General features: G+C 40.0%; 2 protein-coding genes across 4 annotated transcripts; both read left to right on the top strand.

Annotated features, from left to right (window-relative positions):
• Window positions 1-14,396: 14,396 nt before the first annotated feature.
• LOC125906028 (GRAM domain-containing protein 2B-like) lies at window positions 14,397-27,033 on the top strand. Of its 3 annotated transcripts, none has more exons than XM_049604400.1 (14): window positions 14,397-14,652; window positions 14,976-15,101; window positions 17,290-17,377; window positions 17,470-17,539; window positions 17,616-17,719; window positions 17,802-17,897; window positions 17,982-18,053; window positions 19,422-19,502; window positions 19,669-19,780; window positions 20,183-20,299; window positions 21,760-21,832; window positions 21,963-22,067; window positions 22,206-22,290; window positions 26,146-27,033. In XM_049604400.1, the coding sequence occupies exons 1-14, from the start codon at window positions 14,558-14,560 to the stop codon at window positions 26,182-26,184; spliced, it is 1,263 nt and encodes a 420-aa protein (XP_049460357.1). In that variant the 5' UTR covers window positions 14,397-14,557; the 3' UTR covers window positions 26,185-27,033. The 3 variants fall into 3 exon arrangements, 1 of the variants encoding a protein (XP_049460357.1); XR_007451732.1 differs by having other exon boundaries at window positions 14,398-14,652; window positions 22,006-22,067; window positions 26,146-26,202; XR_007451733.1 differs by having other exon boundaries at window positions 22,006-22,290.
• Window positions 27,034-29,508: 2,475 nt separating this feature from the next.
• LOC125905897 (TNF receptor-associated factor 2-like) lies at window positions 29,509-48,070 on the top strand. The gene is made up of 11 exons (XM_049604191.1): window positions 29,509-29,718; window positions 30,282-30,491; window positions 32,399-32,477; window positions 33,311-33,409; window positions 33,805-33,966; window positions 34,091-34,165; window positions 38,034-38,108; window positions 39,149-39,721; window positions 41,631-41,808; window positions 41,949-42,097; window positions 45,083-48,070. The coding sequence occupies exons 2-11, from the start codon at window positions 30,304-30,306 to the stop codon at window positions 45,299-45,301; spliced, it is 1,797 nt and encodes a 598-aa protein (XP_049460148.1). The 5' UTR covers window positions 29,509-29,718; window positions 30,282-30,303; the 3' UTR covers window positions 45,302-48,070.
• Window positions 48,071-72,089: the final 24,019 nt, after the last annotated feature.

Genomic DNA, 72,089 nt, shown 5'->3' on the forward strand with positions numbered 1-72,089 from the left:
GAAGTATAGTGTTGGATTGGGATGCCACCTATTGGTGACCAACAAAACCTGTTTGTCATCTGAGTTTGATCAAGAGGAAACATCATCTGCTTTTATGGTCTGTCTTGTTTGTTTCTGTTACTATTTAACATCAACCCAGGTAATGTCAATGAAGAAAAGCCTTTTGGCTAAATCTGAAATGTAAATAAAAGGGAATGGAAAAGGAATGGTCATGTTTTCCATTTTATCTTCGCTAAAGGGAGAGAGGTATAATGTGTGTTTTTTTTTTCTTTTGTGGGCAAGAACGTCTATTAACAATTAATCATCCAAGATTTATTGTTTCACTTAATTCTTTCCTTATGAAACTTATTGTATGAAAAGAATCTAATACTTCAGTTTAAAAGATGGTTTTCATTCATACAATGGGTCACTGGTGTTTTGCCAACGTAATTACAAGCATACAAAACCATGTGATCCAAATCATGATTTCAAATTATTTTTGTACTTTAAGTTAATGATGGTGCATCAGATTTTACAAACTCAGTATTGTTTTGAGGTTTTATGCTCGCTAGTTGCATGGCTCTAGTAAAGTAAATGTCAGTTTCGACTTGATGACTACTGAATTGATTCCCATAAAATTTTGTTATGGTTCATAAGTGATGAAGCCCTCAGACTTTGGTGATTCCACTGACTTTTCCTCTAGCGCCACCATGAGGTTGGTTTAGAGTGAAATGTCTCAAAAACGATGAATTTGTTTGGGTTTGAAATGAGCCAAGGACAATTATTTTTTTCAGAAGATGAATTGTAATAACTCGATGACTTGAGTTGTAGTCATCAAATAGATTGCTGATTATCTATGGGTCATAGCGGCTGATACACGGCCAATACTGCGTATTATGAGTATAAGTTTTGTTTTAGGCTATAACTTTGAGCAACTGGTATGGCAGTATTAAGTCAGTTTGACTGCTTTGTAGTGTACTGGGATCTCCATCAGGTGGCAGCATAACCATCACTATGCTGTTAGACTATACGGTATGAATTAGTAAAGAACCACAAAAATTCAGTCCTGTTGATTTCTTACTCTGTCAGCATGCTTTTACTTCATAGCGTCAATCAATAGAGCCGTACAATGAACGCCCAAAGAGCAATGCAAAAGTAGCCCACAGTAGGTCTAGAAATACAACTGATATACAAACTCATTCCTATGCCCTGGGCGTTAAATACAACAGCCTAGTCAGTGGCTCTCAGCTTCTCTTACAGATGCACAAGGCACACTACTGTGTCTGTATGAGATGCACTGGGCTTTCAACTAACTCCCAACCGTGGCAATAATGCCAAAAACACACCAAGCAGTGGCAAAGTTTGTTCTGCGATGAGCTGCTGTGCAATGGCAAGCTTAGCAGGCTTCCCCCGTGCTGCCAGCACCTGATGCCAAACACTATTTATCTGCACACACTGTATACACTACACTGACACAGAGCTGGTTGAAAATCAGTAAAATTCTCTTTTAGCAACCCATATCGCTATTTTCCAAGCTTCTGTAGCTGTCATATTCCACAAAGGCCCTCAGTGGCTGTGGCAACTCAGATTCAGCTAGCACAAACTGCACCTGAGACTACCGCCATCTGCTGGTGTGGAGAGATACTTCCTCTCACGCAGGCGCAAAATGTACATGCTGGTTGGCTGTCGACCGTAGTCTTCACAGTGTGTTTATGTTCACTTTTTGGCCAAGACACAGGTGGTGTGAGGCGACGCAACAGTCAGCTTTCATTGTCGCTAGTTCTCTGAAGTTGGTTTGGTGTGTTTGGGCCTTAGGGCTTTGTAATGTTGGGGAGGACATGGGGTACATCCATGGGTGTGCAAGTTAGCTAGCAGCAGTCTCTCTCAATGCACTGGCTGTTGGTATGCTGACAGTGGTCGTGGTGTCAAAGTCTGTTGGAGAAACAACAGACACGTTCTGATCCCCAGAGCGAATATTTTTACTGCCGATAACGATCAGCAGTGGCTAATCATTTGGGCACCCCTAGAATTAAAAAAAAAAAAAAAAATGGGTATATTAATATATAATAAAGAGTTTTACCAAATAAACCAAACTTTTTCCCAGAGCTTTCAACTGTCATGGTCAAGAAAAACTTCATAAGTTGTCCTTGAGTTAGGGTTATTTCAAAGGTCGGGAATGAACTTTCAACCTCAAAATAATAATTAGCTGCAGCCCAACTTCTTTTCGCTTCATTTCCACATTCCAGTGTGTCAGGCTTTAGCAAACACATCCAGACACATCAAATATCCAAAGACAAAAAATCCAAGAACCAATGTACCATCTCATTCTCATTCCCATCCGCTGACATGACGTCATTTAGACTCGCAGCTGCTTGCATAATGATAAAAGCCAGTCAGGCTGTGAGACACTGAAACACTGTTTCATCATTCACAGCTACTAAATCACTGAGTCCTGAGGCACAAGACATCTGTTGAAAGCTGATTCCTTATCAGCCTTCCAGCATGATTTTTGTTAACATCTGGAGTTTCTGAGGACTTGCTGGCTCAGTGCGAGCTGGAAGACTCACAAAGACGGCCAATTTTCTCTAGAATGTGTTGACACTTTCACTGTAGATCTATTGCAGCATTAAAATGTGTTTTTGAATTAATCTGGTGCACGTGAAGGAAACCAGAAAAAGATGTTTTTGATTGCTTTTCATTGGAAACTGACAAATTAAAATTACAGGAAACAGTTTTCATTATTAACCTAAATTGGGCGTGTAAATTAATATGACCTTATTAGTCAGTGTTGATACGCCTGTCAAGCAAAGCACGTGTAGTTTACACTGATAATAGTGAGAGGTTTACCACCTGAACATTCTTAATAACATTGAAACAATAGGCATTTTTGGATCAAACAATTCTGGGGACTTCCTGAGAGGAGCTGCCCACTGGGAAGCTGTGTGATGTAAGCCGGGTATTGAAGATTCACTTTGATGGGTCAAAATTGCGTCTTGAAGCATATATGCTTGGTCCATTTGTCGGTGTTTTCTTCAATTTTTTTCCCCCGTTACAAGTTGTTTGTGTTTTGTGTTGTTTGCTCTTTACACAGCTTATGGGTTTTTAAAAATGACGTTGTTGGCTCACAAGTCACCCAGGACAGCCACTCTGCCTCCCTTTCAATTTTCCCCAGTGGCCACTTGTGGTACTGCAGTGAAAAAAATCCCCTGTGGCCCAAAAAGCTAGCCTGGTTCCAGACCATAGACCCCGCCCACTCAACTGAGTAGGCTTGCATCTCTGGTCTGGCATACTGCAATGAATTTGCGATTTATCTCGTCCAAACGATGGACGGACCAATGAACGCCGGGGGTGGGGGCGGGTCTAGTGATTAGCCAATCAGCGCCACGCTGATGTCAAGCTCTATGCCGGTGGGTAACTGGTGAGGATAGCAACAATGGCGACCGCTACAGATTCTACAGACCACATTAATGATGCTATCGAGGTATTTCGCCACTACTCGCGTTAATGGAGGACCAAATTAAGGAAGCTGCTAAACTGGATTTAACGGCGATGCAGCTGGGCGTGCACGGGAATCATTGAGCATTCTCAGAATGCTCAATGATTCCCATTCCCTGTACTATATGACTGTAACACAGCAACCTCCCACTCCAGCTAGCTGTCTGTCAGTACTAACTCTCACCTCTCACAATCTTTAAGCCATTTACCACATTGACAGTGAATATTCAGTCTGGATTTTCTTTTTATTTGTTTCACAACCAACTACACATCAGCTTTTCAGCATATTTCTGTGTCTCTCTGTATGTGACAGCATGATTCTTTCCCCCAAAAGTGGGCGCAGCCTTGGTGATGACATGATGTAGATCTGGTCTGTTGGACAATCTAAGTGGGTTTAGTGCACAGTCACTTGTGTCAAATACCATTATCATTATTATTATTATTATTATTATAACAAGAATGACGCACAGTTACTGGTGCAATTTAGGCTGGGTTTGGTGTCACAAACACTTTCTGCACTACTGCTTTATAGCAACTTACTTCTACTCCAGCTTTTTGCTTTTTCCTTCTTTTTAAGCTTTCAACATTTTTTACTGATTACACACATACACACACACACACACACACACACACACACACACATCCTGTCTGTTCTACGTTAGTGGCAGAGATCAGGTCTGCTGGTTAGACTAAACAACAGCATTTGAGTGGATTTTCTGTCCCTCATTAATCATCCTGACAGCCTGAAAAACAACATTTCCTCCTTAATGACTGTATTTGAGTAATCATGTCTGCTTATTTCCATGCAGGCATCTCTTCTCATTCTGGTTCATACTTTCTGTCTGCTGCTGTCCATGTGTATGTGTATTTTGGAGTCCTTTTTTCTCCTGACCTCCCAAGTCTGTGGCGTGGCGTCTGCTCAGGGTCACGCTGGCCAATTACATTCATGAAGAGGGTGAAAAACCAAAAGGAATGAGGGAATGTGACCGTGAGGATCCAGATGCGGAAGGCAGAGGATGGTGTCACCCCCCCTCCCCTCTACATGTGGCTAACCCAGCAGCACCCGCTGGCCTCCAGGCCTCCGCTGGTCGCTGCCAAAGCACGTTTTTCCGTTAAGCACCAGGTCTGTGATGCATGAGAGCTGACAACTGAGCTAGAAGCCCTTCAGAGCACAGCCAGATCAAAACCAGCTGGGGCCATGCACATTAGCAAAGAAACCATAATTGCGTTTGCCCTCTTGTACACCACTAAACTCTCTCTGTCGACATTTTTTTTTTTTTTTTTTTACAGACATGAGGAAAGAGAGGTGGTGGAGGAAGTACTCAGACCTTTTACTTAAGTAAATGTAGCAATACAGCTGTGTAGAAATACGCTGTTAGTAAAAGTATTAGAATCAAAGCATGCATAAAGTACTCATTATGCTAAATGCACCGATTCACAATAATATATATAGTATAAATGCAGAGGCGTGGACTCGAATCAGACTTGTGTCACAAATTTGATGACTTTAGACTTGACTTGACAAAATCAAGGGAGACTTGCTACTTGCCTTGGACTCTAACACCAATGACTCGTGACTTCACTTGGGCTTGAAGCTTTTGACTCAAGAATTTTTTTTTGCCTTCCCCCAAAACCCACATATTAAAAACTGTGTGCCACTGATAAATTCACTTCCCTTCATTTCATGAGTCAACTAACATTAACTGTTCCTTCCCAGCAACATGACACTTAATACCCCAGATCCATTTTGTTTGAACCAATCCAACAGCATCCAGTCAAGTTAGAGGAGAAAACCATAAAGGACTAAATTTACATTACTGAGCACTAGTTGAAAAAAAAATGATACCAAAGATAATTTTGTTTGCATAGAAACACTAAGTGGTTGGTCAACAAACAATGAACTGAAACGTGCCGGTTAAAAATTACAGGTGGAGACACTACAACTTCCAACTCTTTTGAAGTTACACAACAAACAGTAAGCCGAGGCTAATATTAACAAAGTTAGCATGCTTATGCTTAGCTAAAGATAGCTTAACAGCTAATTAATCTTTTAATAACTTGTTTAAACAAATAAATGCTGTTTTTTAAAAGCAACCTATTGGCAGAGTTGGAATTATTGGTGAAGAGTGCATTTTGACTTCCATCCATCCATTTTCTAACCGCTTAGCCTCTTGAGGGTCACGGGGGGGCTGGAGCCTATCCCAGCTGACACTGGGTGAGAGACAGGGTACACCCTGGACAGGTCGCCTGTGGTCCTTTGCTGCATGTCATTCTCACTCTCTCTCCCCCTTTCACACTTAACTTTCCTATCAATTAAAGGCAAAACTGCCCAAAAAAAAAATCTAAAAAAATATTCAGAACTTTACTTTAAGTAAAAGTAGCAATGTCACAGCGTAAAAAAACCAAAAGTGTTAGCATTAAAATGAACTTAAAAGTAACAAAATTAAAAGTAAAAATGATAGGTTATATCATTGGATTAAAAATAGCAATGCATGCACATCACATGCGGCTAATTTATACTCCAGGGTATACTCCAGCTGTCAATTAAATGTAGTGGAGTACAGTATTTCCCTGATAAATGTAGTTGAGTAGAAGTTTAGAAAGTAGCATAAAACAAATTACAAATACTTTAAAATTGCACAGTACTTGAGTAATGTATTTAGCTACTTTCCACCGCTGGGAAAAAGAGGGTTGATAGATTTTACTGTAGTAGTGCCCTTTTCAGAAATGAACTACTTTATTGTATGTGGGTAATTTAACATGAGTGTTATTGTAGTGGATCAACATATTATGTGCAGCTCAGTTTGAAAGTGTTTTTCTGTAAGCAAGAAAAGTGTATTTTCAACATTTTCTCCCCATTCAGTCCTGTGGGTGGATGTAAGTGATGGGTTTACAGTGGTTTTTAGAAACATCAGTATAGCATTGGCTGACATCTGTGTCCTCTTTATTTTTGGACCACTAGAACAAGCCCTCTCATAGCAGGATGATGGATGAAGTGATAAAGTTGGAGAGAAGTCAAAACGAAAGCAGAGGAGTTTATTTCTGGGAAAGCAGAAGTCTGCTATCTGTGACTTGCTGACAATCCAGAGAAAGTATCAAGGCAGATGTTCATAATTTGTGACTAAATGATTTTAATGCACAAAACAATTTCATTATCTCTGAGATTCATCCATCTTTTCTTTTGGAATTGTCTTTTTTGCACTGGTTTAGGCTGATGAAGAGGTTAAAGGCTTGTCATGTGATGAAGGAGCAGCTCCACAGTCTGTCATCATTAATCACTGGAGCTGTCAAGCTGCACCCAGGACTCACTCAGACCAAGCGGGCAGACCCAGCCTTCACCTCCAAGAACAATACCCAGAGACTTTCCATATATTACAGCAAATATGTCCTCTACACTCTGGGTTTAATTTAGAGCGCTAAATAAAAAGAGCTGTGGCAACCAAGAGATTAAGAGTTGTTCTGTGAAGGATGAACTGAGAGAACGTGGGTGGGAATAGTAAATAAATATCCTCTGCCTCCTCCCTTAACTAGTCGCCTTTGAGCGGGACATTTGGCCCCTGGTTTCTATACTGCTTGTGCTGAACCTCTCTGGGGTGTGTCACTAATATTATCTGAAAGAAAATAGCATGAATAATGTGTTAACTCTTGTATAAATATGGGTTGTGGAGGGAAAAACACAGAAACAAATGAAGGGAATAATTTAAAAGGAAGAAATAATAAATATTGACTGTATGAATGAGTCATGACTAAAGAGACTATATGGAAAGTTTAGGGTGGAGATACAGGCTTATGTTTCACTTTTTAACAAGACTAGAAGTCTGCAGCCATGTTAGCGGCTCTGTGAGGCTGCTTGGAGCTAAATGCTATGTTCACCATCTGTACATTTTGTTTAATCCCAGCTTTATCATTATCATTATCATTACACACTGATGTTTGGCTGATTTTTTTTTTTTGTGATGCTAGGTGACAAAAATTCAATGTCATTTAAGATAGAATACTGATGACAGATGACGCTGATATTTTGTTGGTTTTATGTTGTGTTGTTAAGTAACCATCCATTACCATAACCATTTGCATCTTTAACACATCTCATGCCTACGTCATCTTGATGTAGAATAACATTTAGTTGTGAGTTATGGAGAACAAAACCCAACGTCCACAACAACGTGAAATTCTAAGGTAACATATTGTAAACCCAATTTTCCTTCCAACCAAAATTCAACATCTGTCCGACATAAGACTCCAACATCGTTCTGAGCTAAATGCTATGTTCACCATCTGTACATTTTGTTTAATCCCAGCTGGCCAACATTATCATTACACACTTACACATCATTATCATTACACATTGATGTGTCTGCTGGGATAGTTTTAAGCCTGTTTTTTCACGAGCAAAAATTAGCATTAGCAATATCACAGTTAACCATAGCTGCAAATACACCCTTCTAACTAAGCTAGCAGCTAGCATTAGAGTTAGCTTCATCCTCTTGTCCAAATATGGTCCCTTCTGGCTCCAAAAATCCAAGACGACGCTTTAAAACAGGAGTCCAGAAATCAAATGGGTGACATCACGGCTGCTTTGTCTATTATTTAGTCTATGGTATTTGGTCATAAACCAAAAATACTGGACAAGTTAAAATGCTGACCTAATAATGGCGCTACATGAGACATTAAAGATCACCTTCGTTACTGCATTTCATGCAGAGAGAGACTTGTTTACTCTAAATTTTGTTCCAATCCATTCAGTGGATGTTGAGCTATTCACTGGACTCATGAGGTGCTAGATGGAAAGTCAGAGAATCCCAATGTCATGAAAATGAATCTTCTGTGGTACATGAATGTCTTTACCAAATTTCATGGCCATCCATCCAACAGTTGTTGAGGTATTATTTGGACAACAATAATACCTTTATTTTATACTGAGGTTAAAAGAAATGCTATAAATATTGGACTCGTTGTATTCACTGGCTCAAACTAAAAGTAAAAACCTGCATGAGGAGCGTTGCGGTTGGTCAGAAGGAGGAGGTAGTGTCTGACAGCACAAATGACTGACACAAACAGTGAGGGAGTTGGACAGATGAGAGCCACAGGCACTGAGAGTGGAGGGGGTGTACGAGGGTCAACACATCGGCACTGTGCATTGAGTGTGGCCCAGCAGCTGTATGCATAGGGGAGCCTTGGCCTCCTGCTCTGCATGTCAGGGGCCATGATTAATGACCTACAGGCCCTGCTCTTTCCCCCCCCCCCCCCCCCCTTCTCCTCCTCCCTCCCTACAGAAGTCACTGCAGCCACTGCTCATTTAGCTAATGGACACAGCCATGGCGGGGCTACATACAAGTGCACGTACATGTGAAATGAAAGCAATTTCCCTCTTACAAAACACCACTTTTTCCTGGCTCTATGTAATTTCAGGGCGATGATTTCTTAGATTACAGTGTGCCTGTGCAGTGTCTTGACAAAGCTGAGAGGGTGCCCGTGCCTGTGTACTGGTTCCCAGCTTGTCAGGCAGCTGTCGAGGAGTGATTTATGACCACGAGACTCCAACCTGTCTTCACTGCCAGTTCAGTATTGTTACAACTGACAGCTAATGAGGCCAGACATGCTTTCAAGCAGAGCACTTAACAGGACTTCAATCTTCCCCCGTCACGAGTACCATTTTTGCACTCTCCCTCTCTCCACACAGCAGCAACCTCCTTTCTCTATGCCTGCCTTGTTCTCCGTCTCTCTGTGCTGGAATATCTGAAAAGGGCTTCCGACTTAAGAAGATGTTTCTCAGAAAGCAAAGGCAGCAGAAAAGTGTCACATTGTTAACATATAATCTAATAATCAGCCCTTTTCTGTACCAGGATTTAAAAGAATAGTTCTAGAAATATTTGCTGTCTTGTAGAGAATCATACCTCTTAAATCGAATTATGAAGGAGACAGTTAGCTTAGCTTAGCATAAAGACTGGAGGCAGGGCACCAGTATTTCATATTTATTCCACTTAATATGCTTTTACTCCACCACATTTTATACAAATATATTTAAATTTGAAGTTTGGGGACCAGTTTGGTGACAGTAGTCTCAAGCAAAACACTATGTGGAACGGCATTATTGGAACACTTGTATATGTGTATTTAAATATTTATTTTGACAAACAGTCTATTTAGTGTACAGGACTTTTCTAACATTGGCACAATACCTTGAACAATATTGACATTTAATATCATTTTTAATACCACAAGGAAAAATTGACATCACAAAAGGCTATAAAAGGGCGGCATGGTGGTGTGGTGGTTAGCACTGTCGCCTCACAGCAAGAGGGTTGCCGGTTCGATCCCGGGTGTGGGAGCCCTTCTGTGTGGAGTTTGCATGTTCTCCCTGTGTCAGCATGTCCAAAACACAGTCCAAAGACATGCAGATTGGGGACTAGGTTAATTGATAACTCTAAATTGTCCGTAGGTGTGAATGTGAGTGTGAATGGTTGTTTGTCTCTATGTGTCAGCCCTGTGATAGTCTGGTGACCTGTCCAGGGTGTACCTTGCCTCTCGCCCGATGTCAGCTGGGATAGGCTCCAGCCCCCCCGCGACCCTCAAGAGGATGAAGCGGTTAGAAGATGATGAAAAGACTATAAAATGACAACGACTACTTTTATTTATCTTAGCTTGTAGCTGGGAACATTATAATAAATGTAATAAATATTAACAGTAACAGAGAGCAAGAGAGTGCAGCTGGTACCCATCAATACTGTGGAAAGTGGTATTGAAACGGTTTTAAATATTCAGAATTGATATGTATGGATAAATTGATATTTCTGACAACACTGCAGAATATGATGACCAAGTGGACATTCATTTATTAGAACAGTATTCGTAATGACGATGTAACTGTAATTATACTTGGTAAATATAGTAGTTATGAGGATGTGTTTTTTTAATGCAACTTCCATGAACCCTGATCACATTTAATTTGGCGATGGTGGAGAGTTACTGTGCGTTTACTCGAGTACTGTACAATTTGGAGGTACTTTTACTTTACTTGAGTATTTCAATTTTATGCTACTTTATACTTCTACTCCCCTACATTTAATAATTAAATACTGTACTTTGTTAACACCACTACATTTATATAACAGCTGGGGTTACTTCACAGATTAAGATTTTACAAACTAAACATTTGCCTCTATAGCTGTAACATTTAAGTGTTTTGTATTTCTTAAAATATCATTGATAACAGACACAATAATATGATGTAATATAACTCTCTGAAAGGGACCACTGTGCTCAATAAGTATTTTTAAAGTTCAAGTACAGTTGTTGTTAATACTTTTGTGATTTAGCTTGTGTGCAATCTTGAATGACAACTTGACTTTTACTTGTTACAGAGTATTTTTACAGAGTGGTGTTGGTATTTTCAGGGCTGAGTACTTCTTCCACTTCATTTCTTTGTTGGTGTGAACCAGTAAACAAACCCTCTGACTCCGTTGCTGTGAATACACAGGCAGTTTATAACAGAGTCTCTGGCAGCTCTCCAACCTTTAACCCCTTGTTCCTTGTCAGCCATGATTAATGGCAGGCTAACTAGCTGCTAGCTGGCATTGCCGGCTGTGCCATTGTGTCCTGGATACTTAATGAACTCTGACAAGTCTTTTCCTCCCTGTGCTGATGTGTTCATTAAATGCTGCAACAGCGTCTCCTGCAGGGCAATATAGGGAAATACAGACATCTACTATTAAAAATACTGTCATACTATACTAAATGTTTCATGACATTTACAAATAAACTGCAAAGTTCAGGCACATAACTTTTGGATTGTGGATTAATTTTTCTAATTATTCAGGTTGTAGGTATCTCACCTCAATCTAACATTATAGATGCACGCATTTTAGATATATAACATTAATTCAATATTTATTTAAACTTGCCTTCCTTTGGCTGTAAAAGTCATCTAGCTCCATGCTCAACATGTGCTGTACATGGCATACAAAACACAATATGTGTAATAAAGAAATAGTGTAAGAAATAAATACTTCTTCCATGCAGATGACTTTCCTGACGGGCCCCAGTCACACTGCTTTTGTGTAAGAGATCACAAGCAATAAGAAACCAATACACTGTATTTCATAATTGAATATATATTTTTTAATATTCAAATCTTAATCTGAAAAGCAGAAAGATGCAAAGACTGTACTCAAGTACAGTGGTGGAAGAATTACTAAGAGGTTTATTGTCATATGCATTAAAAAAGTAGAATGTACATTCAATGTAATGAAATACTTTATGCCATGGCTCTCTGTCAGCCCTTAAAACCTATAAATAATCCAGCAAATAAAAATACATACCCTGAGAATAAAACAATATCAACATATAATTAAGATAATAGCAGCATATAATAGACATAAATAATCCACAGCATCCACAGACCTTAGGTGCTACTGCCTGGAGGTAAAAAAAATATCTCTGTGGCGGGAGGTCCGAGCTCTAATGCAGACTAACCCCTAACCCTGAGGAAAGATAAGAGAAAGGGCTGTAAACAGGATGACAAGAGTCCTTTAAAATACAAAGTGCGTTCTTCCTGCAGCAGGTGGTGTTAATGTCCTGTATCTGAGGTGGTGATCCTATGAATTTTGACGCTACTTTCACTATCCTCATGAGGTGTTTATGATCCTGTGCTGTGATGTTGCTAATATATAGTAAGTATATAAAATATATACAGTATATCATATAAAATATATATGTGAATTTAATACTGTATGTCATTATGTATATGTTGATTAGATGTTGTATTATTTATCTGAATCTGCAAAGTAACTTAATGCTTTAAAAGAATGTACTGCAGCAGAACATAGCCTATAATATTTCCCTCTGAAATGCAGTGTAGTAGAAGTACACTCACCTGCCACTTTGTTAGGTAGGCCTACACCTGTTCAACTACTCATTCATTCATTCATTCATTCATTCATTTTCTGTAACTGCTTATCCTGTTGGTGGTCATGGGGGGGCTGGAGCCTATCCCAGCTGACATTGGCCAAGAGGCAGGGTACACCCTGGACAGGTCGCCAGACTATCGCAGGGCTGACACGTAGAGACAGACAACCATTCACGCTCACATTGACACCTATGGGCTATTTAGAATTACCAATTAACCTGCATGTCATTGGACTGTGGGAGGAAGCCGGAGTACCTGGAGATAACCCGCACTGACACAGTGACAACATGCAAACTCTGCACAGAAGGGCTCCCTCACCCTGGAGTTCAAACCAGGAACCCTCTCGCTGTGAGGCAACAATGCTAACCACTGCACGACCGTGCCGCCTTTTCAACTGCTCATTAACACAAATAGCTAATCAGCCAATCATGTGGTAGCAACTCGATACATTTAGGCATGTAGACACGGTCAGGATGACCTGTTGAAGTTCAAACTGAGTATTAGGATGAGGAAGAATGGTGATTTAAGTGACTTTCAATGTGGCATGGTTGTTGGTGCCAGATGGGCTGGTCTGAGTGTTTCAGAAACTGCTGATCTACTGGGATTTTCACACACAACCATCTCTAGGGTTTACAGAGGATGTTCCGAAAAAGAGAAAATATCCAGGGAGCAGCAGTTCTCTGGGTGAAAATGCCTTGTTGATGTCAGGGGTCAGAGGAGAATGGCCAGACTGGTTCAAGACGATAGAAAGACCATCTCTGAATGAACAACACGTCAAACCTTGAAGCAGATGGGCTACAGCAGCAGAGGACCACACCAGGTGCCACTCCTGTCAGCTAAGAACGGGAAACCGAGGCTACAATTCACATGGGCTCACCACTGGACATTAGAAGATTGGAAAAACGTTGCCTGGTCTGGTGAGTCTTGATTCCTGCTGCAACATTTAGATGGTCGGGTCACAATTTGGTGTAAACAACATGAAAGCATGGATCCATCCTGCCTTGTATGATTTAGGCTGCTGGTGGTGGTGGTAGTGGTGTAATGGTGTGGGGGATATTTTCTTGGCACACTTTGGGCCCCTTAGTACCACCTCAGCATGGTTTAAAATGCCACAGCCTACCCGAGTATTGTTGCTGACCGTGTCCATCCCTTTATGACCACAGTGTACCCATCTTCTGATGGCTACTTCCAGCAGGATAACGCACCATGTCACAAAGCTCAAATCATCTCAAACTGGTTTCTTGAACACGACAATGAGGTCACTGTACTCCAATGGCCTCCACAGTCACCAGACCTCAGTCCAATAGAGCACCTTTGGGGTGTGTTGGAACATGAGATTCACATCATGGATGTGCAGCTGACAAATCTGCAGCAACTGTGTGATGCTGTCATGTCAATATGGATCAAAATCTCTGAGGAATGTTTCCAGCACCTTGTCGAATCTACACCACAAAGAATTAAGGCAGTTCTGAAGGCAAGTGTGTGTAAAGTAGCAAAAAAAATGGGAATACTCAAGTAAAGTACAAGTAGCTAACAGCGGTACTTTAATAAATATACTTCTTAACTGTCCACCACTGTGTTTCCTAATACAACTTCTGTACTTTATGTGAGATATGTAGTGTTCTACTGAGAGATCTGACTACTCCCTCCCCCGCTGTAAGAGGGTTCACGTGACACTTGATAAATACAGACATGACATCACCTGGTTTCTGCTGCCCCCTGCTGGAAGTCTCTCTCAGATACACTCCTTTATAACACCAGCGTCTGAAGTTTGCAAAGCAGTTTAACACTTGCAGGAAGTTGACTAACAATAATAAGAGTGTTATTAATCGCTAACTCAAAGCTTATGGGACTTTTTTACGCAGAGGTTTTACGCAAAATACAACTTTGTGGAAAGTGGTATTTCCTGATTTTATTATAGGGGAATAGTGTGTTTCTGTAAGCTTTATTACACGACTTAGACAGCCCCAGTTTCTCCCCTCTGGTTCCTGATATTGTTCCCTGCTGCTCCCTCCCCTTTCCCGGCTCCTCCTCTGCCAGAGTTCTCGGTCCACCGAAGCCAAGCTTCCCAAACTTTCCGTGCCAAGGCTTCCTGTTAAAGCCTCTGTGTTATATGCAGGCGAACAGTCGAAGCCGATGGAGGGGGACGCGTAAAATGTGAAATATAAAAAAACTATGGTACTGATGACCGAGCAGGCGGACAGACCTCTGACTCCGTTATCCACACCGGAGCAACTTTTCAACAAGGACTCCCGAGGGAATCGGTTGACGTAAGTGTGGATAAGATGGAGAGGAAGGGCCCTGGTTCCCAGGCCTAATGCATTCTGGTTATTTGCATTCACATCCTGCTTTTTTGAAATTAAAGGGCCGTGCTCATTTCTAATGGGCGCATACGTGGCAGGAGATCGGTTTACTTTGCATCAACAAGAAATAAATTTTCATATGCATTCTAATAATGAAGGATAGCTGATGGTCTGCTGTGGCTATTTCATGCAGAACTTGCATGTATCCTGCATACTTAATGCGTTAAGACACGTTTGAGCCGGTGATAGATGTACAGACATAAACAATAGTGTCTGTGTGACGTGTTCAGGTCTGAAGCGGAGCATGGAGGTGAGAGGAGACAGAGGAGGCGCGGAGGCTCACCTGCAGACCCTCTGTTGTGTTTGGATTCAGAGACAGACCCCTCAGAGAGCAAAAGGAAACCAACTGGCATGAGGTGAAGAAGGTTATGTGATGCCCTCTGAGTGGCTGCTCATAAACATAATACAACCACTACAGCTAAAAGGATCAGTTGATTAATCGTTTACGTTCTTTTACAAGCAAAACAAACAAACAAACAAAAAAGTTCTGTTCAAGCTTCCTCAGTGCTGCTTTCACTGATTTTCTCTGCTTTATGTCCTTTGTAGAAAATATTTTTGATTTTTGGAATATTTGTTGGACAAAACAAGACATTTGAAGATGTCACTTTGGGTGTTTTCCACTGTTTTCTAACAGTTAACTGAGAAAATTATTCGCAGATTTTTATTTTATATTTATTTAATCCTTTAAATAAGTAATCTCATTAAGATCATTTGAACAAGAATAAACATGTATAGTTGCATGGACAAATACACACAAGTTAGACATTAGATTTACATTAAGAAAAGCAATTACCGGTAGAATTGCCTATTTGTGAGTATAGACTTTTAAAATGATTTAATAATGAAAATAATCATTGGATATACCCATGGGCAGATTACTGAATGGGTCTGCTGGGCACATGCCCAGTGGCCCAATGTGTCATGGGCCCTTCTGGCCTTCACCTACAAAATATCACTTGAAGAGACACAAACAAATCAGGAAGGTACTCAAAATGAGCACAACGAAATGACTACAAAGCAATGCTGCTGCAAAGAGACACCAGGACACTCAGGACAATTACAAAAAGAGGCAAAACCACAACAAAGAGACACAAAATGATTACAAAGAGGCAAAATGACTACAAAGAGGCATAAAATAACTACAAAGTGTTGTGGCAATTTTTACTCGATCTGCTTGGGAGTCAGCAAACAAGACTGAATAGCTTCATGCACGAGAGTCTATTCTCTATAGAGAAGGCGCAACCTCAGGCTCAGAGCTCAGAGTTTGTGCCCAGAACAGTGAATACAGGGCATCTTTATACCTACACTCTACTCTCTCAGACTAGATGATGAGAAATCAATTGTAGCTTTCTTGGGCTTTCCTGATTTAATTATGTTTTCTTGATTATATCAGAGGAGCATAACTATTGCCATCTGTTAGATGGCAATAGTTAGGTAATGTTACATGTTAGGTAATCGGCTGTATCTGTTACAGTCAATGGACTGTCTTTGAAGGCGAGATTATAGTGAATGGATGTCAAGTAATGACGGAAGTTTACAAAAGGGGAATGCAAAGGTCACACACTTACAAACACATAGTAAGAATGAAATAATATAAGCACATGCATGAAGAAGACAAAATTTCCACCAAAAAAGGAATGCAAAATGACTGCAAAGAGACTTAAAATGAATACAAAGAGATGCGAAATGAATACAGAGATATAAAATGACCACTGTATAACACAAGATGGCTTCAAAGAGACACAAAATGAATACAAAAAGATGCAAAATTACCATGAAGACATGCAAAATGGCAACAAAGAGGTGCAAAACAACCACATAAAATCACAAAACCACAACAATAAGAGGCCAAACAACTGTAAAGTCTGCGTGTCTTGCTCCTATGTAGGAGAGGTGGTTGGGCCTTCTGCATTTTTGTGCCCAGGGACCCACTGTCTCATAATCTGCCCACTGATGTTCCTCTAAAATATTGAATTCTAACTAACATGCTAAAACAGCTGGAATTAACATAGATTCCTTGAATCTTACTGAAACTAAATCTTTGTATTGGTATCAACTGTGTCACTTCTCACATAAAAATGTATCCTTTATGACAAAAGCATTAATACATTTTCAACTTCTGTTGTATTTTAAAAGCTTAAATGAATTTAGCAACACTATGAGGAAATCCAAAACTATATAAGGAGTATTTTCTTGAGAATGAAATCATAAGGTAGCTCAACCTGGATTCATTTAACTGATGTTTGCAGTTCCACCTAACAAGTGTATACCTGCATGACCAAAGTGCTGTTTACAGATTGTCTCTGTTGCTGTGTAAGCAGTCCTTATGTAACCACAGCTGACACCATGTAAAGCAAAATGAAGGACATTTACTTTTGCACAACACTCCATTTCTGTGAGCACAAGAACACAAATCACGTTTGTGTCACGAGTTACAACGCTGTAACTGTCCAACAATAGCTCATTCGTCCCACCTGTCCTCCTCTTCAGGTGTTACCTTGCTACTTAAACATAAACATAAACATTGACCTTTTCATTTGTCAGATTGAAACCTGTGGAGCAGCTTTCTCCAATGCTGAGTCCAAGTGACTGTGAAACAAAGTTTGAAAGGAAGAAATCCCAGCCCAGTCAAGTATGGACACTTATAATCTAATCACCAAAGTCTTAACCTTTTACATGTTTTTGCAGTTTCTTATCAAACTGTCTTACTCTGTTTATTTTCAGTTATCAAAGACAAATGCTCAGTATCACAAGTTATTCAAGGAGGTCAGCAAAGATGAGTCACTCAGACAAAGTAAGTTTCAAATTTTCCTCTCACATAAAGAAGCAAATACATGTTACCAAGTATTTTGTCTGTCTGTGCCCAACAGGTTACACTTGTGCCCTGCAGAAAGACATTTTATATCAGGGCAAAATGTTCGTCTCTGATCACTGGATCTGTTTCCACTCCAAAGTTTTTGGCAGAGACACAAAGGTACAGTATGATACTGTAACTGTGATAAAGTTCATGTTTTAAGACTGAATTCTGTGTCCTAACGCAGTGGTGTCTTCTCCAGATTTCAATCCCAGTGTTGTCTGTGACATTTATCAAAAAAACTAAAACTGCATTATTAGTGCCAAACGCCCTCGTGATTGAAACTACTTGTGACCAGGTAAGAAGACTGTTGACACTATCCATTTTTAACCCTTTTGACATAAACATAAAAGTGATTCTAAAATAAAACAATGTTTTCCAGCATGTGTTTGTGTCCTTCCTCTCTCGAAACACCACCTACAAACTTCTGAAGACCGTCTGTGGTCATCTGGAGGTAAATAACATCTTCTATTGAGCATTTATTTGTTCTTATTGAATTCATCTATTTAAAGTGTTCTGAAACATTTTCATTATAGTGTGAAAATAAGAAGATAGATGATTAGTCAATCAACAAAAAATTCATCGATAACTATTTTGGTAGTTGATTGATCATTTAAAGGTTCTGTATGTGACATTCAGATATGTGGCAGTAAACCACTATTTGCAATCTAAACATATAGTGTGTTCCCCCCTGGTTGATATTCATGCACGGGTCAGGGTGTTTAAAAACCCACCCTGCCCAATCTATATATTCATACATATATATATACATATATATATATTTGTGTGTGTGTGTGTGTGTGTGTGTGTGTGTGTGTGTGTGTGTGTATGCGCTAATCAATGACCTGAATCCAAACCGGAAACCTGCAGCAGAAAGTTTCTGGTAATGACCATTAGAACAACCTACTTGCTGCTGGCTATATTGTATGTCATTTACAGTAAATATCACAATATGAAATGTGTGTTTTCTCTTTTAAAAAACTAAACAACAGAAATACAGCAAGCACTCACCTGTCTTTTCAGAGGTTACGTCTTTAGCCTATGATCTGGAGCTCACAGCTGATATGTTCAGTTGTTTGTTTACATGATGTTACATGACAGTGCTCAGCCACCTCCATGTTGAGAGCCATGTGCAGACAACTTGTGTGAATTTCACACGGAGCCCCTTGAAGCACAAATATTAAAATTTTGGTGGTTCCAGCATTCCAAAGTTCTCTGTTTTACATCACAGTATATGCCATATCTCTGTATTGTGGACAAAACACAAATAGAATCAATAATACATTAACAATAAAGAAGTATTTTGACATTTAGGGAGACACACTTATCCGTTTTCCTGCATTAGATGAAAAGAATGTTACCACTCTCATGTTTGTACGCTAACTATGAAGCTACTGCCAGCAGCCAATCAGGTTAGCTTAGCATCAAGACTGGAAACAAGGGGAAACAGGTAGCCTGGCTTTATGCAAAGGTGCATGATCCCTCTGAAAAAGAAATGAATTCTAGAAAAAATCTGCTGTTTGCTACCTGATCAGCACCAAATGCTAATGTTAGCTAATAGCTGGTGAACATAGTGGAACATTCAGCAATTAAAGAGACTAATATTTCCCTCTGGAGGTGGTCGAGACCAAAAACAAAGCTAAAAGCAGGTGAATAATAGACTTACATTCACCAAGGTGCTAACATTGCTAACTTGTGTGTTAAAAGCTTGTTACGAGGTGGCCAAAAAAACAAAATGAAAAAACAAAACAATGAATAATACTGCTTTAAAAAATACAAATATTTTCTTGTACAAACTAATGCGTGTACTCTGTGATTCCAGGTGGATAAGACTTGTAACAGCCCTGTTATTTCCTCCTGTGAAACCAGCTTCAGAGTGAAATGCCCATCCTCACTTCCTCTGGTCAGTCAGTCTGTTTGTCCAGTTTTATGGGTTTGTACAGGGTGTATTTATTGTTTTATATTTTCCATTGTGATGAAGGATCTACAGAATTGCCTCATTCTCATGCTATACAATACCCTCTCTGCATGTGGTGTCCATTGTATATTTTCCTGTATGTGCACTGCAGGATTTTTCTGCAGACTTCTCCGACCTGGACGGGGTTGTGCAGCAAAGACGTCAGGAGATGATGGAGAGCAGCAGCTCCGGCTCTCAAACTCCAGATTATGACAAAATAAATGGTGTGTGCTCCATCTTTATCCCTCTCATGTATACTTAGTCATTACAAAGCGTCTTTACACTTACTAATCTACTGTACACACTTTTGTAGTGTTTTTATCTCTCCAAATGTGTTTAGGGTATCAGGTGTCACTGTAGCTCAGACAGTCTTTGGTTTGCAAATAGCTGGAGCGAAGCCGAGTGAAATTTGAACCATTGAGGCTTTGTTTTCTGTTATCATGAAGACAGTTGGCATGAAAACAGTGGTGATGTTATTGAACGATAAAAGGCATCTTCAGCTTATTGTTGATGATCAGCTTTGTTTTAACTCACACGTGAACATAGAGCACTTGTTGATCCGTCTGTTTATAATATTTACTTATGGGCAGCTGGAGTCACGGGTTCTTTCCTGTTTGTTTGAGCAGACTTCACCAGCCTCCCTGACACATTTCTAAGTGCAGTGAAGAGCGGAGAGGTTTCAGTCCACGCAGACATTCACCTCCAGAGTCCAAGCCAAAAACACGGAGCTGCCCTCAAGAACGGTAGTTTAAAACTGGATATTTCTGAATTCAAAGAAGCTTTGTTAATGCTTCTGTAGTTTTGGATTTCAGTATTTCCCAGAAGGAAGTGGAAAAAAAGTTCAACCTCTTGGCAAATGCTATCGCTGCCTTGCTGAGTGTTAGATGAGAAGATTGATACCACTCTCATGTCTGCAGAATAAAAATGAACCACCATCAAGTGGTTAGCTTAGCTTAGCATAAACACTAGAAACAGAGGGAAACAGCTAGCCTGAATCCTTCCAAATGTAGCCTATTAAACCCCCTTGGTAAACCACAACGTGTTCTTTTTACACTTAAACACACAAGAGAGAATGTGTTAATTAGTGAGGTTTAAAATTGCTAGTAGGTGGATTTTGTTACCTTTGGACAGCTCGCTTTCCCTCCAGTTTCCAGTTTTTATGCTACAGTTTTTTTTTATGCATACATGAGAGCATGAACTGTAAAAGAATAAATAATAAGTACCAGGAGGGATGTAGAAGTGTTTGGATTTTAAACCCATGCATTTAAGGCTTAATTTGCGCAAAAAACAAAATATAAAAACAAAAGCAGAGACTCCAAGCTGTTGTTTTTACACTTCAATTTTTGTACAAATTAAACAAACAATATATTAATTGGTGAGCATTAAAGGTGCTGTCAGTTGGATTTTGCAACCCAAACAACAGAAAAAACAATGTGGTAAACATGCTTAGGTTTAGGCACAGGAACCCCTTGGTTATCCTTAGGAAAAGGTTTTGGCTTGAAATAACCGGTCTGGGGGTTCAAACAGTGAAGGGTTGTTACACAACAACCAGTGGTCTGCAACTTGGTAGACAGAAAAGATCATGTTTTGGCTTAAAATACCCCATGACACCATGTCTTGGTAAAGAACAACTGCTTTCCATGGCACTATCTGCTGGAAAAGCAGCAAGGGGTTGCTGCAAAACACCCATATTTGAAGCCCAAAAGAAATGCCGGAAACACAGCAATGACTCTCTAAATCACAACTGTTTTTGTTGGTTGTTGGTGTCAAACAGTGGGCTGCAGCTTGGCAGGCATCTCACCTAGGTGTCACGACATCCAGCATCCCCTCCACCTCCTGATGATTTAGTCAGCTCATGTACTACATCGCTTTAGAAACAGTGATATGATACGTATGAAACGTGCAAATATAAGGTATTCATGGTTCAATGCCAATATGTTCTTATGGGGACTGGAATGGGATTTTATTCTCTTTGGACTGAGGCAGGCTAGCTGTTTCCCCCCGTTTCCAGTCTTTATGTGAAGCTGAGCTAACCTGCTTCATATGGGCAGTGCAGACATGAGAGTGGTATTGATCTTCTCACGTAACACATGAAAACAAAACAAAAAAAAACATCTCTCTTAAAATGTCAGAATATTCCTTAAAAGTTTGCAGCTTATTTATTTGTTGCCATCAACATTTCTCTTTCTGCTTTTCCTTGTAGGGTCTACAAAGCTCAAAGACAAACCCTCGCAGCCCATGTCGTTACAAGCCATCCTCCTCATCTATTTGTTTTTGTGAGTAACCTTTCATTATGTGTAATATGAGACTCAGACCAGACAGTTGTTGGATTAATTTCCATTATTTGGGCGTGTTAGCAGCTGTCCTCTGTTTGAGTGTTTGATGTGTATGCGTGTCTCTTCACAGAGTTAGTATTCTTGTCTTGTCCTCCTGTTACATGGCTTTCAAGATTGTGGCTCTTGAGCATCGTTTGAACTCCTTGGTGTCCATGGGGGAACACATTCGTAATGAGTAAGAGCCAGAGTCACATAATTGAGGTGTACCAAACAATGAACAAATGCGCTCTTACAGTTTTATTTTCTTTTTTTTTTTTGTAATGCAGCATCACGCTTCATTTGGTTTGTGATTTTAGTGCAAATGTTGTTGCAGAAACGCAGTGAGCCACAGGCCCCAGGAAGAAGTGAATGCTGAGATTTATGGAGAACTTTCAACCAACTTGTTTAAGCTGGAAAAGGTTTGTCCAGTTGCATGTACCTGCACAGCAAATGTGGTGACTGAAATATCTCTTATTATATTCAGTAGTTTAATTACATCATGTATTGTAATGAATTGGTTTACATACTCAAAAACATTTCACAATGTTAAGATAAGAAGGGTAAGATTTCTTACTGAAGTGCAGCTATTAACCAAAATGATTGATAATGTATTTTTTGTCACAGTAAAATAATAGTTCACATTTATTTGCATTCTTGCTGCGAGTTACACTGGAAAGTCTGTAACACTCTGTTACCTGCCTGGAATATAATATCCTAAGTTTGTTTTCTTTAATGTATAATTACCTGAAAATAAGAATTGTTGTGTTTTTGTCACCTTAGCTGTTTATGTCTACATAGAGAGCAGGTCCTCGTTTATAGACATTACCATGTTTTACCATTATGTTTCTACAGACATAGATTAGACAAACCAAAGATTGGCTCTAGATAGGGCTTTTTGTTGTTTTGTTTTTACCGGTTTAAATGACTAGGTCTGTTTGTTTTGGAGAGGAAGAGGCCTCTGTGGATGATTCAGCTCCTGCTAAAAACCTCCAGAATGTCTGGATCTTAAAGCCACAGTGTGTAGGAATTTCTCCCATCAAACGTTGAAATCGTACATTGCATTCATAAACGCACTCTAGCGCCTCACTTTCAAACGCATATTGCAACAACGGTAGCAGCTGTGTAACAAAAAGCTGTGATAACATAGATGAAACCATGTCATCCGATACTTCATGGAGTATTCTAGGGCTGTACCCAACTATTCGGATATTCGAATATTCGTTTCTATGGGTAGGTATTCGTTATGAAAATTTGGTATTCGATATTCGTTTTTTTAATTAGTTATTTTTTTTTACTTTTTTTGGTGTTAATGTAGTCTTTTTGTTGTTGGTAAATGTAGGTTATCAATAAAAATCAGAACTTTTAAATTGCATTGTTAAAAATGTGAAAATATAGTATAGCCTACCAACTGAGCTTGTGCTCACAGCTCGCTTGAGCGCATCCGTCTGAGGCTGTGGATCAATGCCAAGTTTTGCCACTTTATCACTATTCCCTCTAACTTGTAGCTGGTTTTTTGTTATCTTTTGAATTTAATATAAATTATGGAACCGTTTTTGTCAACTTTTGTTTCCCCCATTTTGTACAATAAATTATTGTTTAAAGTTTCAACAAGTTTCTTTTGGAGTGCGTGACACACGTGTGTTTTGAAAACGACCGCGGACTGTCACCTGCTCAATGCATCAGTACCTTTGGATGCCATGACAGTAATAGATTATAATAATAATGTCAAAATATCATTTACAGACCGATTTGACAGACGATCACTGCTGCCCGACCCGCAGGTCCATTTGTGGGTCCCGCGGGTTACAGGTCGACCCGCGCATCACTACTCAGCTCAGTCTACTTTGTTATGCTGCAGCGGTGCTGGGGTAGTTGCGAAGCTCCTCTCCTTCAGCTTCTCAGCGCACTGGCCTGGCTCTGAACGAAAACGCCAAAGGCAGGGCTATTCCCTGGTGGTGCTATATGTCCCTTGCTGGGGGATGTCTTCTCAAGATGGCGAAACGTTATGGAACCCCCCAAATGACTTACCCGCCCAATGTACAAACAAATCCAAAATTCTTCTTTTACGAGAATAAGACATATGACATATTTATGAATGCAGACATCGATTTTTGCCAATAAACAACTGAAAACACTATACAATATCCTTTTAAGTCATGGAACTTTCTGTTCGCACTTTGCGTTCATTTTGTCCATATTTGTTCACGTTTTCTGAAAGCTTACAAATACTGACGAAATGGAGCAATACCACTGGAGATCATGGAGGCAGTGTCACATAGTTCAAGCGAGATACAACTGTAGGAGAAGATTAGGAAATTTCAATAATGACGGAACTGAACAAATCTGAAATATAGTGAAAAGAATTTTCTGTCCTTGTCTCGTTTGTTGTTGTCAGAAACTTTGGACTCCATCCTCTAGTGCGATCTATTGGCTGTATCTATGCTATCATAAAGGACGCATGGAAGTATGTGAACATTTATGATGTTTAAAATGGACAAATCTTTTTCCATACGTAAAGGCAATATAAATGAGCCTTAGCAGCATCTGAGAAACACCAATTTGTAGCATGAAACTGCTTTATTTAGTGATTTTACCGGTTTAAATCACTGGGTTTGTTTGTTTGTTTTGAAAAGGAAGAGTAATTGCGAATAATTTGCCTCCCGTTTAAAAACCTGATGAACAAAGAAGTTTCAGGTGGTTACAATCTGCAATTCTCACCACTAGATGCCAGTAAATCCCCTTAAATCTTACACACTGTAATCTTTATTTTTGTTTAAATACATCCAGTCACTATAAACTGAAGACGCCAACTTTTGGTGACCTTGTTGGCCTTGTCAGTGTCATCAGCCTGGACAGAAGAGAGCTGCTCTTGGTTCTTGTCTTTTTCATTATCAGGAATGTCGTTGTTGTAGAATGTGCGTAGTTGTGGGTCGAGGCAAACAAATTTAATGCCAGTGCTTCCATGTTATCAGTAAATCCCAAAAGTAGTGAGGCAGGGTAGAGTGGAGGGAGGAGGAATTGATCCATGTTATCAGTATGCTGACTCTAAGACTATGATGTTTTGTCTTTGTGTCAGGGTGCATCATCTGAGACCTCCATTAGTGCTTGAACTACAGATCTGATTGGTTATCAGTATAGTTGTTTCCTTTCAGACTGCAGGTTTTGCTGAGTCATGTGTTCAGTGAAAAGAGTCTGCCAAACCTGTTGACCTGTCTGTTGACTGTTGTTAGTGGTAAAAATAAAAAACTGATCTCCACCACATGTAGAATGATTTCTGAATTTTTCAGTATTTATCAGTTGAGGATTTTTTTTTAATTTTTTGTCACAAACCATAGCTTCTGAAAGGCAGCATCAGACAGAGCCAGGCTAGCTGTTTCCACCTGTTTCCAGTCTTTATGCTAAGCTAAGCTAACCAGCTGCTGGCTGTACCTGTAGATATATGAGTGGTATTGGTTTCCTCGAGTTTTTTTCCCCAAAATTTCAAACCTTCCTTTGAAGAAGTCAGTGGAATTATCTGCAGTACTTTATAGTTAATAGTAATTTAAAGGGGCTCTATGTGAAATTCAGAGTGTATGAGTTGCCTGCACGTGGTTCTCAGCATGGAGGTGACTGAGCCAGCAGCAGCAACCGGGGGCTGGTAACGCTGTATGAGCACAGTGGAGAGCGGTGGCAATGAGCTAGCCAGTGGGGTACACACATGCACTCACGTGCACACACGGCCAGATCGGTTTACCACAACAGACCGCAGACAAGCTTGGATACAACACACACAGAGGCAGTGTGACTACATTCTCTGCTCAGGACTCCATTACTGCTGTATGTCTTTATATAGCAAATACTGGTTTGCTGCTATATTAATGCTCTGAATGTCGCATACAGACCCAGTGATGTTGCTAGGTATGCGTCTTGCGTCCCTGATGCATTAAAATCTGAAAGGACATACTAAATTCACTACTGATGCGTCGGAGGACACACTACTCATAATGTTCTGCAAAAACTCTTTCCTGGCAGTTATTCAGTGTCATATCTCAGGCACAGACAGGGAGATATTTGGTCAGATACTGAACTGGTGACACCAATCTTGTGTGTACACCTTGAAACTGTGCTGATTGTACAGATTGCCTTTACTGTCGGGGGAAGATGTGTGTGAAGCATCCATGTTTTCACAGACATGGATGTAAACTGTAAGAGAAACTTCACTGGTGCGTGGAGGCATACAGCCACGAGGCGGTAATTTGAATGTTTTCTAATGACCTTCATCTTTTAAATCCTAGATCCAAAGAAGCCTCCGGAAGCTACTTGAAGAGACTTAAAAGAAGACAGACAGAAGCTTTACTTTTCTTATTAGAAATGTTGTATTTTTATCAGCAGTGATCAGATGTGGTAATAGTTTTGTTGGAGGGCTCACATAGAAAGCTTTCTTAAAACTGTCTGAACTTTAAATTGTGCAATAATAGCTTCTTTCCTCTTTCCACTCAGGACTATTTTCTCACTCTTTCTAAACTAAATGTTGTGCTGGAGGTTAAACTGAAGCAGTGTGTTAGTGTTAGTGAAGTTTCAGCATATATGCGGTGCAGTATTTATCTGAGAGCTTTTATTTTGCATATCACAATAGTGGAATTTTCTTTAAAGGTCCAAAGGTCATATTTCAATGTTTTCAAAACATTTCTTTAAAAGGTCAACGTGTGCTGTTTTTATGTTTTTTTGTTAAAATTAAATTTTAGATGAATTTTATTTATGTTATGTAGATACATCATTCAGATAGGGATGTGTGTACAATATCTGCTAATGACATATATTAAAAGGCAGCCTCTTGCAGTGTGTGGTGTTGGAAAATAGAAATGGGGCGGTCAGGGTTATGTGAGGGGAGGTTTGCTAAGTGAAAATTGAAAAGTTTAATTAGTATTTATATTGTAAATTTGGCCCACTCCAGCTCATTGAAGAGCCTCTCAGCTGGTCATAATTTATAAATCATGTCCTGAACATTTCTACAGAAACTTTGATTTTTGTGTATTTAAAGAGCTGTTAATTATTTCAGGAGCAACAGAAAAGAATGAGCTCATGTTTTAAGCTGTAGTGGGTTTTTTTACATTCGGATCACAGTCTGTGCCTTTACCTGTTGTGTGAATCGCAGTCCTGAAATAAATGTCTCTCATATGGTTTCTATTGAAGTGAATTTGTATTTTTTGTGAGCAGTGAGTTTGTCGCCACACGGTCAGGTGACACACCGGCAGAGCATAAACAAATGAATGCAAATGATTGACAGAAAGCTTTGACGTAACCTGATCACAGCTAACATGATAAGAAAGGTGCCAGCAGGCAGTGTGGAAAAAATTTCAGTTTACCTGAATAAAAGTAGAAATACTACAGTGTAGAAATACACAATTACACGCAAAAGTCTGGACAACACAAGGACATAGTATCACAGAAATGTACTGAAAGTATCAAAAATAAAGTACTCATTTTGGAGTGTGAGCCCTGTTAGTGTTACATATCATTGATTTGTTACTGGTGTTAATCTGGTGTTAATGTTTTAATCAATAAAAATGCATCATATTTTATAAAGTCATCATACATTTTGTATGTAATATTTTAGAGTCAACCCACACAGGCGATTTTAGACCAAAAGGTCCAGTGTATAGGATTCAGTGGCATGAAGTGTTGAGGTTACAAAACTGAACCTTTTCCGGAGTGCCTAGCTTGTAGGACAACTACAGCAGTTGGCACAATAAAATGAAAATGTGACTGGCCCCATCTAGAGTAAGTGTTTGATTTGTCCTTTTTGGTCTGCTGTAGGAAAAACATGGCAGACTCTGAGGGAGAGGACCTGCTCTGTATAATAGAAAACACGATTCTTACTTTCAGCTGATTTAAAAAACAAACAACAAAAAAAAAACATAGTTATGAATATTATCTTCAATTTCTGTCAAAAGATGCCCCTAAATCCAACACACTTGACCTTTGAGTTTCTTTAGTGGACTTCTCAGGTGTGGACGTGTACAAACTGCACTTTACTGACATCTCCCTTCTGTTGGTTTTACTTTTAAAGGGGGGATAACTTGCCCTGATTATTCTAATCAATACAGGTCACATTACATGATTCCCAGCATTAACTTGCTCCCAATTTGCATCTGACTAAAAGTCTGTGCTTTTGGGTAGTTTAATGTCTTACAATGCATTGCATTAAAAGTTCTGCAGATGTTTTGTATGTCAAATCTTAATTTGTTAAGGGACTATCAGATAAAGCTGTAAAATACATATAGTGAAGTAGGAAGTACAATATTTGCCTCTGCAATGAAGTAGAAATAGAGATTAATATTAAATGGGAACACTCCAGTAAAAATAGCTCAAAATTGTTCTCAGTACAGTACTTGAATAAATGTAGTTACTTTGCAGTGTTTTTTTACTTAAGAATCTGAAGACTTCCTCCGTCACTGGTGGGTGTGCACAACATTTTATTTGCAAAATATTAACTGTAACTGTTTAATACTGTGCATGTAGTAGGCTAAAAAGTACAACCGTTTGTTCTGAATTGTAGTGGATTAGAAGTATAAAGTTGCATAAAATGGAAGTACTCAAGTAAGGTTCAAATACCTCAAAGACATAAAAGCACTCCAGCACTGCTCTTCTTCAGCCTCTAAACTTAAACATGTTCTGTGGTTCAGTCTCTATCTGCTCCTCTTTCCTCTCCACACCCACTCTACTGTGACTCATTTTTATTTCTTTCAGCTGCTGGTTTATTCTTTCTGGTCTTTTTTTTTTTATTTGTGTGGCTGAATGTGAACATGTGTTGTGCACTAAAAAATCTGGGAAAAGAAAAAAACTAAACACATAGTTTGTTATGCAGTTTTCACACCAAGAATTAATGCAGTTCTGAAGGCAAAAGGGGTCCAACCCGGCACTAGCAAGGTGTACCTAATAAAGTGGCTGGTGAGTGGATGTCAGACTCCAGCCTGCTTCTCCAAACTGGGGGCATGCTGACTGACATCTACTGTGTGTAATACACTAACTAAGGATAAGTACCTCATACAACCCCACTTAAAAAAAACAAACTATCCCTTTAAGGTATCAAAAGTAAAAGTGCTCAGTTTGTTTTTTTCATTGCTGCTACTTTTTTATGTGTGTGTGTGTGTGTGTGTGTGTGTGTGCGTGCATTTCTAATTGTTCTTATACCAAGGTATTTTCATTGTACATTTTGTGTAATGACAATAAAAGATTCATTCATTCAAAGAAATAGCCCCTGTATTCTGATATACTACAGACCTATAAATAAATAAATATACATACATATATGTATATATATATATATATATATATATATATATATATATATATGTATGTATGTATGTATGTATATATATATATGTGTGTGTGTGGGGGGGGGGGCAAACAGACACACATTTCATACAAAAAGATCTAAACAAAAGCTGAGAAATACACATCAAAATAAAGGCACAAAAAGCAGGAACATTACAGACAGATGCGAAACGCATTTCTAAAAATCTGTTATCTGGATGTTTATTTCACAACAAAGCGAACCCGCCCACTCGTGAGTTCTGAACCAATGACACGCGCGCCTCCACATCTCGTCTGCCTATCAACCCGCGTTCAGCCCACTGCATGACGTAACACCCAGTCTGAAAGTGCAATGGCGATATTGGACAATAACAGCCATCGCTTTTGGGGGACCACATCTATATTATGTGGCTAACGTTAAAGAAAACACCTCCAGTCGGCTGTAAAACCACATGTAATATCGGCACACTGCGCGAGCGACTACCTGCGACCAGGAAAGGTGATTCCACAGCCTCTGCACGCGATGACAGTTTAGAGTGAAAATAACGCTGGTAAGTGCAAACTCTAGTGATTCCAGCAGCATTTGCTCAAAAGCTCTTTTCCAGTTGCTAAACGGTCTCTTTCAGCCTGCAAGCTTGAGATTTCAAAGGGGCGTGGCGGCGTGCTGTGCTGGGTACCACTTCTGACTAAAAGGATGCTGATAGCTTAGCAACAGCGACAAGGAAGGGAAAAGGAAGCAGAGGAGAGACAATGGATGTGCGATTTGTCAGCATCGTTACTGGGTAGGCTGAGCGGAGCGTGTATTGTTAGAGTAGAAAGAAAGGCAGCATCATCAGTTTGTGCCAAGTCAACCACAAGAAGGAGCCACGGATGCAGACTCGAAATGTAAACAAAGGGTGTGGGCCTCTCAGCTGGCCTGTGATGAGCAACCATTACTGGAGGAGAGGATCTCACACTCATGTTACACTCATGTCTCAAAGGCTGACAGTGTGTTTAAAGGCCAGGAAATATTCACCACCGCTCTTCTCTCTAACTGTTGCATCAAAATGAAGTCTTCTTTACGTCTTCTTCTTCTTTTTCTTCTTCTTCTTCTTCTTCTTCACCCCCCTCCCAGGTGTGACGTGTGAACAGACACCATGGCCACACAGGAGCCGTCCCCTCCCTCGTCCATGGAGAGCAATAAACCTGGCTTCCCCAAGAAGATCCTGGGCAACAAGCTGGAGGACAAACACCTGTGCAACTGCTGCCACAACATACTCAGACGACCGTTTCAAGCCCAGTGTGGACATCGCTTCTGTTCCTACTGCTTCAACAGGACTGTGAGGTAAGAGACTGCATCACTGAGAGTGTGTACCGTGTGTGTGTGTGTTGGGGGTATCTGCAGTGGTGGAAGTAAAAGTAGCAATACCATAATGCTGTGAGTAAAAGTCATTAACAAATGTATCTTGTAGTATAGAAATATTAGCATCAAAATACACTGAAAGTACCAGAAGTAAAATAACTCATAATGTCAAATGACCCATTTCAGAATAATAAAGTAAATATTGTATGCCTAAGTCATAATATAATTCAATACTATATATAGTATATCACTAGGTATACACTCACAGGGTCCATTTTTCTGCATTGAGTTTTACTTTTGGCCCTTTAAGTACATTTTCCAAATACTTTTGTACTTTTACTTTTGTGGCAGTGGTGGAGGAAGTATCTGGATCTTTTACCATGTGAAAAGTAGCAGCACCACAGTGTTGGCATACTCTGTCATAAATAAAACTCTGGCACTCAAAATCTTACTTAAGTAAAAGTACAAAAGTATTAGCATCAAAAGATATACTAAAGTACAAGAAGTTAAAGAACTTGTTATGCAAAAAGACCCATATCAGAATATGGTATATATTATATGCATGAGTCCTGCACTCAAAATGTTTCTCAAGTAAAAGTACAGAATTATTAGCATGAAAATATACTTAAAGTACCAAAATTAAAAGATGTCATCATGCAAAATGACCAGTGTCAGAATAATAAGGTATATATTATTTTATTTAAAGTGTTAGACTTTTTTATTTGAATTGTTATAATAACTTTTAATTATTTTATTTATTATAGTTATATAATTATATTTTTTTTATTTTGTGAAATTTTGTAAAATTTTGAATTTGAATCTGAAGAGTAACTCAAAAACTAACAATTATTGTAAAACTTAAATTAATAGCCTGGGCTATTATTTGCTTAAATCACTGAAGTCAACAGGCTTATATTAAATTTAATTCCTTTTATGCAGAACTGTTGCTCAACAAAGATGGGAAAGACAATCAAATTATTTATTTAAACCAGTCTGAATATTACTTGTATAAGAATAAGGCTTCGAATAACATATCAATTACAAATCATTCCTTTAATCTAGCTCTGACAGACAGTGCATCAGAGAGTGTTCTGACACTCTTTTCGCAGCACTCAAGATTTACGGCACCTGTCATACCTCCCCAACACCACTTTGTCCTGTTAAAACAATTTTCACAACTTGAATTAATTTTAATGAAAACACTTTTGATTTTTATGATCGTGACCCTCATTAAAGGAACATGAGTAACTTTCCAGGTAATCGAGGAATGGACACATATTCTGACCTTATGACAGCTTCAGAGGAAGGGAGTCACCTTTTTTTTTATCATGCCAGTAAAGCTGATTGAATTACGGTCTTCTTTGGTGCCCATGGTTTTAGTAAAATAAACTGAACGATTGGATGGTGGAGAATCTAACTGAGCTAACAATGTGTAGCATCTCCATACTGTTTAAACATTTATATTTGTATGTGTGCTCTAAAAAGCTATCTAACCTTAGCGCAAGTGGGTAGCCAACAACCTGTTTTATACATCCAAAGAATTTCTATAAAAATTAACTGCTTGGCAACCAGACCAGGCGTCTAATTGAGACAGGCCTTTATTTGTCAAAATGTGCAGATACACCAGGCTAGTAAAAGTAACTGGGCGTTTAATTGGGTCTAGGCTTTTAACTGAAGTTTTACAGTAAATGCAGTGGAGTAAAATAAAGTGCAATATTTAAGAAAGAAATATTTAGAAAGTAACAAAAAATGCAATTACTCAAGTACAAGTACCCCAAAATAGTTCTTAAGTACAATACTTGAGTGAATGTACTTTCCACCACTGTGTGTCTGATGTTTTCATGTGTTGGATTTGCACTATATCAAAGGATAATGTTGTTTTATTGCAGTAATGGACCCCAGAAATGCAGCGCGTGCATCAAAGAGGATATTTTTGAGGATCCTACATCGATTTTGAAACAAGGATGTGTGAGTATCAAGATAATTGTATCCAGCAAAAAAAAAAAAAAAAAGGTTTTCTTGAATTGGATTTTTTGTTGAATATAAGTGAATTACTTAATATAATTTAGGCACATAGTTTATGTCATGGCAGCTCCTGTAGTATTTTGATCAAATGACTCAGGTTAAGGGCTTATTTTCTCGATTAATTGATTAATCCTTTGTCTATAAAATGACAGAAAATAGTGAGAAATGCTCTTTATAATATGTCTACTTAGAATATGCATATAAATAATCACTAAAAATTTAAATAATTACAACAAATGTAACATTTAAACATGTTATATTTTCATTATTTACAGTATTTACAATATATATACTTAGCACTATGCACATTAACCTTCAATAACAGCTGTTTAAAAGACTTGATCTGTCTCGCATATAAATAATCACAGTAGCTTTTCTTTATATAGCACTGTCCAAAGACAAAGTTACAGAGTGCTTACAGTAAAACAGGGAATAAAAATTTAAATAATTACAACAAATGTAACATTTAAACATGTTATATTTTCATTATTTACAGTATTTACAATATATATACTTAGCAGCACTATGCACATTAACCTTCAATAACAGCTGTTTAAAAGACTTGATCTGTCTCAGTTTCATTTTCTCAGTTTGGCCAGTGTAAACATCTAAGTGAATAAAAAAAACACATGTAAACTTGCAGTTTGTGGCGCTGAAGGAAGTGTGAAATATACGGCTTTTACTGAACATAAATAATGTATAAAATGGAGCGGGACAGGTGGAGAAACTTTTGCAGTGTGACAGCAAATCTTTATGTTTTTCTCTTGTTTTCTCAGGCTTTTCCTGACAACGCAGTTCGAAGGGAAGTTGAAAGCCTTTCAGCTGTTTGTATTAATGAAAATTGCACTTGGAAAGGCAGCATTAAAGAATACGAGGTGAGCTGACCTTTGACCTACTTTCAGGATTTTTTTTTGTATTTTTGCTTTCCATTTTTCTTTTATAGGTAGGTCATTTTTTATTCCTGCATAAAACTACTACCTCTAAAAATGTACAGCTCTTTCTTTTTAGAAATAGCTACATTGTACATATTTTGAATTATTTAAACTGGTTTTTATTGTATTTTTTTCCTCTTCTGTATTTATGTTTCATAACTTTAGCAGTACTTGCTTTTATTTTTATTTTCTCCCAATATGTTTATTTTTATGCACCACAACCCCAAGGCTAATTCCTTGTATATGGAAACCTCCTTGGCAAACAGTGAAGGCACCACAGAGGTTGGTGCACTGTAACGACCACCACAACAACTTAGAGCTCTACTGTTTTTTCACAGTTGAACCACGAGGGGAAGTGTGAGTTCATGATCATCCCATGCCCCTCCTGTAAAGAACGAATTCGCTTCAATGAACAGGAGCGCCATAATGAGCGAGAGTGCCCGGAGAGAACGCTCAACTGCAAGTACTGCAAGGAGCCATTTCACTTCAAAAACATCAAGGTTAGAAATGATTTATTTAGACTGACTGTAGCTACAGATGCTTGGCTGGTCTGAGCTGGTGCAGCACACCACAGCAGCTCACTGTGTGTCTTTAAAACAAAAATGGTCATTTTCTATTTTTCAGGCTCATGATGAGATCTGTCCCAAGTACCCGATGATCTGTGAAGGCTGTGCCAAGAAGAAAATACCCAGAGAAAAGGTGAATCTGTAAACACAGGATGGCCCCAGGCCCTTAGAGTCTTAACTACACATTTACTTATAACATGCCTAAAAAGTATAATGTGGTCTTACATTAAGATTGGATGGTCTTAAATGTTTTTTAGTTATGTCACTGCAACAATTTCTGGTAACCATAGAGGGGGGCGCAACACATTTTAACAGTAGGAAAACAATATTTGGTGGGTGAAAAGACTTTGACATAACTCCTGCAAACATGTAACACCTATATTTTCACCCCCTACACATTTAGATCATGCAAAGAGTCTGCTTTATTAAGCTAAGGCCTTGCTAGCCAGCCTGCTTGTTACTTTATAGAAATGTGAAATGCAAGTTTAACAGTAAATAATGATTACTCGTGATGGTTAAGGCTGTTACATGAAAGTGCTTATGAAACTGTGCTGTATGCCGAAGGTGTTTAAAACTTGAACAAAGGGGATCAAAGTGGGGGAATTGCACATGCAGAGCATTAAGCACAGAGAGTTTAAGTAGTGGAGGAAGTACTTAGATCTGTAACTTAAGCAAAAGTAGCAATACTACAATGTAAGAATACTGTGTCACAAGTAAAAGTACTGCATTCAAAATTTTAAGTAAAAGTACAAAAATATCAGCTTAAAAACTTACTTAACGTACCAAATGTAAAAGTACTCCATTTCCACAAGTTTAAGTTAAAGATCTAGAAATTTGTTGAAATCTGTGTTAGAGAGCACCTCTCCTTTTCCAAGTTATCCATCTACCTGACAAACTGATGATGCTGCCTCTCAAGATGCATCATTACTTCAGAGGTGTGCCCTGGGATGATCACAGTGAAAGGCTACTCTTAAATGTGCAGTTGGATCACACAACACAGTCCCATAGATGTCAAAAAGTTTGAGGGAGCGTGCCATTGGCATGCCAACTGCAGGAAATTCTAACAGAGCTGTTGCCTGTTAACAGCATGTTCATCTCGCTACCATAAGCTGTCTCCAGTGTTGTCTTCGTGAATTTTGAAGTACATCCAAATGGCCACACAACTGCAGACCACGTGTAACCACACCAGCTAAGGACCTTCACATCCAGCGTCTTCACCTGCAAGATTGTCTGAGACCAGCCACTTTAACTGATGCAACAAGTGGTTCACACAACCCAAGAATTTCTGCGCAAACAACGGACTTGAGTGGGTAACTGCTCACCTTCAGTGGTGTCTGGCACTTTGGAGAAGGGTCCTCTTCACAGATGAACCTGCTTTACACTGTACCGAGCAGATGACAGACAGTGTGTATGGCACCTTGTGGATGAGCGGTTTGCTAATGCCAATGTTGTGAACAGAGTGCCCCATGGTGGCAGTGGGGTTATGGTATGGGCTGGCATAAGCTATGGACAACGAACATAGGAACATTTTATTGATGGCAGTTTGAATGCACAGAGATACTGTGACGAGCCCTGTGTAGTAATGATGCTGTTTAGTCAGCATCTTGATATGCTACACCTGTCAGGTGTATGGATTATCTTGGAAAAGGAGAAATCCTCACTAACATGAATTTTAATAAATTTGCAACCAAAATTTGAGAGAAATAAATCTTTATGCAAATAGAAAAAGTCGTTAAACCTGGGGGAAATGGGAGCAAAAACAAAGGTGTTGCAATTATATTTTTTCTTTATTTTTGTTTTTATTAATATCTTACATTTGTCATTGTTGAATGGCCCATTTCAGAATAAAGTATGTCATATTATTAGATTATACATGTTGATGCATTAATGTGTTCATCACTTTAATGTAGCAGCTTGTAAAGGTGGAGCTTGTTTTAATTACTTTCTGTACTGCTAGGTAGTTTAATCTATAATATAATATCATAATTTATTAGTTAATTTATACATTGTATTGATAATCTGAATCTGCAGAGTAACTAAAGGTTTAAAAGAATGTTGTGAAGTAAAAAATACAATACTGGCCTCTGAAATGCAGAGGAGTGGAAGTATAAAGTAGCATAAATGAAAATACTTCAGTACCTCAAAACTGTACATAAGTAAAATATTTGAGTAAATGTACTGAGCTACATTCCACCACTGGAGAGTATCATCTGGGTCATTTGCCCTGTAGTTCATTTTTAACTGACATTTGTGTGTTCAATTGGAAAGAGTATATTTTTAATTTTGGTGTGTATTTCCATCACAAATTTGGTCTTAAAAAGTCTTAAATTTAACTTGTTTATATGTGTAGACACCCTGAAACATCATGCAGAGAAGATAGAAACATTTTGTTGCAGAAACAAAAGGTCACAGTCCAGTGTAGCTTCTTATCTCCAGTTTGTGCCTCTTGTGTATGATTACCTTCAAGTCACAGATCTGATGTGTTTTAACTAAAAAACATGTCCTCCAGAAAGAAAGACTTTCTTAACCACCTGGATGCAAAAATATTACCTCAAGATAGAAAGTAACAAAAGATTTTAACCTGTTTCCCAGGATGAGATTCTCCTTCTAATCCAGGTTGCCAGAAATGACAGGTGTCCTTCCTATGCAGATATATAAAATACCAGAAAGTAACCTTGATATAACTTAATTTGGGGCTACCATCTTTGTTTGTACAGTATTAGGAAAACAGCCTCAGAAATCATTTTAAATGAATTTTCTCATCCAGATGGTTAAAAGTGTTTTTTAGAGTTCTGTAAATAACCTCTAAACTTTGGTACACTATTAACCTTCTGGGTTGTTCAAAGATCACAATGTGTTCATTTTTCAGAACAACTAACACTCAGCTCTGTGAACTCAAATGTAATTCAAGCTTAAAGCAGTGATGAACAGGCCCTCACACCTTTCCACATTTTGGCATTACTGGTGTGATGCTAGTCAGTGCAACCGTGCATTTCTGTGACTATTGAAAACTATGCACTCAAGTTAGACATTATTTCCTGCATGGAGTGAGCAGTGCGGGAAATGTTGTATTGCATATTTTGTACCACTTCCTGGGTCGGCTGTGTGATGCCAGAGAACCCATGCTAACAATACATTATGTTGCTGTATGTCAAGTGTGGGCCACACAACGTAAAATTTGTGGAAGTTGAATTATGTTTGCCACACATGGCCTACTTCCTGTTACTAGTAGGTGGCACAGTTACCTTGACTCAGTATTGGCACATAGATGGTATTGGCACGTCTTCAGGCAAGGACTGTTATCCAGCATCTGAAGCTTGGGACAGACTGGACAAAGTACACTTAAGTTACAACAGCATCCTGTTTGTGGCAAAACGCGCAAAATGGCCACCATCGTTCCATAAAAACTTTTAAAATGTTCAAAATTCTGACAACTTTTCATTCTTAAGGTCTTCAGGTTGTATTGACAAAATTTGAAGTTGATCTGATTAATTCTCCAGGGGAGTTCATCAAAGTACAGCATCTGGAAATGGCCAAAAATACACTAAAATATCACATTAAACAAAAAATGTCTCACTTGCTGTTGGGTTTGGGGTATGGCTCCAAAAGTTTTTCTTTCAAGTCTTGGGATGTTAAATCTACCTACCAAAATCATACATCTGGGTGAAACATGCCGCAAGGGCTACTTCATTTAAATTATGTAGTGGGTGCTGTTGAGCCATTTTGTCACACCCAAGCATACAGTAGCACCCTTAAAATATCTAATTTTTCCATAGTTCTAATGCATGTGCAAAGGATTGTGAGTTTTTGAACATCTTTAGCCCCTCAAAAATGTGATTAATTTGCATAAATAATAATTCCTTGCATTACAGTAGGGTCTTCGCACATCAGTTAGTGCTTGGGCCCAAATGATAATACAGTATGAGGGGCACAAACTACAGCTAGTAGCTCCTTGGCTAAGTTTGCTAATAACATTATTTATTTATTTATTTACTTTTCAGTATGTGGATCATATCAAGTTCTGCAGCAAATTCAGAACACCTTGTCGATTTCATGTCGTGGGATGTGATATGTCTGTAAGTAGCCTGATTGTCTTCTTGATATTACCCATTTTATATTCACACACATTCAGATTAGGGACTGTATGGCAGTTATCAAGGAGGGAAGAGGACGTCTAAGAAAAAGGGAAAGTTGTCTGATTTTGTTTGGCAGAGTAGGAGAGGGGTTTTTTGTTGTTGTTGTTGTTGTTGTTGTTGTTGTTGTTGTTTTTACTTTTTTCTCAACCCAGATTAATTCATCCATTCTGAGGTTTATTGTCAGAAACATTTTCAAAGATCAAATACAAAGATGGCTCTCATTTCAATATTTAAATGCTGAGCACTTTGGAAACGGTCAGAAACTGATGTCTCTAACTCACTCACCCATGCAATGCAGGCGTCATATAATTCATTCATTCATTCATTCATTTATCTTCTAACCGCTTCATCCTCTTGAGGGTCGCGGGGGGGCTGGAGCCTATCCCAGCTGACATTGGGCGAGAGGCAGGGTACACCCTGGACAGGTCGCCAGACTATCACAGGGCTGACACATAGAGACAAACAACCATTCACGCTCACATTCACACCTATGGACAATTTAGAGTCACCAATTAACCTAGTCCCCAATCTGCATGTCTTTGGACTGTGGGAGGAAGCCGGAGTGCCCGGAGAGAACCCACGCTGACACGGGGAGAACATGCAAACTCTGCACAGAGGGGCTCCCACGCCTGGGATCGAGCTGGCAACCCTCTTGCTGTGAGGCGAGAGTGCTAACCACCACACCACCGTGCCACCCGCGTCATAACTTTCTGACAGCCAGAGGTCTGATCTCAGACATATCAGGCTTTAGCTGATCTGCCATTTTCCAAAAACATATCATTTTGAGACATGTATTACTTTTTTTTTAGGTCCAGAGTAGGGTCCAAAGAAACTATTAATAATGTGTGGGAGAGTCTTGTTATTTTGATAAAATATAATATAATATAATATAAATTACATACAGTCCATTATACAGCTGATCAGACTGCATGTCTTTATTGTTTTTATTTCATTTTCCTCGTGTTGCTCCCTTTTTGTAGGTGGAAAAGGAAAAGATTCATGACCACGAGCGCGCCTATGCCTACGAGCACCTCAATCTGCTGCTGCATTACATTATGGGCATGAAAGTGAGCATGGAGGGCCTGCAGCCCCAGGGACTGGAAGTAGCCGGACACAAACTGTTGGAACTCCAACAGTCCCTCAGGGAGCTCGAGGCCAGAGTCTCCCAGCTTAGCACCACCTCCTCTGGGCCTCCCGTGCAGGGAGCTGCCGCTGCCGCCTCCTCCTCATCCTCCAGCTCCGGTCCCCCTGGTCCACCCACTTCAGCTCCTCTTCCTCCACCTCCCACTCTGGCTCCCACCCTGTCTGTGTCTACCTCCTTCACTCCTCTGCCCAGCTCGGTGGGCGCTGCGCTGGAGCTCCAGCTCCACAGTGAGAAGACCAAGGTGGTGGAGCTGGGTCGCAGGTGTACGGAGCTTGAAGTCAAATCGGGCACGTTTGAAAATGTGGTGTGTGTCCTGAACAGAGAGGTGGAGAGGTTTGCCACCACCATGGAGGCCAGCAACCGTCAGCACAAACTGGACCAGGACAAGATCGAGGCTCTGAGTAACAAGGTAGGACTGAAACTGTGCCTAGTTGCTGCAGTTTGTGTCAAAAATCAGACTCTGAATCTCTCTGAACTCTGAATCTGACTAAGTCAAGTCTGGACACACAGACATGATACACATAGTTCTAGATTCTGTGCAACTTACACCTCCAGAAGAAATAATTATCTCTCATGTGCATTGTGAGTAAACGTCCATATATCTGCTTATAATCATTAAAAAAACACTCCTTATAACTCCAGAACCTGAGAGTCATCACGATTTAATCCAGTGATAGTTGTCTGTACATCAGTAAGCACACTGCAAACAGAAACTGCTAATTATTAATTCGGCATACTTTAATTTTTTCTTTGTGTGTTGCACTATCAGTATGTTAGACGTGATGATTTGACATTATTATAGTTTAGATCTGGCTCAGCAAAATGGTTCTAATATTCCTGGAAATCTAAAACTCTCCTCTTTCCATTGATATACAGATATTTCTCCTGTACTGAAAACCTGTGGACATACAGACAAAAACATTTAAATTGCCATATGTGTCTTTCCCATTTAACCATGGATGGATTACTGAACTGGCCTACTGGGCACAGGCCCATGGGCCCAAAGTGTCTGGTGGGCCCCCGGGCCTTCACTTGAAAATTGTCAGTCAAATTAACACATACCGACCAGGAGGAGATTCAATAGCCCTTTTTACACAGAGATTGTGCTGCAGAGCGGCTACAGAGTCCCTTTTTATGTCTCCTTTGCATTTTTGCAAACCAATCGACCGCAGCATCATGCTGCTCCCATGTGTAATTATAGACTGCAACACTGCATCACAGACTCAAAAGAGGCGTGACATGTAACACAACAGCAGCAATAATTATTTCTAGTAGATATAGCAATAGTTATTTCTAAACAATAACAATGGTATAATATTGCAATAACAATCATTTACTGTCTCTGTTATATGGCGACTGATGTTGTCCTCTGCTTGGAGGTTAAGGAGCCCCCAAACCTCATTGTTTTCACAATTTGCAGACTTTGTTGGCTCTTCTTCTTTTTTGAGGTAGCTGTTAACTGCAAACAGCTACTATTTAAATCTCCCATGGTGGATTGCACACATAACACATCATCTGCCCATGAACCTGTCCTGCTGGCTCTCCCATTTGTGCAAAAATCATTTCGGTACTCTAACTACTCCTGTTCCTGGCTCAGAGGCAAGACAACTCTGTCCCCCCCGCGATTGTATACACCTATACCTATATACAGTTTATAGGACAGCGAAGAGGCGTAATGGCCTGATATTTCCACCTTGAACACAAAGAAACAGAGAAAGACCACCAATAGATGCAAAGGAACTGCAAAGAGACACAAAATATCTACAAAAACGAGCAAAGCAACCACACAAAACCACACCACACAAAATGAGTACAAAGAGAGACAAAACAACCCAAAGAAGATATAGAATGATTAAAAAGAGACACAAAACAAAAACTACGTATAAAAGACACCAAGTGATGTCAAAAAGACACAAAACAACCACAAGGAGACACCAAATGACCACAGAGATACAAAACCACACAAAGATGTGTAATGACTACAAAGAGATGAAAAACCACCACAAAGTCTGTGTGTCCTGCTGCTATGTACTGTAGGAGAGGTGGTGGGGCCTTTTGCATATCTGTGCCCAGGGACCCATTGCCTCACAATCTTGCCCATGCATAAAACTGTTCTACAACATGTATAGTACAATACACATGCGAAGTGCTGACCTTCCTGAATAGCCCAACTTGTTATGGAAATAACAGTATATAACATGCATGTGATTACTCTGCTAAAAGCCTTTAAACCTTCTCAGTTTTGTGGCAAAAATTGACTGGATTTAAAGAAGTATTTGTGACCCTGTTAAGGCACAGTGTGTGTGTTTGTTTTCTAGGTGCGACAGCTGGAGAGAACAGTTGGGCTCAAGGACCTAACAGTTGCTGAGATGGAAGGCCGGCTAAGGGAAATGTCTGCCACAACCTTTGATGGTGTCTTTGTCTGGAGGATCTCTGATTTCGCCAAAAAGAGACAGGACGCCATCGCAGGTCGAGCCCCTGCCATGTTTTCACCAGGTAACATTGTCCTTTATTACAGATAAGAGGTCTGGGGTTGTGGCTCTGGTCCTGGTTACTAGAAACCAAGGTAACCCAATTAGACAGAAGCCTCATTATCTGCAGATGACTACAACTAAATTCCCATTTCTTCTTTTCAGCCTTTTATACCAGTAAGTACGGCTACAAGATGTGTCTGCGGATCTATCTGAATGGAGATGGGACGGGGCGTGGCAGCCACTTGTCCTTGTTTTTTGTGGTGATGAGGGGACTGAATGACGCTCTGCTCAAATGGCCTTTCAACCAGAAGGTAAAACACCTACAGAGAGAGAAGGTTATTTAGTTATTTTGCCAAACAGTCAAATTGTGGTTTTCCTTTTTATTTTTTTATTACATTCATATATATTAATCCAAACAATGTGTAGAGGGGCTACCGGTTGTGACATGTAGGGAGAGGACACATTTGTGAACCGGCTTGATGACCTCGAAAATCAATTGCAGAGAGCCAATCTCCATAAACTGAACATTCCTGAAGGCAGTGAAGACGGTAAGGACCCTTTTAAGTTCATGAAGGAGGTGTTGATGCAGGTGATGATGTCTTTCCTACACCACCTGAACTGCAGAGAGCCCACCTGAGCCCTACATTCAAGTACGGACAAAGAAAATCCCCCTGTACATACCTGGTGTGTTTCTCCAGGTTCCAGCAGAGGGAAGCTGCGCTGTGCAGGGCCAGGAATCACAAGATGAAGTACTCGATAATGTGTATGTTCACCCTTTGTTCTCTACCTGTCAGCAGCCCCTGGCCTTGGTAGCGTGAAGCATTACCTGCAGCTGAGTCAGGTTGCACAGGTAGTCCAGCTCTCACAGGATGGCACATCCGTACATGCGGTCATAAGAAGGTTTGCTGTCTCTCCCAGCACAGTCTCAAGAACATACAGGAGACACCAGGAGACTGCTGTTAAAGAGCTGGACAGGGCCGTAGAGGGGCATCAACCCAGCAGCAGGACCTGTATCTGCTCCTTTGTGCAATGAGGAACAGGAGGAACACTGCCAGAGTGTCTACACAATGACTTCCAGCAGGCAACTGGTGTGCATGTTTCTGACCAAACTGTCAGAAACAGACTCCATGAGGGTGGTATGAGGGCCTGACATCTTCTAGTGGGACCTGTGCTCACAGCCCTGCACTGTTCAGCTCGATTGGCATTCGCCAGAGAATACCAGAACTGGCAGGTCCGCCACTGGCGCCCCGTTTTCTTCACATGTGAAAGCAGATTCATACTGAGCACGTGACAGGTGTGAAAGAGTCTGGAGATGCTGTGGTGAATGTTATGCTGCCAGTATGTCATAGCCATTGTTACCATGACTGCTGTTAGGCTTTGGGATGAAATCCACAGAGCGATAGTCAGACCTTACACTGGTGCAGTGGCCCCTGGGTTCCTCCAGGTGCAGGACAGTGCCTGGCTTTATGTGGCCTGAGTGTGTAGGAAGTTCCTGGATGATGAAGGCATTGATGCCATTGACTGGCCCTCTCGTTCCCCTGACCTAAATCTAATTGAGCATCTATGGGATGTGATGTATCGCTGTATCTGATGCTGCCAAGTACCACCACAGACTGTCCAGGAGCTCACTGATGCCCTGATCCAGGTCTGGGAGAAGATCCCCCTGAAAACCATCCGCCAACTCATCAGGAGCATGCACAGATGTTGTCAGGAGTGCATACAGGCATGCAGGGGCATACATAATACTGAGTCACATTATGCTGTTAGTTATTTGCTGAGATAAAATTCAACCAATTTGGATCAGACTCTGATTTCAATTTCTTACTTTGATTTTAGGTGTGATTTTGAATCCAGCCCTCAGTGGGTTGATGATTTTGGTTTCCACTAACTGTTGTTTCGTCATTTTGTTCTCAACAAATTATACAGTGTGCATCAGTGAAGATTTTCAACTTGAATAACTCCTTCATTAAGATCTTATGTGTGATTTTAGTGTTCCCTTAATTGTTTTGAAGAATGTATGTGTAACGTGTCAAAACAGTTCAGTTTTAGATTTAATTAAGTGATTCATCATGTCAGAAACTGTAGGTCATTTTTATTCATTCATTCATTCATTCATTCAATAGGGACAATGTATATAGATGTTATCACATTTAAATAACATGAAACTAATGCAATGTATACAGGACTTATAGCTTTAGCAAATTTTTAGACATTGTCCCTGTTTAGGCTTTTAAGCATCGATACAATAGAGACAAACAACAAAACAAAGACAAACAAAAGACCACTACAAAAGTAACCATCCCTTGACCTTTATATACTTTTGCTTATTGTTATACAACCTGTTTACAACTTGTATATAGATATTTATTAGTTGTCATTGCACATATGCATTTACTACATTGTTTACATTACAGTTTATTTATTTTGCAATTACGACAAATATTTTATATAGGTTACATTTTATCTCTATAGTTTAACTTTAATTTTAACTGCTGTGCTATTTAACATCTTAGATTCTCAATTTTTACTTGCTCTATTTTCTCTTTACATATATATTTAATGAGCATTGTTGGAGGGATCCTGAGATCTAAGACTTTCATTGCCAGCGATTACCTCTCTGTAACGGTTTAGCATATGAAAACAAAGAACTTTTAGTGTAACAATGCCTGAAAATGACAATTAAGAACAATGGGCAAAAGTATGCATACTTTTTTTAATTTTTAAATACTTATTTAGTTATATTGGAGCCCCTTCATAACAGCAGATGAGCACAGATTAAAATACATTTCTATCCCGAAGAAAGACATGACAGTTATGTCACATAACTTGGTTGTAAACATTATGTGTACCTTATGTTAATAGTGCATGGAGAAATTAAAACAAGAAAACACTGATGCTTTTGGTGGTATTTAGAATATGGGGTAATGGTGCACTTAAGCCTCTTGTGGCTGAAATGAGTATTACAACAACAAACACTGAAAAATGATCCTGAAAAAAATAAAATTCAAAATAAAATATTCACCTGCAAAAACTTTGTTTTTCACTAGTTTTTACAAATGAAGAAAAGATTCTGGCAAAGCTTTTTCCCACCTGTTTCACAGATTTAAAAAAAAAAAAAAAAAAAGAAGAAGAAAGATGGTCTTGGCAAAACCATTTTTTCCACCTTTTCTTAAGTCATAGTCACACAGGAGAGAAAAAATAGATCAGACTTACAAAATGGATTGCCTCTCAGGACTTTCATACAAATGCAAATGCATGAAACATGTAAACATCACTCATAAATTCATCTGTTCCAGGTGACTCTGATGCTGCTGGACCAGAGCAACAGGGAGCACATCATTGATGCCTTTAGACCCGATGTCACTTCCTCTTCCTTCCAGCGACCTGTGAGTGAGATGAATATCGCCAGCGGGTGTCCGCTCTTCTGCCCGCTATCCAAGCTTGATGCCAAGAACTCGTACATCCGTGACGACACCATCTTCATCAAGGCAATAGTGGACCTCACTGGCCTCTAGACAGACTCCACAGAGGTGGTATAGTTTGGCAAACCAGGCAGCTCTTTGACCATTTAAGGCTTCATTTTGGCTCAATCATGGTCCCTTTAGGGCTCTGTTCAGGCATCTTACTGTCCCCTGCAGCTTTAGGGAGACAAACATGCTTGCAACTGTATGCTGCATGTGGCTACAGTTTGCTCCGTCGGGGCGGCACTGGCATTGTCATATCGTGGTGGTCTGTATGAGAGAACCACCGTCATTGCTGTACATTTCAGGTGCAAAACCTTTTTGTTTTTCTTTTGATGTCACAACACCGCTCCCATAGTGGATGAAATGTCACTTCAGTTGTGCACATTAAGTTCAGTCAAAGGAGAAGTGAGCACCAGTGCAGCGCGGTCAGTGCAGTGTTGAGTAGAAGCAGAGATGTCAAAGTGAACAGTTATGATGGAGTGAAAAAGAGTGAATAGCTTTTTTTTTTTTTTTTTTTTTAAATCTCCTACGTTTGATGGGATGTTACAGAACATGCAGATTGTTAGAACAGGGTTGTAGATTACAGATAGTTCATGTGATCATTCTGATGACTTATAATAGAGTTAGAGCATGGCTTGATGCAGTTTTTGCTTTTTCTTGCAGATTGTGGATATTGTGAGCTTCTCAATTCCAGTGTCGAGTGAATTTGCATAGACAAACGTGGAGTTATGTTATGAATAAGATTACAGGCATTTTTTTGCCTTTTTTTTGGCGCAAAGTGCATGCCGCTGGCATTTTTAATTACGAAATGGCTCCTGATTTCGACTGAGCTTTACGAAAGGTTCCTTGTTTGTTGTTGTTAGTGAATTAGCCATCCGTGATGGTGGACATTGCCTGCATGTCTTTGGAACCAGGCTATTTTACATGTAAAGTTAGTGTTGCGTATTTGTTCCTATTAGGGGTTCGGTGGTTCTGATCGGTGGTTTGGTACATCTGTGGAAGATACAGTGGAGTTACCAAGGAGTCAGGGCAGCTTGCCAGTCAAGCCTGAGGCATAAAGCTCGAAACAAACATAACATAGCTGGAGTTTCCCCCCCCAGGGTATGCTCACTAGCTCACATCTCAACACATAGTACTGTGCCCCCACCACAGATTGAGGTTAACACAGATTCCACGAAATGAAGGAATTGTTCGTTCCTTGTTTTCTGTCCATACAAGTATACCAGTGCATATGTGTTTCTGCTGCTCTTAAGATAGAATACTGATGTGAATCTAATATATATGTTGGTGCAAATATACATGAGGTAAATGTGTGTGGAGGCTGAGAGGCTGAAATACGAAAACAAGAGATTGTAATACTTTGTTGTAGGTCGCGGGCCATTATTGCCATTATTTATTGCAGATTGATGTTCAGTGCAGCCCAGATTACTCTTTAAGTGTTTTAAATGTGCTCTCACTGATGTCCAATAAGGCACCACAACAATCCACTTATCTTTTCAAACATGTAATTTTTCTATGTGTCCACCAGAGATTGCTGTTCTACTTACTTAGCATGCATGCTGAGGTTTTTAAGGTTCCACACTGGCCTGTTTGAAAACCAGTCTCGACCTGTATTGAAACCTCTCTGTGCATGGGAGGCTTCAATTCATTATTCACTATGGAGTTTCACATCGGTTTACTCTGTGAGCCACAGTGTGAAAGCGTTTATTTGTATTTGTTTGGATGAAAATAATCATAGAATAGTTATTATGTTATATCTGGCGCCTGCTTCTGTTCAACAGAGGCGACTGCCTATATTCATAGCAATTTATAAATATGTATCTTTCATATCATAATGTTGAAATAATCTATATATCAATGTTAATATACACAAGATGTTATAATAAACATAGTATTACTGAATACCTTATTAATTCTATATCTATATACCAGCTTTTTGTTTGTCAAGATGGTTTGAACAGGCCAGGACGACCCCCCTTTGTGCAGTAAGGACTTAGAATTCCTTCCAGAGTGCAATATATGATTATGTCTGTTAGATTTTGATGACACCTCGGCTTTAAGGGTTTACAGAGGTCATACTCGACTTATTTGTTTACATCACTCATTGTGGCGCTGGAGAACTGCAACCAATTTTTTAACTTTTCGAGAGAAAACAAAACAGCGCTTATCCTTGTCATTAAGCATACTTGATATCACTAACATGGGGATCTAGGCAGTCAGGAGCTATTCATGAAGCTAACTGTCTAAGTGAGGTTTTAGAATGACCATTTTAATGTTGAGGAGTTCATGCTGTAAGTGGGTTTCTATTCTTAACTTTAAAAAGACTGAGCGTGTAATAAGTAGGATTACATGAACTTTTTAAGTGTTCTTGTAACGTGCCAAAATCAAAATATTACCTCTGTATACTAACAATGTCGTATTTGCAAGTTATACTTTATGTTCTATGCTAAAATATGGTGCCAAATATGTTTATATTTCAGTTTGAAATTTGTGTGCGTGTGAGTGTGCCATTTTAATATGATGCATGGGTCACTATTTCTTTTAGGCACCAGAGGAGATAATTGGTACTGTCCCATGAATACGAACCCTCCCAAGGTTTTTTGAATGTAAGCTTTATTAGTACTATATTTTTTTCTATAAACAAAACAGCAGCTCTGTAAATGTGATGCAGTTGACTTGAACCAACTTAATTTGTGCACTTTGTATCGGTTGTTTGTCCAAACAGGGTATTTCATTGAGTGATTTATGTACCTTTAAATCAGAGCCATATATATATTCTGATGTTGATGATATTGATGTATTATGCTAAAAAAAAAAAAGACATGCAGTATGTAATAAAGTTTGCTGGTTTCAGCTTGTTGAGTATTTTAAACTTCTATTTGAATTGAAAGCTTTAAGTACTCAGATCCTTTACTTATGTAAAAGTACCAGTACGTTAAAAAACAGAAGTTCTACCGCTTATTCTGTTAGGTGTTGCGAGGGGCTGGAGCCTATCACAGCCTACACTGGATAAGAAGCGGGGAACACCCTGGACAGGTCGCCACACTATCACAGGGCTGACACATAGAGACAGACAACCATTCACACTCACATTCACACCTACGGACAATTTAGAGTCACCAAAACCTGCATGTCTTTGGACTGTGGGAGGAAGCCCAAGCATCTGGAGAAAACCCACACTGACATGAGGAGAACATGCAAAGTCTGCACAGAAGGGCTCCCCCACCCTGCGGTTTGAGTTGGGGGATGAATTAATACTGATTCATCAATGTTTAAGCACCATTTTACTATTGTAGCTGCTTGCAGTGGGGTTAGTTTAACTACTTTTATATACAGTTAGGCAGTTAGTGGTTCCCAACCTAGGGGTCAGGCCCCTCCTGAGGGTCACAAAATATATCTGGGATGATTAATATTGGTAGGAAATAAGGGACAAAAGTTCTGCTGAGCAAATGTGTATTCATTTATTCCCCTAATCTTTGCTGTTTTGTGAAATATTGGATTATTTGACCTCTGAATAAACCTGAGTAAAGAACAATTATCTAGCCTGAAGTAGTTGAGTGAATGTATTACTTCCTACTACTGCTCACTAGAGGGCGCTATGGATCCCCTTAATGAATAGCCTGTCCTAATGAATGGATACACTAAAAATAAAAACCAAGAAGACAGGGATCATTATACATTTACGGGCAGTGTAATTTAGAGTAATCTGCATTTTTAGACAATTAAAATAAAGACCTTCAATTACTAGAAGTGAACTGCTGTGACATCTTCATAGAAAGAACACAGTGATCCTCAAAACAACGCTGTGCATTGTACTCTGCCGAGTGTTGTGCAGATGCTCATTTAAAAATAAAGATTAATTTGTTTTTTTCCACTTCTTAAATGCTGCATCCAGGATGTGCTGTACAATACATGAACAGAACCTTTTTGGGGTAAAGAGAACAGTTCTGTTCCATTTTACCGGATTTGAATCTTGGTGAGTCACAAACAGTGCAGAGGAGTGTTGAGGAAGTGAACTGCCCAAACAGTGGTTACCTTCACAGGATGTGGTCGGGTGAGGAGATGGGGACAGTGATTCAGAATATTTTTTCTCATGAACCCTTTCTTCTGAAAATGGAAAAAAACAAAGACAAATCTCTCTTTTGTGCAACCCTGTACAGCCTAAAGCTCCTCATTTATTACTAGTTGGTCTGTCGATTCAGACATTAAAACATATGATAATCTTACAAAAAAGCAACAGATTGTTACATTAAACTGAGCAAGGGAACAAAATATAGCTAAAATCAGCTCTACATTGACCTGCTACTACATTAAAATGCTGCCCAACCTGCTTACCACTATGTTTAAATGCAGGCGTATGTATAGCACATGGATGTAGCCTGCACAACAAGAGTGAAAACCAGGGGGGGGGGGGGGTTTCAGCTTAAGGATTTTGTCTTCAACTTTTAACTCTCAAACATCAAAGACTAAGCCTGAAAAATCTAACAACTAATTTATGGTGGAGGGAGGGTCATGCATTTTCTGCCAGTCACTCAGGGAAGCTCAAGGAAAAATATTTATAGCTTCAGGGAAGCCCAGCCCCCCCCTCATCTGATAAAGAACAGTCCCTTATGTGAATACAATAATCACCTGGTCCACTGCATGTACTGCACATATTGATAGCAATGCAAAATAATTAATAATTCCATAACATAACATATCACAGGGGACAATTTTCTGCATAACATGCACATTTACTTCACCTACCTCATCTTACATCTTTTCTGATGATACATACTGTATATACCTTAACTAAGGGGGGACTTTGATGAAGAATTGTCTTCAACTTCAGTAAAAAAAATATCAGAGAAATTTCTTTCTCACTGGAAATCTAAAACAAAATAGAAGAGTCTATAATAATAATAATAATAATAATAATAATAATAATAACTCTTCTTCTTCTTCTTCTTATTATTATTATTATCATTATCATCATACAGTGAATATCTTAGCAAATGCAGTGGTAATGGTGTTAGGCTTCTTACTAGCTGATGTTTAGTCAACTCAGTGCGGCGCTTCACTCACTCACATGACTCCTCCACACACACCAGGCACATAAATCGTACACACCCTTCTCAGTGGCGTGGTCCCTTACCTATCTTGGACGTCACACTCACCTGAGGAGCGTGTAACTGCCACTACCTTAAATAAGACAGTCCAAATAACTGCCAGCAGTTCAACATCCTTGAAGGACAGATGTGAAGAGGAAATAACCGTGTTCGTGACTCAGCTGGTCGGCCGTTAGCATAGTTAGGCTAACGGTAGCTTAGCTGCAGCGGCAAACACCTGACTTTTCCTGCACCCATTGTTGAAGGCTAGGCTCGACTCGAGGACTATTCTTCGCTGAGATGGAAACCAATGATATATTTCACCAAGCTAAGTATTTTTTCAGGATTTTGGGCCTCATACACTGATATGTTTGTAGAAATTGTTCTTACTCAGTGCACACAATAAGTGTGCACCCAAAATGACCGTCAGAATCATGACGTGCGCACGCCAATTTTGTTTTTACTGAGCACTAGTTAGTCATCAATCAGCATACTGCCACTGCCGCATCTGTCTTGTCATTATATGAAGTCAAGCCTGTAGCCATGTAGTCAACACGGGGGGGGGGGGGGCAATCTGCATGCCCCCACCCCACCAAACACACACACCCTTACTTCCTGCCATTGAAATTCTAAAGTAAAATATGTGACGTTACAGATTCACTAATACATATGTTTCTTTTTTTGTTGAATGTCTAACACAGTGAACATCGAAGAAATATTATCAGATAATAAGTGGTGTCTCTTGCTCAGATAGTCTACAAGCCATTTCTGATCTGAATGACAATTATTCTTATATCAAGAAACACTTACTCATTTTTTGTACTAAAGCTACCGTACCGTATAACTAACGTTACTTCTGTAATCCGACTGATAGGGTAACACTACTCATTTTCTTACTGCTCTTAACTTACTTTGCTTCTTTTCTGAGCCAAAAAACAAGCCGAATGTCTCTGCTACCTTTCCTCTAGCTCATGACGACTTCACTGTGAAATTACACATGCAGCGCTAACGTTATGAGAGACACTGAGGCTTGTTGTTAGCTAGCTAGTTATCTAGCTAGCTAGCTAGCTATTATAACGTGGTTACATTCGGTGCAATATTGCAAAACAATAACCATTCACGACATCAAAATTTCATAACACTTTACAAAATCACAATAAACAGTTACATTATAGCCTACGTAACGCTCATATTACATTCTCGTTTTCCACTTTTATTCAGTAATGAATAGAGAGACAAATTTACATTGTCTGCCTGGAATGTTACCCATACAGCAGTCTGGCGACAACGTTGATGGCAACCACGGCAACAGCCTTGGCATTCTGCTACGGCAACTCCACTTCGACACGCAGAACTGCAATACTTGAACCGATAGTAATAATAATGGGGATTTGTTATGTTTAGTTATAATTATGATGATTATATTATTTTGGATGGTGGTATGTGGTTGCTTATTGCATTTTGGGCATATCTGAACATTGGGGGGGATGTGTCCCCTCAATATGGTGACTCCTGCCCTGTATGAAATATGTACAACCAGAACTGTATCACGGAGAGGGAAGTGGTGGAATTGTTTCTACGCACATATTAGTGGATGTCTTGGCAGACCGATAAACTGTTGGTCACTCTCTTAAAACATGGTATGTAGGTCTGGCACGGGTTTCAGTATCTTCCAGCAAAGTTAGATATGCCACCGTAACACCTGTTTAGAGGTAAAATATAATCTTTATAACCTGCACAGGCTGCAAATCAGCATAGGCTATAAGCTACATGTTCGATTTCATGGTGCTAGAAATGTGTGGTAGTAGCTGGTCATTGTGAGCCAAGTCAGTAAAAACAAAGAAACCAAAACTGTTACATTTCAAAATGGACACTCATACTGTCAGCTGGGAATGGGACTCTCAGGTTTGTAGTCAAATATTTTAATAATGACAATAACTGATGAGGATGATAAGGGGTCAGCCCAATAGTTTTTAATGTTTGGTTTGTCCAATGCACTAGTGAATTAGTATGCATTAGTATTACTAATGTTTATTAAAGCCCCTTTTTAATGGGTAAAAGGTGAATGTTTTCATTTTCTAAGAAAGCCTGGCCTTCATCATTTGTGCATACACATGTTCTGAGGCAATCCTAAATTTGTTCACATAGTATGAAGAAATTTGTATAAAGTTTTGTGGCTGCAAAGTGGTACAGTGGTTATCACTGTCGCTTCAAAGCAAGAGGGTTCGAACCTACTGGCCAGCTGGAGCCCTTCAGTGTGGAGTTTGCATGTTCTCTCAGAAACGTGTTTTTTTTTTTCAGGTTCTCTGACTTCCTCCCACAGTTCAAAGACATATAGGTTAGGTTAACTGGTGAATTTAAATTGCCCACAGGTTTGAATGTAAATGTGAAATGTTGTCTGTGATAATGAATGAAGGTTGAAGAACAAATTTGGGCAAACCAACTGTTTGTGAATAAGGCCCGTTGTTAGTGTTTTTTAGGGCTGTTTAGTTGATTTTGTGAGGGTGGTTAAGTAAAGTTTCATTTACTGAGGTTACGGACTTAAGTATGAATCTGAGGTACTTGTACTTTACATGAGTCTTCTCTTTTACATCAGTACATCTCAGAAGGAAATATTGTACTTTTTACTTTACTACAATTATCTGACAGCTTCTTCACAAATTTTGCACTCAATACACAAAAATAACTGACAACTATTTTAATATAATTTAAATCATTTTTCAAAATATATCATGGTAGCAGTCTCTCAGTGAAGAATCACTGCTTTCCCTTTAAAATATTTTAATAATTTTTCAAAAATGTATTTATTTATTAATATTTTTGAGATGTGATCTGTTGGTTGGACAGCACAGGCATTGTAAAGGTGTCACTCTGTGCTCTAGGTTATTGTGGCTGTATTTTTTAAAAAGGATAATTCTGCTTGGAATATTCATTTGACTGTGTCAAAGAGGTGTCAACTTTATGGTCTTTTTGAATATTGGATATGGAATGCTGTTGTGTTATCCTGTTGTTGATGTTTTTTGCCATAACCATAGAGATGTCCCATCAGAAAAGTATTAGAAACAGTGATTTAAGAGAAAATGCTGATGTGTGTCTTTCTGGAGGACATGGACAAGCAAGCAAAATGTTGTTCAATTTGAAGCACTTGTTGTGCTGAACTGTAGATGTTTATCCTGTCACAGTGCCGCAGGAACGGGATAAACATTTGCATCCTCTTTCCAACACTCAAATATGGACTACTGCTGAGTGGAATAAATGACACAGTCCTGCACATGTCTCTCTGTTTCAGCTCCTCTGCTGCTGAATGAATCTCCACAGAGATGTTCCAGTGTTGTCTGCTCTGTTGGGGGAGATTGACTCTTAACTGGCTCACTCAGTTCTTGTGTGAAATTTTTTCAGATAACTGCAAAGCTCATTGTACATACATCACATATACTAACTCTACTTTTTGGAGCGCCTGGTCCATACATGTATTTGGCTGAATCTTACAGTTTAGTTGACACCTGCAGATGGATAGACGTGGTAGAGAAGATGGGGTTCTGGCACCTGTGGAGCTGGAACTACTAACAAGAACACAGAGTGGAAATTTCTTTTCAGTAGTCATGAGAACCTGTGATATAAGTTGTCCTTGTGTGCTTCTCAGGGGTGACTGCTGACAGGAAAGCAGATGGAAAATTAATGAACTTCTGACCGAAAAATTCCACCTGCCCTTCTGCTTTCCTCTGTCAGGTGAAACAGTACTGCATGTCCTCCAGGAATACACACAAAATGTTTGGACCTGATGGAGACCTAAAGATGATTTCTTTAAAGATAATGACATGTTAAAAGACATCATGTGAAAGCATTCTTAAACTAAAATTAAATCGGGATTAAAGTGCCTTGCGGAGTTTTCTTGTAAACAGACAAGTTATGTTAACATTCAGCATTTATCACCAAAACACGTTGTGTTGAATGCATTCCATTTCTTATGAAACATTTGCAAAGCTGATTTTTTTTTTTCCAAGTCCAGGATTGTAAACTCAACAGCCCCTGACTAAGTGACATATTTTATGGATATTTCACATTATATTCAATGCATAGCAGTAACAGTTAAGAACAACCGATAAACTGTACAATTAACTCAAATATTGAACACGGAAACTGCAGGAAGTTTGTGTAAAATGAGCCATTTGGATGCATTTTAGAAGATTATTTCCTGTGACTATTGCTTCAGAGATGAGTTTACCTGACATTTTTACACTTTTTCATGCAATTTCCTGTGTGTATTATGTATTTTAAAATTTTCAACAGTCATTGTTAATAGGCTGCTTTTTTGACAAATTCAGTGTTGTCTTCTCCCATACACTTGGCCATTGCTCTATTGGTTGTAGCTCTGTGGTTGGTTTAACTGCTGTGTAATTGGGGCCTTACACCTCTTAAAATGAAGAAGGCCTGTGGAACCCCTAGTGGGGGTCAGGACCCTCAGGTTGGGAACCAGTGGTTTACATCATGTTTACTCTAGTAGGTATAGCTGTGACCACCGTCCACACTTACACATCAGTCCACATCAACCCCCTTTTGCCCCTAGGCCAGGAAGTGGAAGACCGGATGAAATTTCCAAGCTAACGATTAGCTAGCTATGAAGTATCAATTTAAAAGAGAGGTGTTTGAGATTAGGTTCAGGGTAATGGTAAGGGTTACATCTTGTGAATGTCATCCTCATGTACCATGATTTATAAAGTGGATTATTGCTATGTTTGGCCTTTTATTTATTCACTACAGTGCAGGTTTCCGATAACAATCGCAATGACGGGTTCCCAGCTGGCCATCAATGTCTTTGACAATTATATTTGGTTGAATTTAGGTGGTGACATTTAGGGACCAAAATTCAATGTCTGGACAATGTCTAACACCAGCATCATTTGATCTAAAGTACTGACGACAGATGACGTTGATATTTTCATGCCAACATCGTCTTCATGTAGAATACCAACATTTAGTGGTAAGATATGAAGAACAAAACCCAGTGTTTGCTAAACATCATTAATGTTAAAGTCCACACAGTGTGAAATTCTAACATCGTTTGACATTTAAAATGTCATCAACCCAATTTTCATTCCAACCAAAATTTAACATCTGTCTGATGTAAGTGTTCAACATCTTTCTGATGTCATTTTGACATCCAGTGCCAGCTGGGTTTGTCTTGTACTAGTGGTGGATAGGGTTGGGTCGGTTCTCGGTAATACCAATTCAGTTTGGTATTCGGTCTTGGACCGGGGTTTTTTATTTTAATTTTTTTTTTTTTTTTTTTTTTTTTTTTGAGACTGACCGGACCACATACATCATTTTACAAACATACTTTGGCGGAACATACACGGAGCGGACTCCGCGGAGGTGCGCCTGGACTAAAAGCGGACATCCGCAAGCCCCGTGTGCACAAAGCTCAGATTTTACGACCACTCGGACTCCACTCCGCACACCAGTGTCACACAAAAGACTGCTCGGCATGTATTTTTTTACATCGCGGGGATTTTTCACGGATATTTTAACAGGAAACTACAATACGGAATTGCGCTTGACTATGGAAGCCCGAATGACCGCGGACATTCTTCTGCTTATAGTATGCCCGAGTCTGTGAGCACCTCTTCGCCGAGCGCACAGTGAGCAGGAGAGAGAGGGGGGTGGGGGTGGGGCGGGGACTGAGCTAGGGGGTGCGAGTGCGCATGCGCCGAGGCCTCTACTGTAGCCTGGAGCTTGTTTAACAGTGATGGGGAGACGATAATGGCGGACAATTTAGTCTCGAAGAAATCAAAGAATGCGCCAATATGGCTTTGAGCCAGACGAAGGAGGCAACCCTTGTTTGCACTGATTGAGTAAGCTAAACCTGCAAATTTATTTGTAAGGAATAAAAGAAACAACGTGTTACTGTCACTCTGTTGTCCTCTGGTCGTTTTTTTAATTTTAAATGAGTCAATTGCGCCCCCAAGTGGCGAAAATCTGGTATTACTGACTTGATGCGTTGTTTTTTTTCACCGGACCGTTTTTTTTTTTTCTCATACTGACCCAACTCTAGTGGTGGGCATGATTTGTAGGGGTGTGTTGTATATGCTACCTAGCAGACAGTCTTCTACCACTTACTTTCACTGGTACATTGCTGTCTTTCTTACCACCACCTTTAGATCAGTGGCATAATGTGTATTTGTGCATAAAGATTGCTCAGTAACAAAAAAGAATTACAAAAACAGTATACATAGGCCAGACACTGAGAGTGACAGCAGCATATTCAAAAAGCCTGAACACCTCACCACTTTTGGATTGCTCTCTTTAAGTCAGGCATTAAGCACTGATCCCAACAGCGTCACTCAGACTAAACAGCCACAGTAATGAATGTATTGTTTGGTTTCACTAGAACATGCTGCAGCTTTGACTCCATGTGGGGTTACAGTCATTTTGATCCACAGTCTGCACAGACAGTTAGACTTTATTTATAGATATTTACGTCAGACTTACATAGTGCATTTTTTATCTCTGTAGAGGGTTAAGGTCAGCTATTACACACATATTTGAATCGTTCATAGATGTTTCATGGGTGTTGTTGGATTTATGATTTCTGAAGTTTTTGGGTTATGTTCTCTCTAATTTAAAGAGGCAACAGATAGGATTTGTTGTTTTTTTTTAGCTTGGCACCACCTAGCATCAGCGGTGTTGCTTGCACTGTCACAAAGACCAAATTGACCGTGGGTATCAGAGATAATCAATAAAATGTAGGCTGTAAAGCCACCAGTATACCTCTATGTGTATGCAGAATGAGAAGGTGTGTGGACACTATACTAAATAAATGTGTAAAGAGGCCGAGCAACAATTATCAGATTTATCTGAAGAAAAAAAACAAATAGTAATGCAAATAATTATAGCAGAATGCACAGTATGAGTACAAACAACTCACAGTAAATTCTACCAATATGTACAGTATCAGCACAAACACAGTAGACACGTAAGGGATAATGTATAGTGAGCTGCTGACTGTTGAAAAATAACTCCCGATTGGGGAATGGAACTCCGACGCGCAGCGGAGTTATTTTTCAACTGTCATCGGCTCACTATACATTATCCCGCTTAGAACATGGCTTACTACTGAAACATTCCAATGTTACAACTGGCATCAATATTATTAAACTGCTGGCAGAGTGTATTGACAGAGGAGAGGCGTTCACCAGACAAACGGGAGCGGAGGAGAGGATTTTACTCCACTTCTCCCGGTCGGAGATGCTGGGTGCCCAGTAGCTGCGGCGGCGGCAGCAGGGGGGTGGGGGGTAATCACTGTCCGAGGGCTGCCGTAGAATGGCAACGAGGATGTCAGCCGACCAACACTCGCTACCCGGTCCCTGGTTGCGGCGATTTGCGATGCTGGCCAGCTAGGAATGAACTAGCAGCCAGTACAGTACAGTCCTCTCTCGTCTAGCTAACATTTAGTCGTGTTACTTACTGATCCATTAGAAAGAAAGCTAGCTGGACACCGGTGTTAAAGCCTCTTCGGTCACGGAGCTCCCATTTATCACTCTCCTTTTTGTGCATCTTCGCCTCCTCAGACAGATTAGCTCGTTTTCTTTTGGGAGGCCGTTTTTCACTTGTCTCTAAACTTTGTCCGTTTGCCATTGTGCTCCTGATTCAACTATCTCATGCCCCGGCCAGTTCCTCATAAGGACCAGCTCCAGTCCCTGATTGGCTGACCGACCAGTTTGGCAATACATGACGCATTTCCTACTGTAAAGCAGATTTTTTTTCCGCGAAAATTCATCCCCAGTGGCAGAAGCTTATTGCAAAGATTGCAAAGCCATTAAGTAACCTATGTAAACGCTGATAGTCAGATTTTACTGTGTATACTACCCTGTGCAACCCACATTATTTTCATAATGATATATATAGGCAAAAATGTTGTCTGTTGCTTCTTTAAAATGAACTAAACATTTGGTTTAGGGCTACAACAACAAAAAAAAAAATTTCATAGTAAAATTGTCCTTCACAAGTTATCAGTGCCCAGTGTAACATTTTCAGATTGCTTTTGTAGGTAACAGTCCAAAACCAGATAATATCAAGTATACAGTGATATGGAACTAAGAAAACCCTTATCACAGTTGTTGCAGATTAATTGTCTGTCGATCGATTAATCAGTTAATCAACTAATCAGTTGAGCGTCAGATAAAAACTTTTATGAAGGCAATAAATTATGGAACCAGAGAAAGTTTGGCATTTTTGCTTGATATGTAACTTATTCAGGTCAGACAGAGGGAATAGCAGGAGTGGCCCTACTCACAGTCACTGTAGAGTAACAGCTGATGTCTGATGATGTCACCATTTTAAAGACTGGGTAATGCAACTTTAAGCAGACGAAAAGCCTGGACACTCGTCTCATTTCCCAGATATGTAGCTGTTTGAAAGACTGTGGTTGGAGAGTGCTGGTAAAGTTAATGACGGGCATTTATTTAAAATGAGTTGGTCTGCAGGAGGGAACAGGTTTTTATGGAGAGGAATGTGGGTGATGTGTTGGGTGTCTGTCCCCCAGTTTGGTTCGGACTGAAATTGGTTGAATTGACAGAAATTTTTGTACCAATACCAATGGTGCTTAGAGGATGATTTTACTGACTTAAAGGGATAGTGCACCCAAAAATGAAAATTCAGCCATTATCTACTCGTCTAGGGAGGCTCAGGTGAAGTTTTAGAGTCCTCACATCACTTGCGGAGATTCAAGGGGAGAGGGAGTAGCAACACAACTCCGTCTAATGGAGGCTTACGGCGCCCCAGATTCAAACGTCCAAAATTGAAACCACAAAATATCTCCATACTGCTCGTCCGTAGTGATCCAAGTGTCCTGAAGCCCCGACATAAAAAGTTGTTTGGAAAAATGTCACTTGAACTCTGTTTTTAGCCTCATTGTAGCCTGTAGCTCTAACTGCCTCTCTGGGCACCGTGCTCACGTGTGTGTGCTTGCGCGAGACAGTGAGACATGGGCACTGCGTTCATGTGTGTTCACGTGTTTTCGCTGGATCTGGATCACGTGTTGTGAGGACTCTAAAACTTCACCTGAGCTCCCATTGGCATATGGGTGAGTAGATCATGGCTGAATTTTCATTTTTGGGTGCACTATCCCTTTAAGTGATTCACTCTCTTTTCCTCTAGCACCACCAGCAGGTCAAAGTTTTCACCTACCAAGTAAAATATCTCAACATCTACAAGATGGATTGGCAATACACTTGGTATCGAAATTCATGTTCTCCAGAGGATGATTCCTAATGACTTCTGTGATTAAGTTTAAACTTACAGTTCAAACTGTAGTGTTTCCCTGTCTTACTGGGATGTACAGTCAGGGCTCGACAGTGCGAGCGTTTCACTCGCATTTGCGACAAAAAATAGATGTGTGCAAACTGTAAAAAATATTTAGGGGCACATGTGCGCATAAAAACAATCAGCTGAAGCAGCCTATATTTTTGTCAATAAAAAAATATGATAATCTAACCGCAAATGTTGGAGTGTGACACGGTTATGGGCGGTTTTCCAAGCCACTGTCGGCACAATGCGCTCTTGCGCCGCGGTAGCACATACACAATGAATGGGTTTGTCGGCGGAGGTCTGCGCTTTGCGCGCTCTGTGTGAAAAGGGCTTAAGTCCCACTGTCGGCAGGGTGGAAATAAGTCAATGTGTGGAGGAGATGGAAGCGGCGGATCTCCGGGGAAGCCTGCTCCGTTCTCCCCGTAGTTCAAATAATTTCAACTCTGAGCGCAGCGCTCGGGCGGAATATCAGAGCGGTGCGCGACCTCAAGGGTAGCGGTGCCGCTTTGTCAGGCGTTGTTGCCCTCTCCATAGACAAACAATGGGACAGCCAGCGCAAAGCGGTTTTACAGCTGATCATGTGTAGAGGCCTTTAGGTACCGTTCGCCACAGTACCGCTGCTGGGCAGGGTGGAAATAAAGCCCTTTTCACACACAGCGCGCAAAGCGCAGACCTCCGCCGACAAACCCATTTATTGTGTATGTGCTACCGCGGCGTAAGAGCGCACTGCTCTGCCGCCGAGCTAAGCGGCGCGCGAGAGGGCGCATGTCGCGGCGTCTGCGCGCTGTGACGACACCTCGGCGCCGCTCGTCCAATAGCAGAGAAGAGCCTGAAGTAGACCCGGAAGTGGTCACCATGGAGCTGTAGCTCCTGAATGAGCCTGTACTCCCCCAAATCCTGTCCTCTGCGCCCTACCCCGTGGTGGGCGCCGCGAAAGCTCTGTGTGAAAGAAGCTTAAGTCTTGCAGAGTTTCGGAGGAGCTGGAGAATGTTTTAGGATAGTAATAACATTATATAAGATAATCATATTGCAAGACAAAATTAAATTGCAATAGGCCTACTTTTTCAAAACTTGATGATTTTACCTTTCTGTACATTTTGTATACAAATTCATTAAATAATTTTGCTTGTAAATGTCTATTTGCATCACGTTTATTACGGAAAACTCAATTTACATTGTGCCCCTAAAGTTCTTTGTGCACTCCTTAGTTTTTCAACTTAGGAGCACATGTGCTCCTTGGGAAAAAAGTTAGCGTCAAGCCCTGACAGTAATGCTGTTGTGAGTAGGGCTGTCCCGAATACCATTTTTTAACATTCGGACCTTCGGCAGAATTTTTAACGAATATTCGGGCGGCGGCAGACTCCGTGTTTTTTTCGGATCTAATTGTATTGTGGAGTTTTGCACAGCGGCGACCGGATCTTTGCTCTTAAACCACAAAAAAAGGTGATGGCACAACAGTCTTCTTCTGTACATTATTCTATGCTTTCTTTTGATTTTCACATTGGCTAGTCATCCTGTTTAATTTGTCTTCTGATTAAATCGGAACCGTTGAAACAAGTTGTAGGAATCCTCTGCAAGTAATTGGTTGCTGGCAGACACTCTGTGCTGCAATAAAATGGTTAATCAGCAGTGCCGTGCATTGTAGAGCTGATGCCCTGCTGGTTCTGCCGGCCTGAATAGAATATAATGTCTATAGCCTTACTGTTGTGTACAGCCTTATAGACTGAGCTGAGTAGTGATGCGTGGGTCGACCCGTAACCCGCAGGTCCCACAAATGGACCTGCGGGTCCGGCAGCAGTGATCGTCTGTTAAATCGGTCTGTAAATGATATTTTGACATTATTATTATAATCTATTACTGTCATGGCATCCAAAGGTACTGATGCATTGAGCAGGTGACAGTCCGCGGTCATTTTCAGAACACACGTGTGTCACACACTCCAAAAGAAACTTGTTGAAACTTTAAACAATAATTTATTGTACAAAACGGGGGAAACAAACATTGACAAAAACGGTTCCATAATTCATATTAAATTCGAAAGATAACCAAAAACCAGCTACAAGTTAGAGGGATTAGTGATAAAGTGGTAAAACTTGGCATTGATCCACAGCCTCAGACGGATGCGCTCAAGCGTGCCGTGCGCACAAGCTCTGTTGGTAGGCTATACTATATTTTCACATTTTTAACAATGCAATTTAAAAGTTTTAATTTTTATTGATAACCTAAATTTACCAACAACAAAAAGACTAGATTAACACCAAAAAAAATGTTAAAAAAAAACATTAAAAAAAAAAAGTAAATAAAAAAACAAGTATCGAATACCAAATTTTCATAACGAATACCTACCCATAGATACGAATATTCTAATAGTAGTCTTTGAAGTCATAGAAACAGTGGTGTCATGTGACTTTACTTGCTTCAAAAGCATTTTTCATGTCAAAGAAACCACTGAGAGTGAAACTTGTGTTTTAGATGTTATTATCACACTGGCAGTAATGTGTCAGTGTTTTTTTTTGTTTGTTATGTCTGCACAGATCTGACACCTGCTCACCCGCCTGCATCATTCCTCGCCCTTTGAAACTCTGTGTGCCACCATTGCATTGTCACGGCACAAGTCAGAGGGCTGCTGGTGGCCAGAAATGTCATATTTTTAGGTTTATCAAATGTACAGGAATTCACAAATTTGTTGGATATCATTGCAGACATTCCTGTAATCTTATGTTACAATGTCTGCCATGACAGCAGATGCTGTATTCAATCATGTTGATGATGATCCAGTGGTGCTTTACCGTCCAGGAGATGCGTCATGTTGAAAGAATATCTTCACCAGTGGCCTGCTAGTTGGCAAACTTTGAACTTTTGAAAAAGACTCCATTCCTGTTGACAGTATTAAGTATCCTCTGTAATCTAAACATTTACTTGTGCTGTCATGGCTGACGTATGCTGCCCTCGTCCCCCCTGAGATGAAGACGTATTTTCATAATGACAGTCGTGATGGCGCGCCTGCTCTCGAATGTTTGTTGGCAGTTAGTCAAAGGGGATTAGAAGGAACACCTGCAGTTCCTCTGTTTATTTAGTCGTCATAGTTTTGAAAGTCATATTCCAAGATCTTGTCTTTAAAACACAGGACACTCTGCAGTTGCCAGGAAGCACTGCCGTCAGCTGAAAACAGCCTCACAATCAGATTATTGTAGAGCCCACTTGGCATTAATGTGTCTGGAGAAACCCAGCAACTACAGTAGCTGAGTCAACAAATACACAACCAAGTTGTATGACAATATGGTGGGAGTTCGGGGTGGGAGATCAAGCTGCAAACAATTCCAAGTGGATTTTACAGGAGCTGCAGTTTCCATTTCCGTGTCCTGGATGCTGTTTTATTGCTTGAGCTTCAGCCAAGTGAGCTGTGGCTTAAGTTTTGTAGCATGATCTAAGACAATGAAAACGCCTCATCTGTTGTGCTCTTCGTGTTAAAAGAAAATACGAGCGATATTCATGACGTACTGGCAGAATCATGGCATACACTGCATTGTGCCATAGTTGGATAAATATTCATAAATTGCAGTACTGGTCCTCTTAACCATTAGATGCAATGGGAATTTGAGCTGAAACAATTGGTTAGTTAATTGCCTGACTGACAAAGTGAATCAGGAACTATTTTGATAATGATCATTTAAGTATTTTTTTAAGCAAGGATACCAAACTCTCTACACTTCCACCTTCACTGAATGTGAAAATATGCTTCTTTTTTTCAGTTTTATGTCACTGTAAACTGAATATCTTTGAATTCTGGACTTTTAATAAGACAAAACACGCAATTTAAGGATGTCACATTGGACTTTGAGAACTTGTGATGGACATTTTTCACTAATATGAGACTATTCTCATTCTCTTCGGTTTTCCAGCGGACCGTTCGAGCAAATCCGGCATCTCTGCTGCTAACGCTGCTGCCGGGATACAGCTGAGGAGACTGCTAATGCTACGTACTGGGACACTGCTAATGCTGCTTGCCGTGCTGCTGTAGCTCAGTCGTAACTTTAAGTGATGCTGAGACTCTACTGACTGCGTGACTGGTAGACGGCGGTGGGTGGCACAACAGGCCAAAACACAAATTCAAAACATAAACATGATTTGCAGACCGTACATTTTTTTTAAATGCGAATATTCTGGCTGTACTATTGTTGTCAGTGAGATCAGTATGTTATATGAACATTATTCCTTAGTCTCTGTGACATATTAGGAGCATTTTACGACTATTTGCTTTAGATTTCTTACATATAGCTCCTTTAAGAAAATAGTTATTGAAAATAATTGTTAGTTATAGCCCTATAGAACATATACTTTTCTTAGTTGCAGTAACATAGTCAAAGGGTTTTTAACCTTTTAAATAACACTCATGTTCTACATGAAGTTCCCAGAAGTATAAAGAGTTCTGTATAATTTCATTGGTCAGTCAGTAGGAGCATCCACACACAAATCATAACAGTGCGGTTCTCCTCTGTGTTTAACCTGAAACTCTAAGAAAAGACTATGCTGGAAAGAAACACTCATGAGTACTCAACCAGGCAATGACATTTTCCAAAAAGTAATTTTCTGGTCTGCTACCAAAGGATAGTTGGTGTCATATCCTAATGACCAAGACCACCTACTGACCATCACAGCTCATAATACTATTTATTGGCTTACTGTTTCTATTACTTTGATGATCCTGCACATTTCAGGATGCTTACACAAGCTTTTGCACATTATGTCACTTTTAACCTCAGCAGTGTTTACACTCTTGTAACTCTGTAGGTCGTGGCAACAAGTTTACTGAATCAAACCTGCTACTGTTTGGCATTGTTTGTCCTCTAAATAAGGCAGCTCACCTCCTGCCAGTGTCAGCTTTCACTGTAGGAGATTATCAGTTTGTGTTGTGAATTACGCAACTTTGAAGCTGATACGCAGTTGCGCTTTCCTCTGCAGGGATGGAATGTAACTACATACACTTACAGTACTTACAAGTACTGTACTTAAGTGATTATGAGGAACTTGCCACCAAATGAAGAAAATTGACAATGCGGTTTCGATTTTACCCAAATAAAAATGAAATTATGTGCTTTAATGTTGCAGGGGTGGGAATCGCCAGAGGACCCACGATACAATATTTTCATAATACTTAGGTCATGATACGATGTTTTTGTGATATTGTGATATGCTGAGTATTGCGATACAGTATATTGTGATTTAAATTTACTTTTTTCCAACTGCAAATTATTTCCCTAAAGGAAAACTTTATCAACATCTGTTTTACCCCATGAGATAAAGTTTTCTGTCTGTTCATCTGACTTTAATCAATTTTATTGCAGCAAAATGTGATGCAAAGCAGACATACTGACCAACACATAAAACCTGTCAGAAATACCTGACAAACCGAACTGTTGGCAGATTTAACACTTTCTTTGAGGCCAGGTTAAGCATGTGAGTGAAACACTTAACATGCGGGTATCCCACTTACTGAATGGCAACAGCCATATTAGAAGCATTGTCTGTTATAATGACAAGGTTTTTGTCAGCAATTCTCCATTCTTGTGCTGCATTTTGCAGGAGGTCTGCAGTGTTTGCTCTGGGGCCTCCCTAGTGTAGTGGTTAGAGCACTCGCCTTCCATGCAATTTTTTTTTTTTTCCCATGGTTTGAATCCTGCTGGGGTCAACATCAGCAAAGGCATGCGGTCGCAAGAGGCTCCCACCGCCGATTCAAATGGGATCAGATCAAAGTGAAAATGACGGTGCGTCTGTGCAAAGCATGCCATGGTCGGTCCTCACAAAGCAGCACATGACATCGATCATACCCAGACTTTGCCCCACCGTGGTCGGCATGGCAGAAATCAGCCGAGAAGGGGACATGTTGGAGGTAGCAGGGGTGGTCAAAGCACGGCTGTAAACAGTGATGATGATGATGGCTGGGTTTTCTTGAGAAATGAGGTTCACAAGTAGCTCAGGGACTTATCACAAATGAAACCAACAGATATGCTAATCATTTCTTATCCAGAGAACAGATAAAACCAAAATCCAGATTCAATGACTGGTATGATGTTACTGCCCCTGATTGAGGCCAATTTATACATCTGGCTTTGGCAAAGTGATGACACGGAACATATTTGAAATAATCTTTTCTTTCCTCCACTTTGCAAATAATGCAGAACGTGTTGAGAGGGGTCAGCCAGGCCATGATAGATTGTTCAAAGTGCGTCCAATAATTGATTTGACAATTCCTCATTTTTCAGCTGTCAATGGTCCACTAAAGTAGGCTGACCAAACGTCCTCTTTTGCCTGGACATGTCCACTTTTAACATCTCGTCCGGGGCGTCCGGGGGGGTTTTTATAAACTGATGATAATGTCCGGTTTTCCGTGTGTTTGTGTGTGTGTGTGTGTGTGTGTGTGTGTGTGTGTGTGTTAGAGTGCGGCATGGGCCGCATATTTCTGTCTGAACCCGAACCGAGCCCGACATTATTTAATGACCAAAGCACTGAGTTTGTGTCACACAGTTGTTACGGTTACAGGCTATTTAACAGGCCGGGCGTGCGCCATGAGTGCTCAGAAATAGAGGGAGACCTCCGTGTTTGAGACGGGAGTGGGAGGCACGATGCTTTCAGCGAGAGGAGAGGGAGAAATAAAACAAAATAAGATAAAATAGGAAAAACCTGTCTCCCTCTTTTATTTTATTTTATTTTCAGTGTTTAACCAAGGTCCGAGACTTCCAGCGAGGAGAGAGGTAGAAACAAACAGCCAATGTGTGTCTGTGTGTGTTACGTTCAGGTGTTGTCACGTAAATAACAGTACCCAAGCAATAAGTTTATTTACTTTATTAATCCCCCTGAGGAGAAATTCAGTGTTTTCACTCACACACATGCACAAACAGGACATATACATGCACGAAGTGGAGAGATGTCAGAGTGAGGGGGCTGCCCTTGGTGAGGCGCCCCAAGCGGTTGGGGGGTTCAGTGCCTTGCTCAAGGGCACCTCGGCAGTGTCCAGGAGGTGAACTGGCACCTCTCCAGCTACCAGTCCATGCCATGGACAGACAGGACAGACAGGACGGACAATAGGATTTTATTGATTTTTACACTACATTTTCACTGAAAGCTGACCGAATCTGACCCGAGCCCGAATACAATTTATAGCTACATTTTTGACCAAACCCGGCCCGACCTGTCAGGTACCGTTGGGGTCGGATCGCCACACAGTGTGTGTATGTGTCCCTATTGGGGCCTATCTGAATTTCTGTCTTTGAGAGATATTATTTTGTAATATAACTGAATTTTCTATCCATACATATAAACTTTAAATATATTAAAATCATAAGGCATCTTGAGTAAATTGCGAGTATCATTTAAGTAGGCTATGTCGTGGCCGGGCCGAGTGTCCTCTTTTTTGGAAATCAAAATATGGTCACCCTACACTAAAGGAACTTTCCCTGGATGAAATGACCATTGCATTCAAGGGAAGGTCAACTTTGAAACTGCACAATCCCAAAAAACTTGACAAATATAGCTACAAAGCATTTGTCTTGAGTGAAGCCAGCTAAGTCTATGTTTTACAGTGGTATACACTGGTCACAGTGCAGATGAGGCTGATAATTTAGGTGCAACCCATCTTATTGTCTGTCAGCTGATGGCCCCATACACAGGGAAAGAGCATGAGGTGTATATGGATTGCTATTATACATCACCAGCCATAGCTAATGAGTTAGCAGCTAACAAAACTGGAATGCGTTGGACAGTGAACTGCAACAAGCGAGGGATGCCAAGGGGCCTGAGACCAGCCCAGTCGCCTTTGAGAAGGGGAGATGACCCAGTATTCACGCGACTTGATAAATTGCTGGCTTGTGCATGGCATGACACGAAGCGTCTCACTATGCTGTCATCCATTCATGGGCACATATGCATTCAGAAATGTATTTGAACCAAGGAAAATGTGTTTCATAACCTTAAGAAACGTATAACTCCTTTAGTGAGGAGTAGGTACAGCTGAAAACGTATCTCTTTCCACACCAATCCAGGAAATGGTACAACCCCATTTTTAATGTGGTTATTAGCGTCAGCGTGGTCAATGCCCACATCATTTACAGCCAGTGTAGTCCTGGTTCACACAAACCACTGAGGGCCTTCATTAAGGATCATGTCATATACACTCATCAGTGTTTTAAGCTGTGGTCGTGGCCAACATCATGTTCAAGGCTGGCAAAATAGCTATAGACACATTTTTCACCCCTGTGTCAGAGCCAGGCCCTGCACAGCGAAAAGTTGCTGAGGAAAACTTGGATACAGACTTGGAAGAAACCATACAGAAAAAGCCCAATCTACACATTACACAGGAATGGCTTAATGAATTTGCATGTCTCAGGTACAACCAAACAAATAGTAAAATGAACTGTGTGTTATGTGCAGATATGGCCACAAATATGCACCGAGAGCAAAGTTTGCAAAAGCAACCGGGACAAATTTAACTTTTGAAAAAGAACGGCGTAAATGTTAACCCTACATATAGCAACGACACTGCATGTGCACAGTTCATTTGCGCTGTTGCAGATTCTCTCAAGCAAAGGACCCATGGGAAGATTAAGGGTGCCACTTATTTCTCATCCATGATCGATGGATGGATGGATCGACGGTTTCACCTGAAGAATGTGAAATAGTCAAGGATCCTGCAAAAACAGAAGTCAACAAATATTTTGATTTTAGCAATTTGTTTTGGGGCACTACCCACACGTTTAGCTGTGTTGCTCATTCCACAGAAGCACGATCCTTACAAGTTATACCTCGTTGTAAAGGTGACTAATCAGGCTTTCCAACAATATCTAATACAACACCAATTAGTATTATTAAAGGGGAGAAATAATTAAAAGAAATAACGTTTCCAAACTTTAAAAAAAAAAAAAAAGTTTAATTAATTTTAATGATAGACTGGAGCTGACAATGCTGTCTGTGCAAAGAATAATCTCCATGGTGAACCAAGTCTACAATATCCTTAACATGGTGTGGAAGACATAACACTGAAGCAGCAAATCTACGAGAGAGCTGAGAGCCTTTGGAGAGGAGATGGGTGTGTTTGTCAACGTCCCAGGTGGTGTCAGTGGGACACGCTGGCTCCCACATGTAAACCAGGCGCTGCAAACCCTACTGAGACTGCCCAGGGCAGTTCACAGCAGTCCACTTCCACATGGAACATTTGACTGCATTCTCAAGCAATGCGGACATGGCTGGGAGAGCAAGGAAGGTTTTAGTCGGGCAGGAGAAATAGGTTCCCATGCACCTGCGTGGCATTTTTTTGTAACCTGTTTTTTTTAGGACCCTAATGGTGTCTAGTTAAGAATTTTTCATGTTGCCAAGGTCAACTAATGGCCCATAGGGTTCATTTGGCTGTCATCTTGAATTGATGTCTGCACCAGTGTCGAAAGACGCCGATTTTCATAACTCCTGAACCAGACAACATACAAAGAAAAATTAACCCACTTTTTCATATAATTTTGACAGCAAGAATCAAATGGAAAGATCATTGACATGGTACAACCCCTCTTTATTGGTGAAAACAGGAAAATAACACATTTTAGGCTAATAACAAAATAACTTTAGCTTTTTTGTTTCGCAATAGTTTCCTGCAAAATCCTCTTATCCACTGCAAGGTCATCAAATGGATGGCAATCACTCTAACTGACATATATTGAAATCTGATAATACTAGCTAATTGAAGGCAAAAGTAATCAAAACCCTGTTTCACTGATTATAGTCGTCGTCAGTCTCATCATCAATCTCCACCTCATCCTCTTCCCCCTCATCATCATCACTGACGACACCAGGGCGCCAACAGGTCAATGAGAGATGGGGGCAGGATTGGTCCACGAGACCAGACAGGCTCCAAAAACCCTCCCTCTTTCTTCTCCCACCCTTGACCCTCATCATATGGCTTAGGCCTCCAAAAGATCGGCTCAACTGCCCATTTGTAACAGGCCACTCTATAGTTTACTCTCTGAATGTGGGGGATGAGTGAGTTTTGGCAGGGGGGCAGGCGAGCAAAATCGACTCTCAACTTGCTGCTGAGGGTCTCGTCTTCTCCCACAATCTTCTTGAGCATCTTGCTCCTGACCAGGTTAACTGATGTCTCATGTGCTTGACTGTACATCATGCATGTGAAGCCCTCCAGCTGCTCCTGCACTTCTGGCTTCACCTTTCACTCATCGCCGAGCTGACTGTAAAAAGATTGCTGGGATAAGTGCAAAGTTTGCTCTTTCTAAATCTTGCATTTTATTCAATATACATAACATGCCAAATTATCTAAAAATTCATTCACCAACCTGAAAGCCTTAACAAAATGTGATGAACTAATAAATTATGAGGCATAGATTACATTAAGCTGCCCAGCAGTATATAAATTAATTGTAACCAACTCCATCTTTACCAGCAGTAACATGAAAGCGATGCTTACACATAATGCATCACAATTTATCCAGTAATCTAGGATTATAATATAATATAATAATACATAATTCTTATTGCATTATAGGCCATTTTGCATCGTTGATATTTTTATGTTTTGCACATAAAGTTCATTTTAATGCTCATTTGTTTGTACATTTACTTTATTTATAGCAGAGTATTTCTACACTGTGGTATTTGTACTTTTACTTAAAGGGACATTGTGTAACATTTTCAGTTGTTTATTAGCAAAAACCGATTTCTGCATTCATAAATATGTCATCATTAGTGTATTATTACCTCCACCAATAATTCATGAGCGTCATAAGTGGCCGGCAGCCATTCATTTTCAATGCATGCTGGCGACAAAGGGCGTCAGGGGCGTCAGCTGCAGCGAGTGGCGCGATGCCAGCAACCAGAGCGTCAAGTAGAAGTTGAGAGAAGCTGAACTTTATGCAGATGAGCAGTGCAGCCACCGAAGGAGCAGCCAATTACAGAGGCAAGGCGAGGCTGGGCAAAATTGAAAGAGAAGACGAATATGTTGGAGAAACTTATCAGCACAGTCTGGGCTCTCCCGGAGCTGTACCAGCCGGGGAAATTCCCTGTGGAGTTGCTGGGTTTGAAGGGCTCTGTGTACCCAGTCGGACCGATGGCTCCGGGCCCTGTATTTGCTCAGCAAATCCGCCGATGCAATACACAGTTAGCTAACAGCGGCGCAGTGATGTGAGGAGAAGGATGAGGGGTGTGAGGTTGAGCCACTTGTCAGTTGTCAAAAGACAAGACGTGATTGGTTTGTTTTTCATGGTGAGGAGGGGGTTTGTCAACTCGTGTCGCTTGCGTCTGTGTAGGAGCCTGCTGGCGTTGAGACATAAGGATGACATGGTTTCATCAATGTTATCCTAGCTTTTTGGTATACAGCGGCTACCATTGTTGAAATATGCATTTGAAACAGTGAGGCGCTAGAGTGCGCTATCCGTTTGAATGCAATATATGATTTCAGTGTTAGATGGGAGAAATTTCTACACACTGTGGCTTTAAAAAACAGATCTGAGTACTTCTTTGCCCACTGTTCCTCTGTGTTTATCATCATAGAAGATGAATTGTTGTTTGAGGAGTGGAGTACTAATGACACAAACACAGAACATCAAGAACATTTTAGAGAGAGGTTTATTTATTCTTTAAGCAGTATCATGTCCCTGTGTATTACCATGTCCCACATTGGCTGACTAAATGCTGGCATTGAAATTAGGTCACTCCCTGGGGTCTTGTCAATACATAATTAAAAAGACAGGACACAGACAGGCTCCTATTGCACTCTCTGCAATGAATGAACCACTGGTGTGCTGGGGGGCTACAGGCTAATGAAGCTTAAGTTGAAAACAGTACATTAATTTTTGGCACATATGTACCAGTAGTGTAATTATAAAAAAAATACTTAAACTTACTAAAACTATATACATTTTTTTTCTCTACAGTAGTTGAGACATTCAGTTAATCAAAAAACTGTTACTCGTTGAATCTTAAGTCTAAAGGCTGAATAATGAAAAGCCTGCTGGTGTTTCACAGACAGTCTGATGTCAGTGGCTCCACTGTTGAGACCAGTGGGTAACTTATCTGCAGCTGATTCATCCTCCACCTGGACAACAGTGAGCTCATTCACTAGATACTCTGTCTCTTGCTGTGAAATATAACTCATAAAACCAACTTACCGTTAACCCATTTATCTTCCCATCAACCTGTTTACATTTCTGGCACTTTGTACTTTTGGTTATTGTGCCTTGTCTGTAATCTTTATTGTTTAAAATGTATCTTGTTTACGTTCTATATATTTGCACTCTTTCCAACTTTGTACAACTTACACCTGCTGCACGACTGTGGAGATAAATTAATCCTGTCTTACTTTAAAATGTATTTGCTTGTTAAGCTTGACTTTGGGTATTTAACACCATGTATTAATAACACGTATTAAGTACCATTATGACTCTTTTTTTTAT

Source organism: Epinephelus fuscoguttatus, linkage group LG18, assembly GCF_011397635.1.
Source record: "Epinephelus fuscoguttatus linkage group LG18, E.fuscoguttatus.final_Chr_v1".
Classification (NCBI taxonomy): Eukaryota; Metazoa; Chordata; class Actinopteri; order Perciformes; family Serranidae; genus Epinephelus; species Epinephelus fuscoguttatus.

Excerpts from the sequence above, each read along its gene's own strand:
- LOC125906028 (XM_049604400.1), top strand. The coding sequence starts at position 14,558 with ATGGTACTGATGACCGAGCAGGCGGACAGACCTCTGACTCCGTTATCC. Across the intron at positions 15,102-17,289 it reads AGGAAACCAACTGGCATGAG|ATTGAAACCTGTGGAGCAGC; the intron begins GTGAAGAAGGTT and ends TTCATTTGTCAG. Across the intron at positions 20,300-21,759 it reads CGGAGCTGCCCTCAAGAACG|GGTCTACAAAGCTCAAAGAC; the intron begins GTAGTTTAAAAC and ends TTTTCCTTGTAG.
- LOC125905897 (XM_049604191.1), top strand. The coding sequence starts at position 30,304 with ATGGCCACACAGGAGCCGTCCCCTCCCTCGTCCATGGAGAGCAATAAA. Across the intron at positions 33,410-33,804 it reads GCAGCATTAAAGAATACGAG|TTGAACCACGAGGGGAAGTG; the intron begins GTGAGCTGACCT and ends GTTTTTTCACAG. Across the intron at positions 42,098-45,082 it reads AATGGCCTTTCAACCAGAAG|GTGACTCTGATGCTGCTGGA; the intron begins GTAAAACACCTA and ends CATCTGTTCCAG.